The sequence below is a fragment of the Helianthus annuus genome, chromosome 1 (genome assembly GCF_002127325.2).
Source record: "Helianthus annuus cultivar XRQ/B chromosome 1, HanXRQr2.0-SUNRISE, whole genome shotgun sequence".
Lineage (NCBI taxonomy): Eukaryota > Viridiplantae > Streptophyta > Magnoliopsida > Asterales > Asteraceae > Helianthus > Helianthus annuus.
Window position 1 is genome coordinate 129,757,948 of NC_035433.2, and position 57,641 is coordinate 129,815,588.

A 57,641-nucleotide genomic window follows, 5' to 3' on the forward strand; every position below is an offset into this window, starting at 1 on the left:
TATTGTTCAAGGAGTCATGGTTGTAACACCACGTGTTTTCGAATGTCAAAGTCAAAGTCAAAGTCAAAGTCCAAGTCAACATTGACTTTCTTGACTGTAGATAGTCTATTTTATGTTTTAGTTGTATTCTGTGGAGTAAATGTTGTAATCAAAAGAATCGAAGTAATCGAATGTTTAACCAATACGACCGATCTACGACTGTGAATAGTAGGAAATAACAATGCGATAAAGCTAGCTAATCAGTAATCAAACCGATCTAACAATCATCGAACTCGAGACTCGAATTATGCGAATTTTTGGTATTGTTATACGTGTGTGTGTGCCTTATGTGTTACTTGTGCGTGTTTACTTTATGTTGGTGTGGTATTCAAGCAAATCAATCGAAAATCGAATCGAAACTCGAAAGGCAATCGAACTCAATCGAAACCGACATTGAAACATGACTTATACAAGATTGTATGTTAGATATAGTGGTTAGGACTGAAAGTAATTTGACTAGGAATTCTATCGTATTCGTATCATCGTTCATCGAAATCGAAACATCGAAAATCGTCGCGAAATACTCGAAGTGGGTCGCGGATCGAACAGAAGCATCCGGATCGAACAAGCCAGCCGATCGGCTAGCATGTTCCTAGCCGATCGAGCGGCCCATCCGATCGGAGCTCCTGGCCGATCGGCTGCCACTTTCCTCTTTTGGAAGCCTATAAATAGGGCTGTCACTGTCACACTTTCTATTTCTGGAAAGCTCTGACCGAACCAACCTTCTTCTTCACTTTTTCTCAGATTTCTCTCAATCCGGGTAAGTTCTCACTCTAATTCTTGTACGATTTTGATCATTACTTGATTCTACACCTTTCTATCTTTCAAAACTTGGATTCTAACCGTGAAATCACCAAGATCTAAGTGTTCTTGGGTGATGTCATCATGGTGTTCTTCAAGAACATCATGTTTGGGCCTCATTCAACCATGAATAGCTTGAATCTAACCGATTTCCACATAAACAAGTTAAGATCTATCAAAGATCTAAACATCCACATGTTGTGAAGGATTGAAAGAAGGAATCCCCAACTTTCTTTCAACTCTTTTACACTCAATGCCTTTAAACTGGTAGAAACGGAGCTTGAACCAACCCACCGATCATTCCAATGGTTGGATGGTTCAAGATTCGGGTTCTATCTATGAGGTTCACCGACAATGGGTTAAACTCTAAACCGACGTTCTGAACCGCTCAACGGACGGACTTGGGTGATTCCTGTCCGAGCCGGAATGATAAGTAAGAACGAAGGAAATCATAGTTCAACTCGTTATCAAACTACCTCGATATAATGACAAATAAACAAACAGCCAAGTGTTAGACGAAAGGCCGACCAGGTCAGACTTGCTGGCCGAACGGCTAGGCTGTTCAAACAGCCCAGCCGATCGGACATGCCAGCCGATCGACCGGGCCAGCCGATCGGCTAGCACATGGCGTCTCACTTTTCAAACCTTCTGAGGTATAGTATTGATGACGTAGTGTTCGATCGAATATGTCACTCGATTGGTGAACATTACTGTTCGGATCATGAGATACTATGCTTCAACACTTGATTTATTTTACAACTCTTTCGTAGTATCGAGTGCCACCCGATCGAACATGCTGTCCGATCGAGTGACATTCAGCTGAGAACTACAACTGAAGTTCCTAGCCGATCGAGTGAGCTAGCCGATCCAACATAAAGTAAACACGCACAAGTAACACATAAGGCACACACACACGTATAACAATACCAAAATTTCGCATAATTCGAGTCTCGAGTTCGATGATTGTTAGATCGGTTTGATTACTGGTTAGCTAGCTTTATCGCATTGTTATTTCCTACTATTCACAGTCGTAGATCGGTCGTATTGATTAAACATTCGATTACTTCGATTCTTTTTATTACAGCATTTACTCCACAGAATACAACTAAAACATAAAATAGACTATCTACAGTCAAGAAAGTCAATGTTGACTTGGACTTTGACTTTGACTTTGACATTCGAAAACACGGGGTGTTACAGCCTCCCCTTGTTTAGGGAATTTCGTCCCGAAATTAGGCTCGAAGCTGCACATCACCGTGTGTCATTTGGCCAATTTGACGCTTAAGATCTAATTAAACAACTGCGGGTACTTGGCCTTCATGTCGCTTTCGAGTTCCCAAGTGAACTCCGCGCCTCGTTTGCCTTCCCATCGGACCTTCACGATAGGGATGCGTGAACGCCTAAGTTGCTTGGTTTGGCGATCCATGATTTCGACAGGCTTTTCCATGAAGTGTAACGTTTCGTTGACCTGAAGATCGTCGAGTGGTATGATTTGATCATGATCAGCAAGGCATTTCCGGAGGTTAGAGACGTGGAAAGTCGTGTGGACGTTACTGAGTTCCTCCGGTAGTTCGAGTCTGTAGGCGACTTTTCCGATCCTTTCCAGAATCCTAAAAGGTCCAACATATCGAGGCGCTAGTTTCCCTTTCTTGCCGAATCTGACTACACCCTTCCAAGGGGATACCTTCAGAAGTACGTAGTCGCCAACGTCAAATTCAAGGGGCTTGCGTCTTTTATCGGCGTAACTCTTCTGTCTATTCCGAGCTTTTTTCCAAATTGTCTCGAATCTGGTGGATTTTGTCGGTCGTTTCTTGTAAAATCTCGGGACCGGTTAGTTGCGAGTGACCGATCTCGTGCCACACAATAGGCGATCGACATCTTCTACCATACAAAGCCTCGAAAGTTGCCATTTGGATGCTGGCATGATAGCTGTTATTGTACGAGAATTCTACCAATGGCAGGTGTTTGTTCCAACTACCACCAAAATCTATGACACACGCTCGGAGCATGTCTTCAAGAGTACGGATCATTCTTTCAGTCTGCCCGTCGGTTTGAGGGTGGAATGCAGTACTCAGATTAAGCGACGTACCAAGGGCCGCTTGAAACGTTTCCCACAATCGCGAAGTGAACCGAGCGTCACGGTCTGAAATGATGTCACGAGGCGTACCATGATTACAAATGATCTCGTCGGTGTAGATTTGGGCTAGTCGCTCCACCTTTTAGTCTTCTCGTATTGGTAGGAAGTGGGCTGATTTCGTTAGACGATCGACTATGACCCAAATACTGTCGTGACCTGATGGCGTGGGCGGGAGCTTCGTTATGAAATCCATAGCTATACTCTCCCACTTCCATATAGGTATCGTCGGTTGTTCGAGTAAGCCAGAAGGTCTTTGATGTTTAGCCTTGACTCTTGCACAAGTTAAGCAACTTCCAACGTAGAGAGCGATATCCCGTTTCATACCCGGCCACCAGTACTTATAACGAAGGTCCTGGTACATCTTGTCTGCACCGGGATGAATACAATATCGGGATTTGTGGGCTTCATTCATGATAATCTTCCGCAATTCGGTCCGCTTGGGGATCCAAATTCGGTCCAGATAATAGAATATCCCATCGGGTTTACTTACTAACTGAGCTCCATCGTGATAGATCCTCTCTTTCTTCAATGTACGCTCGTTGAAGCAAGCATGTTGAGCTTCGCGGATAAGGGTTTCGAGATTGTGCTGGGCTTGGACGTTTCGAGTACTGAGCACGTAACTCTTTCTGCTGAGTGCGTCGGCAACCACATTTGCCTTGCCTGGGTGATAACGGATCTCACAGTCGTAATCGTTGAGAAGTTCTACCCATCGGCGTTGACGCATATTAAGCTCTCTCTGATTAAAGATGTGTTGTAAACTCCTGTGATCAGTGTAGATTGTACACTTAGTGCCATACACGTAGTGTCGCCAGATCTTCAATGCAAAGACAACCGCGCCTAGCTCGAGGTCATGGGTAGTATAGTTCTTCTCGTGGATCTTGAGCTGACGAGATGCGTAGGCTATATCGCTGCATGAGGACACAGCCGAGACCAAGGTTAGAAGCATCACAGTAGACAATGAAATTGTCGCTTCCGTCGGGCAGCGTAAGAATTGGAGCGTTGCACAGCATATGCTTGAGGGTTTGGAAGGCAGTCTCTTGTGCGTTTCCCCACACAAAAGGCTTGTCCTTATGAGTAAGAGTGGTAAGTGGCACAACGATCTTGGAGAATCCTTCAATGAATCGTCGATAATAGCCCGCTAGTCCGAGAAAAGAACGAACTTCAGACGGGTTCTTAGGCGTAATCCAGCTTCTGACAGCTTCAATCTTCGCGGGATCGACATGGATACCCTGACTATTCACGATGTGACCCAGAAACTGAACATCCTCCAACCAGAATTCGCACTTGGAGAACTTGGCATAGAGTTGGTTCCCCTGGAGTAACTCGAGAACCAAACGTAGATGCTGCGCGTGTTCGGCTTTCGTTTTGGAATAAATCAAGACATCGTCGATGAACACGATGACGAAACGGTCAAGATAAGGCTTACACACTCGATTCATCAAATCCATAAAAACCACGGGTGCGTTGGTTAGACTGTCACACCCCGATTTCCACGTGTATCACCGGTGGGCCCGGTGGGGGATTACCGTGACGTAGTTGGCAACAATATAGTCAAACCACAATATATAAATGCACAGCGGAAGCATAAAGATAAATATAATTCAACCATTTACTGTAATATCAAATGTATCACAAGTAGTTGAATAGTATCCACAGGAGGGATCAAAATAAATAAAAATGTTGTTCAACAGATAAGACATCAAGCTTGCGAAACTTCTTAAGATGCTAAGGAGCTAATGCCAGCCGATTACGTGTAGTACCTGCACTTAATCTTTTTGGGAAAATACGTCAGTTTACACTGGTAAATACATTCAACCGACACTTCTGAAAATGTTTATTAAAATTGATTTGAATGCACGAGGCACAAACACTTTTATAACTTGGGAGAATTATTTAAAATTATAATCTTGTGAACGAATTACATGTTCCTTCTATGCGTTCAGTAGCCCGGATCCTGTCCGGGTTAAAGATCAATAAACACACCACATTGCGTAAAACCGAGGTGGGTAAACCATCGGCTACGTCTTTTAATAGTATAGACATAATACCGGGTGTACGCCTACAATGATGCCTAGGATATCCGGGACATGGTCATTAACCCCCCAAAGGCTTTTAAGTAACAAGACTGTTTAAATGAGCCGATCAAATTATTCAATTAACCACCTAAGCGATGGAAGATTTGATGCTCAATCAAGCGGTATATTATATACCGTAACCCAAGCCCGTATAAGGGAAAATAAGTTAAAAGTATTTACCTTTGCAAGTATTGTCCTTAATCAGTTAAATCATAGATATCTTTTACTGGGGCTCCTTATTCTGGAACGAAGGTTTTAAAATAACCTATTAGAATCCTAACGGGTCTTTATATTAGCCGTAGCCTGGACCGGTTAGTTTCGAGGGATAGATACGATTTAATCGCGTGAAAGGCGAAAACCGAGAATGGAATGTGATTCTGACCCAACAAGTTCGGAGACTTATTTTATATGGGTTTAATATTCACACTCTGGATTTTGGGGTCAAATTGATATGGTTTGACCCGTATCGGCTAATTTATGTAAACTAGTCACATAAGTCGAACTGTGCGCGCAATAGGTGCAACGGGTAACCGTAGGAGTCCTACACTGTTTTCCTAAGTCAATATACTTTAAAGAGGTTGTGGTATCAGTAGGATACCTTCCATAATGCCCGTAACGAGTTTTAGTTCAATATACGCCCCGTAGGGGTTTTCCGGTCATTTTAAGGACTTTTAAAGGGATTTCTGAGTTCTACAGGAAACCTGAGTTTCCCGATCAGTTTAATAAGTTTAAAATACCTTATTTATTATTTAAAATCAGTAGCAACTGGAATCGGGTCAAAAAACCTTGTAGAACTCAAGTTTTGGCCGAAAAGGGCATATTCGGTATTTACCGAATCGTAGCCATAACCGCAGGTTATGAGCAGGTTAAAATTAATTAAAAATCTTTAAAAATCCCAAAATATTATTTTACTACAGTGGGTAAAAGTTTTGGTGACGAAATCTTGGTTTAGGTAGGCGTTATGCTAATTGCGCCGTTTATTACAAAAGTTTCTTATAAGTGCGCTATTTAGCATAACTCCCATTCTAAAGCTTGGATTGGCGTGAAACCTTAGGGACATGCTTAGAATTTAGTAAGCAAGGTTATGGTCCCTTCACGTGTCCGAAATACTCGTTTTATTTTAAAAAGGGCGTTACGGTCAACTTTTAAGTAATTAACGGAAAATGCGTAAAAGACTCGGATAAACAACGAACCGGTCACAGAGGGTGATACCATCACGTGACCTGGTCCTAAGAGAGTCCTAAAGCATATCTACATTGTACTAAAACGGGTCAGAACTGAAGTCAAAGCAAAAGTCAAACTTTTGCGACATTCGGCTCCGAACCGGGTCAATATATCAAATGGCCGAATCAAACGAGTTTAGACAAGTTTATATACTTAATATCACGTTTTATGATCATCAAAACAGGTTTCATAGCATATACATTACAGATTATGTACAAAATTGCAAAATGACTTTCTGTTGACTTTTTAAGTGCACGTTTGACTCGACATTCGACATAGTTAGAGTGGTGATCAGTGGGAACCCTTTTAGGGGTTTATTACCCACATAAATACCAATACATAGCTACTTTTGATTTGAGCTAGGACTGAGCCATTGAGAACTTATCTCGAAGTCAAACCGTGGTTACGACGGTTTGATTTTTAGCTATTTAACTAAGCAAAACTAAACCATAATGTTCTAAACAACTTACAGAAGCTTGAGCACGATTTGGAATGCTAGAAGAAGACTTAGGAGCTTCAGAAATGATCAAGGGAATGTGTTTTGAAGCGTGATGAACTTATGCACATTGTAGCCTATTTATAGTGAAAGAAGGGCCTTAAGATCCTTACAACTCAGCCTACAAGTGAGTATGGATGATGGGCAGGTGGCCTAGAGTGCTATGGGTCAGGTAGAGGGTGCCCATGCCTCACTTATTGCTTAAATGATCGTTCACAAGCTCAAAAGGCATGCAAGTCCAAACTTTCTGCATCTGGGCGTCTCACGCGGCCCGTATGAAAGATTCATGCAACTATTACGCGGGCCGCCTGAAGTTTTAAATCAGACGCGTAGAATTAGGAGGCTCGCGGCCCGCCTCAACTTAACCAAAAACCTTACGCGGCCCGCGAGAGGTTGGTTTTTCAAGGATTTTAAATCTTTTGTAATCATGGCCAAAATCTTTGTAATTAATAACGAAATCTTAGGTAATTATTAACCTGACCTTTCGGGTTTGAAGGGGTAACTTTGCGATTTGGCCCTTGATTATCTACAACTAAGGGCCTCGTGTTATTTACCCGCATTGTTAAGTCCCCGGTTAGTTTGTTAATTATTCTGAAAGCCTTAACTTTCATTGTTGACGCTTTTAACCCTTCTCGTACGAATTTGATCATAACTTTCTCGTTTTAAGACGGAACTTCGCGGAATTTATACAGTATATTCTAGTGAGCGTATTTTACTGTTACAAAGCCTCGGCTACGTCAAAGGGTCACTCAGAGGTATAATTAAACATGTTGACACAGTTAACCCCCGCAACTTGTAATCTTTCACTTTCTTCCGCGTTTCGCTTCCGTACGATCCATGATTTATTCGTTTGAAGGTACGAGCATCGTTTAGGGTTACTATACAGTATACTTACCCTTGTTTGACATTTATAACCCTCGAATTTATATACTTTCAAGGTTTGTCAACATTAGTCCTTTATTAAATATAAAACGCCACGTGTAAACTTAAGACACGTGTCAATACATTATTGGAAACAAAATTTCGAGGTGTTACATAGACCAAAGGGCATAACAACAAATTCGTAATGGCCATAACGGGTTCGAAAAGCGGTTTTGGGGATGTCTTCCTCTTGAATCCGTAGCTGATGATATCCTGAACGCAGATCGATCTTAGAGAAACATGACGCACCTTGTAGCTGATCAAACAAATCGTTGATTCGGGGCAAGGGGTATCGGTTCTTGATGGTTAGCTTATTCAATTCCCGGTAGTCGATGCACATCCGGAACGATCCGTCCTTTTTTTTGACAAAAAGGACTGGCGCGCCCCAAGGAGAGGTGCTTGGGTGAATAAAGCCTTTTTCGAGTAATTCCTGGAGTTGATTCGAGAGTTCCCTCATTTCGGATGGTGCGAGTCGCTCAACGGACGGACTTGGGTGATTCCTGTCCGAGCCGGAAGGATAAGTAAGAACGAAGGAAATCATAGTTCAACTCGTTATCAAACTACCTCGATATAATGACAAATAAACAAACAGCCAAGTGTTAGACGAAAGGCCGACCAGGTCAGACTTGCTGGCCGAACGGCTAGGCTGTTCAAACAGCCCAGCCGATAGGTTTGTCTGTTGACATAAGGATAGGTTTGTCTGTTGACATAAGGATATACCCAAAATTACATTCTATCATCTTTAAATATCACAATTTAGAGTAATAAACCGGTTTGAGTTCTCACTTCTTCTTCAAATTATAGCCTCTCGTTTATTTAAAGATATTGTAATACTCCATTAGATGCTTCACGTTAATCTAGACGTATCTAGTGTGTTGCAATGTGAGTAATATCTAAACGAGTATAGACTTAAACTTACATAAGGCTTCTAATTAATGAAGTGTAAGGAAAATAATCTCATTTATCCTATTATACTCTTAAAGGAGAGCAATATTTTGTTACATATGTAAGGACCCATTTAATGTTAAACTTATGGAACGAAACTAATGTCCCATTGGGTCTATCTCGGTATGTTATGATATCTATTACATAAGAGACATCTCTGAGATCTATTATATCAAAGTTTGTGTTAACAATGCTTTGACTTATGTAACATATACTTGTCAAAAGAATATCATCTGTATAGACAAGTTTATCTTAGTTGCTCCCACTCATTTTGAGGTAGGTTCATTAATCCACTTGATTCTTGATGAAAATAATTACTTTAGTTTTTCATCACATGATGTTTGCATTAACCCATACATGGATATTATTGGCTTACAAATAAAGTGTTCTTTAACCTTCAGTTTGAAACTTTAAGTTGTTATCTAATGAACATGTAAATGTGTCAGCCATTTGTTAGGGAAAATTGTTTTTAATGTTCATCTAATGTAGCTTTAAACCATTATAAGCTACTAGAACAGTGATGATCCTCAAAGAAATCTTTGATAATTTATCTCTTCCTAAGTATAACCTTTGACAATCAATCATGCTTCTTAGTGTCTTAACGCTTATATCAGGATTTGGTTTAGTTATGAACACTCTTAGGTAATTTAATCAAATCCTAAACGTTACACGAACACAAAAAATCAGTTTTACTAGAAAACTGTTTTATTCCATTCAGATGATTGATTTACGCTAATGGCTTGATTTTAAGAGATAGGATCATTAAACATTTCCAAAATCCATTTCAACTTCATTAGGGAGGTTATGTAATCATCAAAGTTAGTAGGCTTTTAAACCTAGATGACCTTCTGAGTTGATTATTGGGTTCATTAGAAGTTTCAGTTTTATGGATTAGATCTTGGTTAGGTTGCTATCATTTTCATTCTAAGTTTGTAAGAGTTGGTGCAGTATGGTGTACAAGAGGTGTAATCGGAGTTAAATTCGGAGTGAAATTTAATGACACTCTTCCCCCGCCTCTTGTATTCCTTACAAGTCATGATAAGGACTTTGACTGCTCCTACTGACCTTAGAAATCTTTAGGAACTCAGCATGCTTAGGGTCAATATTTAACGACCAACAAATTCTAATAGAGAAAACAAATTAATGACGTTAGTCTTTGTGATTTCTCTTGTTGAGGATTATGTTAGTTTAGGTAAGAAATCTAAGTGTGTCCACAATTAAGCAACAATGAAACTTTTTGTAAGAGTAGCATTAGATTTTAAGGAGACAAGTATTGATGGAACAGTGTTATGATGGAGCGGTGTCTTGTACAAGAGGTACAAATTTAGGTAATGTAAAATTTTCACTCCCCCACCTCTTGCAACTATTGCAAGTTATTATTAAGACACTTAATGCTCCCACTGATCTTTAATATCTCTAGAATGCTACAAGAGAGGTTTCAATGAGCTACGTGACGTGGGAACCTATCACATATACGTTAGACTTTATTTGATTTCTTTAATGTCCAGATATCATAAGAAACTTTAGGGACATATTTAATAGAAATCTTATTAAGTACATATATGAATAGAGTTCTTCTAAGACAGTGGGCCATATGTGACAAAATTTAGATACAAGTTGATAGTCTGTTAAATGATAAATGAATTATGTCTGAATATTCCATTTGGAATAAGTTCCACGAATGTCAATGAATGACTTATGATGGACCCATGCTTATTCCTTAAGCCAAGTCATATTTTAGGGCTTTAATGTCATGATTTAAAATCACTTAAAATGAGATTAGATGAAAAAAAATCATCCTCATTAACCATGTTATGATTTCTCATGAATTTTGGTTATAATGGATGAAATTTATAAGTCTCGTTTTCCTTTTGTCAAATTCTCATTTGCATGATGACAAAAGTTGTGAAAAAGTAAGGTATCATCTAGTTTCATCTTAGTAATGTTTCTATCCAGATATTTAGAACAAATAAGAGGAGGGTTTAAGATAAGTGTGACTTTATGTTGACTATGCAAACCTTACAACCTTCATAACATTGCTTAATCATGATACTATATTCTAATTAATCTTCAGAATATATAAGGTATCGAAAGGCGTTGTTAGAAGACTGCTTATTATGGTTCTTATAGCCTTAACAATTAATTTTGTCACTAACTCTCATGTTAGTTATTTGTTGACTTCTGGTAAGAAAACGTTTAAAACTAGAGTCAACTAATCATGTGTTAATAGGAATATTAAAGAATTATCAGACTTAAATATCATTAGTAAGTTACTATCTAATTAATGTATCCAACTGTTCTTTAAAATAATGGATAGTCTCGTTGCTTATGCCTAGTCTAATGACATAGTTATGCAGTGAGATTTTCCCTTGAAGAACCTTAACGTTGGGATTAGCACTTGTAATTTGTCTATGGACCTTAGAACAATTCTCTCTTAAGATTTTAGTGGTTGTAAGGTGAATAACATCTTATTGTCCAGTTTCAAACATTTATTTCTATGTACATATGTTGCTTATCAACACACTCGTTATACTTTGGTATTTTTGAGTGTTATAGTTGATTTATAAGGCATCAAATTGTACAAGTGAAAATCTTAGTATGTAATGTACTGGAAAAATATACTTATTTCCATGTGTAAGCCCTTAACTTTATGGGTCATGGTATTGTACATTGTTATGTATTCACATATACCACTTAGCTTTATAATTTATAATTTTAAATGAAGGCATGCATCTTAGGAGTTCTAGTGATTATTCCACAATTATAGATTAGTCTTAGGAAAGACCTAATCTGGAATAACCTTTTAGTGACAGCACTTATGTTACAGAGTTCTTGATTATCATAAGAGACATCATGTTTGATTTGTCCTATTCATCATGCTCTACTTTTCTTTTCTTCTGTAGTGCTTTATCAGAAGAGAGCAATAGGATCATTGTGTCTTAAGAGATAATCAAGGATTTAATCTAAGAGCTAATTCTTATAGAAACTTTAAGCAAAACATATTAGATTTAGGAATTAGAGTGGATGAGATATAGAAGAAAATTATAGTGAGTAAAATTATGGGTACTAAGAAAAAGGCAGACGAAATGATCATAAAAATTAATTGAGGATCATTAATATAAGGATCATTGTGTGAAGAGGTTATGATATGTCTATTACTAACATCAAAATAATAGACTACTTAAAGTTCTACTTAAACGAAGACAAATCAGCTTTGGCCAGAAGTGTAATCATTTAAGCATGTGTGCAAAGTGGTTGTAACAAATCAGCTTTGGCCAGAAATTGAGACAATCACTTTAGTTATGCACTTGTTAAGTATGCTATCTATGAAGGAATTAAATCAGCTTTGGCCAGATATTAAGACATTCATGTTTATGATGCACACTTAACATAACTTTCGCAATACTTGAACGATAAGTAGATGCATCAAATCAGCTTTGGCCAGAAGTGACACATCAGAAGCTCATTCAAGTTAAGCCATTTTGGTTTTGTAAAACATTATTTGATCCTTATTAATTAACTAAGTAATTACAAAAATCAATCATTTAATAGCAAACCACCTGTTAGCGCGGATCTCGAGTAAGATCTCGATTGAGTTATGAGATCTCGAGTCAGTTATGAGGTCTCGAGTCAAGTCTCGACTCAGCTTATAACATTATGAGGTCTCGACTCATTAATGGTCTTGAGTCGCAACCTCAGTGTCTCGAGTCGTAATCATGGTCTCGACTGCTGTGAATTATGAGATCTCGACTCCTTATGAGGTCTCGAGTCGCAACCATGGTCTCGAGTTGTGACCTTTATGGTCTCGAGTCGTACAGATTTAAGCCCTTAGTCGAAACCTCAGTGGTCTCGAGTCGAGACCTTATGATCTCGAGTCGGAATTGTTGTCTCGAGTTATAAACATTTGAGAACACTTATGATTTCGAGTCGAGTTCTTGTGGTCTCGAGTCGAGACCTTTGTCTCGGGTGGTTAAAACTTATCTCGAAACTTTTGTTACAGCTATTAATGTGAAAACATAACCGAAAATTCGAATTGTTAGGGATTTTGAGATATGGTTTCCTGTTTTAGTGATGATCTAATTTTATCATAATATTTCGAAAATTATAACTGTATATCTTTTAACAGTTTTCGAATAAACTTAACAGAATAAATTGGATCAAACAGGGAAATAACACCCAAAAATCCAAATTATATTCCAAAACATAAAGGATTTCGAATTTTCCTAAGAACACATGATGAACCCTAAAATAAAAGAATAATTCTGGAACCCGAAACCTGAAAATTAAGGATTCTAAAGCAGATTTCGGACATTAATATTAACCATATGATTTCGAGATATATAAAATACATTCTTTTCCTTTCTTTTTCCCGAAACAGAGGACTCGGGACATGTAACTCGAAACTGGCCATGAGGTTTATTAGGTTTTCAAAAGTTTCTGTTTTCCAGATTTCAATCCCAGAATTGATGGATACGAAAACAAAACTGACTAATCAACATATGCTCTGATACCACATGTTGATCAGTTCTGTTTAGACATAAAGGAAAACATGTGAACATACCTGATTGCATCAGCACAGGCCAAAAGAGAATCCAGATGGAGACGCAGCAACGGTGTTTGACATGATTGTCATATTGGTCTGGTTCCTCCTTAGGGTGCAATCTAATGATGGTGGTAAGAGAAACCGATAAAGAGTAATCAGCTAGGAGAGGGAGGCGAGATTGATGTTATGTGTTATTAGGGTTTGTGTAATTGTCTAACCCTTTAACCTCCACATTATTCTCCTTATATATGCACCCAGGAGGAAACCCTAATTAGTTAATAAGGGTAATTAGGCCCATCAACAATTACCAACTAATTATTTAATAGGATTGTTATATATTTTGATCCATATAATGTAAATGATTATAATGGCTACTAGATTAAATATATTTAATCTTACAGCCGGCTATCGTAGTTCCTCCGTAACATTACCAACACCTCTATCACACTGTCTCTCTTTGTTATTTCAAATTGACCAATAGATACATAACTTTATAAGAGTGCAAGACACACGTAGATTAAGAAGTCTACGACTCACCACAATTGTATTAGAGAAGTAGCTCATGGGTTTATCTAAACCACCATACCACTTAAAATGCACATTGTACAAATTGCATTGCACCACTATGTTGAAAATTAAAAATATATAAATATAAATAACATGTTACGTTACTAATAATAAATTTCACTTTTTAGACAGAATGATTGAATTATAAAATTCAAAATTTAAAAAATGCTCATGACTGTATAACTAATATAAGCGGTGTATAAATCACATTTTTGTTAGTTAATTGTGGATGACAACTAATTTTAAATATTATATCGTAATTAAAATTAACCATTTAACAAATACTAAAAAAATGATATCTACATTATTTTTAATTTTTAAGCCTTTAAAGTCACACAACTTATTAAAAAATATGAACATGTCATTAAACTCATTACTCACTTATATATATTAAAGTTCATAAATTTTTCAAGATACATGTAATTGTGATTTTTTTTTTTTGAAAAATAATGATATGTTAACTCTAAAATTGCTTTAAATTTTATCAAATTGTAGGTCAACTTTTTAAAAAATGAAATTATACGCCATTATGTTTTGAGAAATGTAAAAGTTAACTAGTTATTATTCTAAAAACATTTTATACTTGCTTATGTATGTTTATAAGGTAAGCAAATTTAATATAAATTAGATAACACTAATTTTTGTAAAAGAAAAAAAAAATAAAAGTCCAAATCATGTATTTAAACCGTAATTATAAAAACTAAAGCACGTAGCACCAGTGGTCTAGTGGTAGAATAGTACCCTGCCACGGTACAGACCCGGGTTCGATTCCCGGCTGGTGCAAATTGCTGTGATGATTTAGTCTTGCACTGGATGGGTCCAGTGCTCCACATCTTAATTTAGGTGAAACAAAGGCTTATCTGAGCTAAATTTTTTAAAGATTATACTTTTTTTTTATGTATTACAAATTTATTTTTATTAAACTAGAAAATTGAAAATGATAAATCAAATAAACTGTCTACATATATACACACACATGGATTTAGGGTGTATTAGTTTGCTTTTAAATTATTAGATCTGGATGTATTTTGTAAAATAAGTTTATATCTTCAACAAATATGAAAGTAAATGAGCAGGATGTATATGAATGTGTGTATACATATACGTTCATCTCAAGGTTACCATTTCTAAATGCTTACATATTGATAAAAATGTATTTTTTTATATACAACAACATGCTTATACAAGTAGGAAATCAAAGTGGAAAAGGCTAGTCATCCATCTTCAAGTTAGGCCATGATAAGTCATTCTTGCACACAAATTGTTAAAATATGAAGGATGTTGATGATTTAGACGAGCCATATCTTATCAAGGCATGTGAATATGATGAATTGCAAACTCAAGTTTTTGGGGATTTTGAGTAATCATGTGGGTTATTGTCATATTATGGAATTATTGGGTTAATCCAAGGTCATCTCTCATATTATTTCGGATCCATGTGTGACGAATAAAAATGGGCTCCTAATTGTTAATTGCGTTATTATTTTAAGTGTTTAAAAAGGCCGCGTGGTATCAGGTATTTGTTGAATGATTAGTGTTTAATCACAATTTAGCAAGTTTCATATTCATAAACACAAATAATCAACAATCAAGAAGCATACAAACACTTAAACAACATAGTTCATGATGATTTAGAGCTTTATGTTAGTGATTATGTTCTTGATCTTTAATTTAGGGGTGTAAACAAGCCCAGAGGCTCGAGAGCTACTCGTGATCGGCTCGGTTAAAAGCTCGAACGAGCCGAGCCTTAACGAGCCCGAGCCCGAGCTCGAGCCTGAAATAGAGCTCGTTTTGTTATCGAGCCCGAGCTCGAGCCTGAAATACAAAGCTTGTTTAGGCTCGCGAGCCTAAACGAGCCCATACAAAATTTTAATTTTTTTTATATATATTATATTAATAATGATGATAACATTGACGAACCAAGCTAGAGCCGAGCTTTGGCTTGTTTAAGCGATGTTGAAGTGAGCTCGAGCCGAGCTTTTAGCTCGTTTAAGGTTGTTCTCAAAATAGTTCGAGCCGAGTCGAGCCGAGCTCGAGCTTTGGGTTTTACTCGCGAGCCGAGCTCGAGCTCAAAGAAGTAGGCTCGAACCGAGTCGAGCTCGAGCTCGAGCTTCATAAAAACCTAACGAGCTGAGCTCGAGCCTGGTCGAGCTCGGGCTTGGCTCGGCTCGTTTACACCCTAATCTTTATGTTCTTCATGATTAGTCTTTTACATACACTTTTAACCAGCATAACAAGATGTAAAAAGAGATTAGGAGGGTCTTACTACTAGCACAAGGCTAGGGATGAGATTCAAGAAGAAGATGATGATGAACTTGGTGGTTAAAAGCTTGTGAGAGAGATCCTTCAATCAACAATGGCTCCTAGCTCCTTAGTTAAGCTCCTAGCACCTTATGATCACTTGTAAATGGATGAAGATGAGATGAAAGTGATGGTGGTGGTGGGTCTTGTTCTCGGCCGAGAATGGAGGAGAGGAGAGGGAGAGTTTGAGTGAAATGTGTTGTGACAAATGAGAAGGGAATGATCTTGTGGTTATTAATAACATAACCTCCAACATTGCATAAATCCATGGATAACATGCCTCCTAAAGCACCCAACATATCCATTAAACAATTAAAATAAAATCAAGGTGGTAGCCTATCTTCATGACCGTCACAAGGGGGGTATAGAGTTGAGTTTCAATGGTAAGTTAGGAGAATTAGTTAGAATCTAATGTTTAAGTTATTGTTTTAGTTGTTATATTGTTATAAGAGGTGTTATCATGTTCGGGGACCATTACTAGCTTGGAAATGATGAAACAATGCTTCTAGTGAAAATTTGGTGTTTCGGGTAGTGTCCGATTGTTCGGTTGGTTACCGGTTCGTTAAGGTGCTAAACTATGCAGTTTAGTGTGCTTTATGTTACCTTTTGTGACAGTTTTGATTCCCGACACTTAGGAAAGCATTCTGGACCATGAAACCATAATTCTGCATGATATTAAGTTGTTTAAATGCTGATTTTTGCTGAATTCTGCAGAATTCTGCAGTTTATGTGAGTTTTAGGCACTTTCCGGCACTTAAACTATCACTAGGAAGGCAGTTTTATGATCCTTACTTTCCTACACACAATACTAGCATAACTCTTGGTTTCTGGCCCATTCTGTGCCTCAATACCATGTCTGTCTAAGTACTGAACTCCCGTCAGCATTTCTGATTTTTCTGATAACTGTGCTAACTTTGTTTTGTGCATCATTTGAATCATAAAGTGTTGCATGCAATAATGATATGTAATCATGCAATATGGGATGCACTTGTATGTACATGACATTAATCAGAAAGCATTCATGTCATTAGTTTAAATCAGCACAGTCATTAAAGCACTAATTACTGTTTAATTATTGTACGGATACATGAAATTTTGACAGTTGTCACAACAAATATCCCGGATCACCTGTAAACACATAAGACAAACACAAAAAGGAAACCACGGCTGAGCCAAAAAGTTGCTCAGTAACGGAGAAATCAACAGTACATGTAAAGGCGAGCAAATGAGAACAAAACACCGCGTACGAAAGCTGAACTGAGACTGATATTGAAACCACATCTATATCTATATATATAATAAAATAAACCATTTTTGAGACACTTGTCATTATATTAGGCCATGTCTTATGGATAATTATTATTTTAATATCTTCTAATTAATTATAAATAATCCTCCTACTAAATATTATTTAGTTTAATTATTACTTTTATATTTACCTATTTACTTCAAATTCAAACTTAGTTATCTAATTTGATATTAGAGTAAATTACGATTTTGGCCCTTGTGGTTATATCAATTTTACTCTTTTAGCCCAAAAAGAAATTTTTTAACATCTGAGCCCCAGCATCTTTTTTTCTAACCCTTTTGGACAGCAACGTCTTTTTTTCTAACCCTTTTGGACCCCAACGTCTTTTTTTCTAACCCTTTTGGCGCCAAAAGTAAATTGATGGGGTTAGTCTTAGGGCCAAAAGGGTTAGAAAAAAAGACGTTGGGGGCTCAGATGTTAAAAAATTTATTTTTTGGCCAAAAGGGTAAAAATGATATAACCACAAAGGCCAAAATCGTAATTTACTCTTGATATTAACTATATATTTGAAAGTTTTGTTTAGTTTGGTATCAAAAAACATTTTACGAAACTTAAAATAAAATTAACTATATTATTTATTATTTCTACATTTACAAGTTTTAAATAAAAGGTTTAATTTATTGAGACTTCGTTACATTCACAAGTTTTAAATAAAGGGTTAAATTTATTGAGACTTCGTTAACAAATTTTACTACAATATAATAATCTATTTATATCAATCTAAATATATATCTATACTATATAATAAAACATTAATGTGTGACACATATCATTTGTTGTAAGCATTTATTTTATGATTTTCTCGCCTCACTTCCAAACTTATCTTATATTAATTAAATAAATAAATGAATAATGATTAAATTTCATCCTCCTTTAAATTTTGGATAACATTCTTCTATTTTTCTAATAAAATATTATTATAAAATTTAAATTGTTAATTTAAGATATTTTTAAATAAAACAAATTATTTATCACGAAAACCAAACTTTGTATTAATATATGAAATATTTTAATTTTCATTACTAAAAAAATTATTATATCAATTTTATTACATAATTTATAAATAAATTTGTCGGAATTGGTACCAATATTTTATCATTCAAATAGATGCTGATTTGTTTCTTGAATAACATATCTTCTTTTCAATAACCATTTTCACAATCACCATTCCATCGCGTATCGAGTATTATCCATAAGTAAATTGAAAGATATGACTTTTTATTATTGGTATATAAAATTAGATTTATTAAACCCGTGTAATACACGTGGTTTTTTAAAGATATATTTTTTATTATTTATTATACAAAATTACATTTATTCGACCCGTGTAATACATGTGGTCTTTTAAGATATAACTTTTTATTATTTGATATATAAAATTAGATTTATTCAATTCGTACAATACACGAGGTTTTTTTAAGGATATATATTTTTTATTATTTAGTATAGAAAATTACATTTATTCCACCCGTGTAATACACATATTTTTAAAGATATAACTTTTCTATTATTTGGTATATAAAATTACATTTATTCAACCCGTGTAATAAATGAAGTTTTTTAAAGATGTATTATTTTATTATTTGTTAAACAATATTACATTTATTCAACCCGTGTAATACACGTGGTTTTAGATATATAACTTTTTTATTTGGTATATAAAATTATATTTATTTAACCCGTACAATATGGTTCTTATAGATATAACTTTTATTATTTAATATATAAAATTATATTTATTCAACCCGTGCAATAAAGGAGGGTTTTAAAGATATATTGTTTTATTATTTAGTATATAAAATTTATTTATTCGACCCGTGTATTACACGGGGTTATAACCTAGTTTGAAACTAAACCAATTTTCCTTCTCTCAAATAGCTTTACTTATAATATAATATTATTTAAAAATCCCACTTTTTTTAAAACAAAAGAATTGTCGAAAGTACTATATTATAAATAAACGTTTAGATGTAAAACAAAACCTACTGATAACTCGAATTTCGTAACAAATCCTTATTTTACCAAAACAGCTATATTTCTAATTTTGAATATATATATATATATATAGGGGAGCGCTAGAATGAGAACCACCACGAGTTGTAAGAACCACGAGAACCGCGACCCGCGGGTGGCCGTTGACCACGAAATTTTTTTTACACCTAGATCCGTATATTTTAAGACCGGGTGTAAATTTTGGGTTCAAACGGCGCACCCGAGGGGGTAGTTTTTTACGCCCAAAGTTTGGTTAAAAAAAAAAGAAAAATTAAAAAAATTAAAAAAACCCAAACTTTGGGCGTAAAAAACTACCCCCTCGGGCGCGCCGTTTGAACCCAAAATTTACACCCGGTCTTAAAATATACGGATCTAGGTGTAAAAAAAATTTCGTGGTCAACGGCCACCCGCGGGTCGCGGTTCTCGTGGTTCTTACAACTCGGGGTGGTTCTCATTCTAGCGGTCCCCTATATATATATATATATATATATATATAGGATTAGGTTCATTTGTGAACCTTTTCCTATTTGTGAACAAAAACGAACTCATCCTGGCCATTGATCTTGTTTACAAATTAGAAGGGTAGGATTGTCATTAGACATTAAACATTATTTTTTTATTTAAATTTAATACAGTTTCATTTTTGAGTAATCTTAATCAGTTACCAGATTTATATAACAACTCCTACAATCTTGCAATCTAAACATCAGATCGTAAAATTACAACACAATATATTCATCAAATCAGTTACGCATATCATAATAACTGGTTTCCTACAAATTCGTAATTGAAACAGTTTTTGTTCTCTAAAATCATTCCTTCTCCAAAATCTGAATTGGAAAAACACGAAGAAATCAATCAGATCATTAGGCTTTGTTCAATCTAATAATCTTGGTTTCTGTCTCATCTTCGTATTCCCGATCAGTACATACTGTGATTCCACCGATCCAGTTCATTTGGTTGATTTCTTTCTCATCTTCGTATTTCGATCATTACATATTATTTTTCGTCTTTGTATTTCCCGAGCATTTTGGATAATTCGAAGAAATCAACCATTTCATTTTGAGATATGGAAAAATTCATTTTGGTAGCTAATGATTTGGTTTGTTGGTGACCGGGTAGTTGACTTCCTAATTGGGAAAGCACCGGCGAATGAAAAAAATACACAGGTCTCGTGGAGAAGAAGGTGACAGTGATGTGTTTTACTATTTTACATATATGCATAATAGCTTGATGTGGAGAAGAAGGTTCGTTGAAGTGGATGGGTCAAGAAATGCTTCACCCACAAGTAGGAAGAGGCTTACAAATGAACATTTAAGGAGAGCAATATAAGCTAGAAATAATCCATGTCATTAAGATGGGTTGATGATTGATTTTGGAGGCTTGATACAACAGAACTTTTAAGAGGATAGCATATGTAGAGTTCTATGATTCTTGTGAGGTGCTTGTTGTCACAGATAGCTAGGATAAGAAAAGAAGGCTCATTTGGTACAAAGTGGATCTTAGGTTGATGCATTTAGTCAAGGTATTCAAAACAGAAGGCTCCTTGGTTGTTCATTGAGTGCAACTTTATTCTTGGCCATGTAAAGGCCTGATAGTTGGTTAACATAATTGAAGTAATGCAAGGCCAGAGGTAATATATGTCAAAGGATAAAAAGAGAAGAAGATATTTTGTGTGTTATAGTTTGGGCCAATCCTCTTTAAATCTCCAGGTCCGCCAGAGCTTACACCGGAGACCGAATAGATATATGTATATTCTTATGAATTTACAGATACATACCTTGCTTGTTTATAGTTGTTTTTGTAATTGTTGGGAACATTATTTAAATGATGTCCTAATATACATATATGTATATTGTCCTAATATACATATATGTATATTAGGAATCTACATATATGTACTTTACTTGATCTTAGTGTATTTTCAACACATAGCTCATGTGTACGTATGTGTATTTTTAAAATTATAAAACAGTCTAAAACAAGTGTATACACATACGTACATCATTAAACTAAGTAATAACCTGTATATACATATACGTATTTTATGAAAGCATATGTATATTCTTATGAATTTACAGATACGTACCTTGCTTGATTATAGTTGTTTTTGTAATTGTTGGGAACATTATTTAAATGATGTCCTAATATACATATATGTATATTAGGAATCTACATATATGTACTTTACTTGATCTTAGTGTATTTTCAACACATAGCTCATGTGTACGTATGTGTATTTTTAAAATTATAAAACAATCTAAAACAAGTGTATACATATACGTACATCATTAAACTAAGTAATAACTTGTATATACATATACGTATTTTATGAAAGCATAGCGGTACATAACAATACATATATGTACTTCAGAAATGGTATATGTATAAGTGAATATAAAGACTACATATATATATCTCAGTTGGACATAAAAATTGACTATTAAATTACATATATGTACATATTTATTTACTTCTCCACATTAATATATTATATGACTATTATAATAGTATCATCTGTACCAACATTTTATTAAATAATAGTATTATTAGATCCTTCATGTAAGAACATACATGAATTTGACATGCTATGAGGATCGATGTAGTGGGCAAAACAAAAAAATATATATATAAGATGATGTAGTGGGCAAACAAAAAAAAAACGGTTGACATTGACATTGTCAAATATAAAAGAGGTTTGGTGGGACCATGCTAAAAAAAGGGGAAATAATTGTTAGTGGATTCCGAAAATAATAAATGACAAAGTACCATATTACCCCTAATAAAAAAAAACAGTTTAAATTAATTTTATGTATTTACCATCTTGCCATTTAATATCAATGGTTGATATTGGTTCATTTAGTTCTCAAATAAGGGTTGGTTCACTCTTGAGTTTTGAAATCGAAGTAATTTAATACTTATAAAAATTATGTAAACCGATACTGGAAACAAAATGGTTCTAAAACAATTACTGAGGCGGACACCGGAACAAATGTTGAAACAGATGCTAATGGATACAACTAATGTATAACACGACATGTGAATCTAAGTCGAAACTGAAACTAATATTAAGACGGATACTGAGACAAAACCGATACAGACAGAGTCAAAACAGATATAATCAAAATCAGATACTGAACATAACCAGAGGCATGCCCGATACATGATTAGGGACATAATCAGATGCATATAAACATATAAGACAAATCATAACAGATACAAGATATACGTGACTACACATAATCAACAAATACGTCACGTAATATAGAAACACATCATAGCAGATACAAGACATACGTGACTACACATAACAATAAATATGTCACGTAATATAGAAGCACACACGAGCGTAAACAGAGGGGTACACAACTCGCTAGTCCATGCACCGAGACGGTGCGTGTAGGCGTACACACATTATTCCATCTTAACAGGAGTCAAGAGTCAGAACTAAGATCGATCTATTCACCTCTAGGGCCCAGGTGCTACACAAGCACAAGCTAGAGACGCCGTGAACTGGATCACGAATATGATACGATACATATACAAGTTTCTAATTATAGGAAGTCCAAAATACGCGATGTTACAATCTTTTAGAATCAATCAAACAGTAAAATCAAGTGCAATGGAATGATTTTGTGAAGGCTTTCCTTACACGATTTACATTTTATTGTCGGTAATTGATGCTCTTGATTCGACAATTGTGAGTTTATCTTAGCTACTTACAACTACCAAAACCCAATTGATTCGACAATTGTGAATTTATCTTAGCTACTTGCAACTATCAAAACCCAAATGAGATTATTTCTCAAGCATTGTTACAAATCCATTTTTTATTGTTGTCATGATAATTATTTATTAAGTTGAAATCATTATCTTGTTTTTACAAACATATGAGAATCACAATGTGATTCCTTCTTCCAAACAAACTCTTAATATAATAAGCAAGCATCACAAACCTTTATAATCAAACAAAATCCAACCATCGACCACTTACTCTTCATGGTTTCACACTCTTCTTACCACTAACTAATTAGTTAAAGATACTAAGAAACACATTTTAACTTTATGTCGTGTGATCTTATGGCGATACTTTAAACGAAAATGAGACCTAACACGCAACCATATACAAAATAACAACCGAAATTAATGCATATTTTTCACGAATAACTTATAAGGAGCTCGCAAACAAATGATATCGGATACCGGTTCTCATTTAACCGAGCATTTTGATGATTTAGACGCAATAATAAAATTGATTTTATGAGTGACGACCTCCATCAATCACACCTCAATGTTCCACCCTATCCACAATGGCACCAATCACTTTGTCCCCACTCAAACCCAAACCCCTAATCTTAATCTTATGCTACACCCATACCTAACTCCGCTCTTCACCAGAGCCTCATTCAGATCCCTAACAATGTCTCTTCTTCATTCCAACCCTAACCCCATCAAAACTCGAATCAGGGGTGTCGTCTTTGACATGGACGGAACCCTAACGGTCCCCGTCATCGACTTTCCCGCCATGTACAAAGCCGTACTGGGTAAAGATCAGTACTTTAAAATAATCGGTTCTTCCCCTTCTGGTATCGACATTTTGCACCATATTGAACAATGGAGCCCTGATAAGCAGCAAAAAGCGTATGAAATCATTGCGGATTTTGAGCAGCAAGGGCTCGATCGGTTACAGATTATGCCCGGTAATAATATTATGTTGTTTTGTTAGGGTTCTTGATTAGTTTATGGTTTCTTATGGGTTATTAGATCGACTATTGAATACCAATAAAAGATATATTGAAATTGTTGGTCAACAAGAATGGCCTTTTGACTTTGAATTTATGACAGTTGACTTGGTCAACGATGTTAACGGATGTTTGACTATTAATATTGTATTGTGATTAATTTAGTTTGTTGTAGTTGATTGAATATCTAGAAAAGATGTATATTGGTAGTGAGATTGAATTGTGTAATAAGTATGCCCTTTCATAGTTGTTAATGGCGAACTGCTACAAATAGCGATAAGGTACCTCTATGCTACATAGCGAATAGCGATAAATAGCGACGGCTATTTTACAAATAGCGATACACTAGAATTGTTTTTTAAAATTTTATATGTATATTATATCAAAATACCCTGGTATATATGCTATTTTACATGTATATTTAACAAAAATCTAAAATGCAGCTATTTTATAGCTATATTTAATTGCTATTTATATTAAAAAAACAAAAAATAAAAATAAAATGTCGCTATTATCGCTATCTATCGCTACAACCCTAATAGCTATCGTAGACCTATACGCTACGTAGCGCGCTATAGCGATCGCTATGCTCGCTATTGACAACTATGTGCCCTTTTAAGTTTGAAATTATAATTTTGACTTGGTCAACGGTGTGGAGGAATGTTTGACTATCAATTAAATGTTTTGGGTAAGAATCTTGTAGGGTTGTAGAGTTGAAGTTGAAATTGTTGCTACTGAGGTGTACTGGTTACTAGGTAATGTTAGTGTTAGATCTGTATTATAATCATGATATGGAATTTGGAAATTGCTAGATTTATCTTTAAAAGTCAAAATATGGGTCCTTTTAAATACTGTGTTTATTTCTTGTTGATTACGGACGGGTTCGAAGTTGTTGGTTTCAGCTCCAAAAATGTTGGTTTTGTGGTTGGATATAATAAATGGTTTGATGTTTCTTTTACTGAAAATGAATGAGATTGTATGTTGGAAGATGACAAGCATGCTCGTGGTTTTAAAAAGCACGGTTCATGGTCGGGAGGGGGCACCTCTTGCACATTTGGGTCAAAACTAGAACCGCTGCTCTGGAAATTTAGAGAATAGTGACCTTTCGGAGGCTGGTATGTAAAAACTGCAAAAGAAAGAAGAGATAATGAACGGTTTACCTGATGAAGATAGGCTAATATATAAAAGAGATGCAGTTAGTGTACCTAGAGCAACGTCTCATGCCTCGGCTTTAGGGACCTAAAAGTAGAGTTTTCATAAAACAACTTGATTCGGTAGTAAAAAAACTTATCTTGTTATACTTGAACAACATTGCAGGTGCTGCAGACCTTTGTGATTTTCTTAATTCTAGGAATATCAGGTGAGATTTTCCTTTTATGAATTCTTTACAAAATAATAAAAGCAATAGTTTTTACCTGCTCAGTTAAACTTAAGAATGGTGTGATTCTTGTAATGTTTGCCTGCTCAAAGGAATGGTCAAACATGTCAAAAGGGTTGAATATCCTACTCTTGGTTTTAAATTGCGTGATGCGCTCCGATGCGTTTGGTCCAAAAATCTGATGCGCGATGCGCTCTTTATAAAAAAAATACTAAAAAATTATTTCTACACAAGTACACAACGACTTGTAAAAACATAATGAAACTAAAACAACTAACGTAATAAGAAGATAAGAGTTGTGCTTTTTGGTTCAAACCAAGCATACTAATATGTTTCTAGAAGCACAAAAAGTGTTTAGGAACCACATTGGTCCAAATCAAGCATACTAAGATATTAATTATTGAAAAAACTCAACCCATTTCATAAAATCTGGAAAAAAAAAACATAATAAACAATGTTGCGTGCATCAGAGCGCATTATGCGGAATCGGCGCGATATTCTCGCATCACATAATCACATCCGTTGGTGCGATGCGCTCGCATCGGGCGCATCACGCATTATGCGCGCATTTTAAAACCAAGATCCTACCCTAAGTTTATTTTTAATGCATAAAACCTCCTAAACCAGTTTATAAAAAAATCCACTATTGTTACTTATCTAATCATATCTGACGCGTCAACTATTTATATACAAGAATAAAAAGATTAAACAAAAAGGCGTACGGATCAACAGAACCCGATGATTGCAAAGTTTTCTGTTTTGACCCCGAACCCTACACACTAACTATTTAATCGTTTTTATGCCTTCATTACCCATTCAGCTTTACTTTTTCACACAAATATAGTTTTATGCGCAGCTGAAATCGAATGAATATAATACAGAAATTGCACTTCTTTTTTTTTTGAACGGCAAATTTCTTTTATTTCTTTCGCCTGTGGGACTTGAACCCAAGACCTCCTTCTCCCAAGGTGTTTAAAGGCTTTGCATTTCCCAACGGACCACCACCCCACTGGTAGCAATTGCACTTCTAACTGTCACTTTTTTCACACAAACCGGTTTGTAAATTTTTTATAGGCATGGAAGCAGAAAAGAATTCTTGATCTGATACATTTACATGTATAATTCTTTTTGCAGGAGGGGACTAATCACTCGTAATGTCAAATCGGCTGTTGATTTGTTTCATGAAAAATTTGGGGTATATTTTTCCTCCTTTTTTTTGTGTTTACCACCGCAATATTACCATCTCTCCTTTTACATTATTTAACTCTTAATTCATAAAATTATATCATGATATATATTGTTACAGATGTCATTTTCTCCAGCATTGAGCCGGGAATTTCGTCCATATAAACCCGACCCTGCTCCTTTACTTCATATATGTTCAACTTGGGGAGTTGAACCTACCGAAGTGGTGATGATTGGTGATAGCTTGAAGGATGATGTGAGTACTACTATATATACTAAATACTTTCTTTTTTAATTCATCTTGGAATATCTTTCAAATCTGGTAAAACAATGTGAAAATGACTGAAAAAAAGTGACGGTTTCCATCGTACGTTTTTATGATTCTAAAGCTATGATCTCAGGTGGCTTGTGGGAAGAGGGCTGGAGCAGTGACATGTTTGCTTGATGAAACAGGGAGGTATGATTCCCCTAAATATGCCAATGTTGAACATAAACCAGATTACAAGGTATCCTCCCTTGCTCAATTTCATTTGCTGCTCGAGTCAAACTTTGACTTAACACCCTGACTTTACGGAGATCAAGACCTTTTTAAGTGGAGTTCCACACAAGATTTGAATTTAGGATCCGAAACGAACACAAACCAATGGTCAAAGTATTGGTGAAAGAACTAGATCATTATTGTAGATTTTGGTGGTGTAATTTCCAGCCATATCAATGGAAGTAATGTAGATTTTGTAAAATGATTTCTGTTGAACGAAGTCAACGGTAAAGTTGACCCGAGTGTGTGCATTTTTCTTTCCTTGTTATTGTATCTTTTTAAGTATTGTTGGGATTATTACCGTGTACCCGACAAAGGGTCTGGTATCAGTTATGTCCGACTCGACTAATGGTCTAATTTGCGTTACAATCGACCCGACAAATGGTATAGTTTCAGTACAGATTAGGTTTCAAGTCCATTTATGTTCCTGTTAGTTTGGCATTAACGCATTAAGGTAACCTTATCACCATAACTAATTTGTTATTCTTACAGTCCAAATAATCTTTATTTTTTAACCGAGGTAGACCAAGGAGGTCTTGGTTATTCGTTTGGAAAAAGAAATTGAGTTTATAAGTGTGCTAGTCAAATTTTGTTTCACAAATTATAATTTTCATGCCTATATTAAATAAACTTTTTAAAAATGAAGAAAACATTGTTTTAATCTAAATTAAATAAACTTTTAAAAATAATGAACACGTGGTTTTAAAATAAATTAAATAAACTTTTTAAAAGTAATGAACACATGGTTTTAAATATGTGGAATCAATTTGATAGTTACTAGTTAGTTATTTATAACCGTAAAATGTAAAATAAATTAATAAAACACCAAGAAATATTTATTATATACAATTAACCGTCATAACTACGATTCCTTTTATACAACAAGCACTTTCTATTTTTGACCAACATTTCTAACTTAGTAAATCGGATTTTGACATGAGTTTTGCTAACATAATATTCAAAATATGGTCCATTTCGTAAAAACTTCCAACAGACATTTTACACCACAATAGTAAAAATGATAGAATTGTTACCATGAAAAAACAGTAAATACCGTACATATAATTTTTAAAATCTAGTTACTGAAACTGTTATATGATATCAACAATACCCGTGTAATTAATATAAAAAATGTATGTAGTTTATGCTTAAGAACACATATTGTTGTGTGTTTGATTTTTTTAACAGCCAACGAATACTATACAAGCCCGATCATCCGGATAAATTCATTGGCAAAAGTTCACCCACGCCCTAAGTATACAAACAACGCTGGTAACCAGACTCGCCCACCATACCAGAGGAAACCCACTGCCCGAAAACCCCTACCCACCTGAAACAAATTATAAGCAAATTACACCAAGTGAGACTCCAACCTATGACTCTTACATTTGTGTACGGGTATGTTTGGCACGAAGCTTTTAGGAGTTTCTAGCTTGAAACTTTTACGAAAAAGTTCATACTCAATAAAAAACCTTGTTTGGTTGAATGAGCTTGAATCTTTTGGTTGAACGCTCCTACTAGTAGCGTTTAGAAGGAGCTACAAGCTTTTAGGGAAAAATGACTATTTTAACCTCTAAATATAATGAACCTTTTAATACATAAACTTTTTAAATTTTCAATTATGTTCATTTTGATCATTTTATATATTTTATTAAAAGCTACAGCTACTCTGTCAAATATCAAATATATCTAAAAAGATACAGTTAATTACCAGCTTCTAACCACCAGCTATAGCTTTCAGACACCAGCTAATTTTGCCAAACATACAGTAAAGACGTACAATGGAATGATGTCGATGCGTATGTGAGTTAATCGTTAAAAAACAACATAACAAAAAAACCCTAATTTGTGCAATGCCTGTAAAGTCGACACGTTAGAGAAAGAGAAAGAACCAACGGTCTGTTTCAATATTTGATTAGGACCCATTTAGATCCCCATATAACAAAGCCAAAAAATGAAAAGGAAATTATATACAGGTGTTATCTTTCTCCCGAGGGTTCTCTTTCTTGGAGCCTCTGTATTGTTTTTCTCCACATAACCTTATTACTATTATTAATCCATATTATTCTAGATCCATCTTTCATCTATCTTCTTGTTTCTTCCCCAAATTATTATTCCTTAAACATCATACCATATTCTTTCTTCTTGTTCAACAACTCCAAAGTGGGTGTTCTGTTCTTCAAAGACTCAAGAACACCCATCAATCAATGGCTTCTTCATCACTTTTCAATACAAACCCATCATTTACATTCAACCCATTGTTCCAAAATCACGCCAAGATTCAAACTTTATTCAAATCCAACACACCAATTAGTTTTAATTCAGTTAACCAAACAAACCCTTTGAAATTCTTGAAAAGTAAAACCCCAAATTGCAGGAACCCTAGAACAACAGATATGGTTGACCCTGTTGTGTTTTACCTTAATAAGTGTAAGAAAAAAGAAAGTGAAAGAAAAGATGGAAGCTTTAGTGGGATTCAGGATTTGTTGAATCTTTGTGGGTTTGGGTATTGGATTCAAGGGTTCAGATGTTTTCCATGGCTAGCATTGAATTTTCATATGGCTAATAATTTGAATATGAATCCTTCAACATTACAGTTGGTGCAAAACTCTGCTAATCTTCCAATGGTGGCTAAACCCCTTTATGGGATTTTGTCAGATGCTTTGTTCATTGGTGGTTCTCATAGGTTGCCTTATATTTCCATTGGAGGTTAGCTGTTCATCTGTTCATTTCTTCATCACATTAATGCTATTGTGTGTGTGTGTGTGGGGGGGGGGGGTCATTAGGTAGTTAACAACTTAACATTGCTAATTTTTATCTAATTGCATTTGGGTAGGTTGATGATTTTAGGGTCTTTCTTTTAAAGATGTATCAAACTTTATAAGTTATTGGACAATAATTGTAGTTTCTTTGAATATTCTTTATAAAAAGGTTATTCCAAACTTACATATGTTGTGAAAAAAGAGGAATAAAATCTTGTATAAATTGGCCAAATATGAAATATCTGTCAAATGATGTAGCATTTTGAAGCTTAGCATATTTAACATAAATCTTGTGTATTCTTGAATTTTCTAGAAATGCATTGATGAATTATATCTTTGGCCCCTGTGGTTATATCTCTTTTACTATATTAGCCCAAAATAAGAATTTTTAACATATCTGCCTCCATGGTCTCTATAACTAACCATTTTGGCCCCTAAGTCTAACCATTTTGGCCCCCATGATCTCTAGACTTAGGGGCCAAAATGGTTAGTTATAGAGACAGGGGCCAAAAACGTAATTTAGTAAAAGTGATATAGCCACGGGCAGATATGTTGAAAATTCTTGTTTTGAGCTAATATAGTAAAAGTGATATAGCCATAGGGGCCAAAAACGTAATTTACTCTATCTACAATTTACCAATGTATTTCTAGTGCATCTGGTTGGCAAATTTGAGTTAAAATGTTGGAAAATATAGGTGGTATGGGAGGATTGGGTAACGGGTCAAAATGGGTAATCTGAGAGTGCATGTTGATACGGGCCGGGCCGGGCCAACCCTTAAACATTTTTTTTATAGAATCACTTTTTGTTTATAATCTAAACTTTGTTTTAACAAACTGATTTAAGAGCTCTTTATGTATTTGAATGCTTTACGGATCACTTTCAGCCTGTCTGACCCGTTACTTTTAGTTAAATCCTCCATCTTAACCCGTTTGACCCGCTAAAGATAAAGCACAATCAAAATTTTTACCGGTTTATCGGTAAACGAGTAGAAATTGATAAACATTTTTTTTTATGGTGGGAAATGAGTAACCTAACATTGCTCATAGCTTTAAAGTGATTGATATCAATCTTTACAGTTGTGCTGCAGATATTATCATGGGGTTCAATGGCATTAATCCCGATTGCTAGTGAAGCGCTACCGATTCTCATGACGTGTGTTCTTCTTAGTAATCTCGGCGCAGCGATTACAGAAGTTGCAAAAGACGCGTTAGTTGCAGAATATGGTCAAAAAAACAAAATAAACGGTCTCCAATCTTACGCCTTCATGGCTTTAGCCGCTGGTGGAGTTCTAGCCAATTGTCTAGGCGGTTTTCTTCTGTTAAAAACTCAAAAACTGAAATCCATGTTCTTGATCTTCGCATCATTACTCTCGTTCCAACTCGCGTTATCGTTAAAAACAAAAGAAGAATCATTTTGTTTGCCTCGATCTCCGAACCATCATGAATCAATCTCGTCAAGTATCAAGGAACAGTTTTCCGACCTCATTACGGCGATTAAGGATGATTGTGTATTAAAGTCGCTTTCATGGATTGTAGCTTCTTTTTCCATGGTACCGATCTTATCCGGTTCTTTATTTTGTTACCAAATACAAATCTTGAATCTCGATCCCTTCATAATTGGGATGTCGAAAGTTGTCGGGCAAGTACTTCTATTAGGTGTAACGATCCTCTACAACCGCTACTTTAAAACCATCTCGTTTCGGAAGCTAATCGGGACCGTTCAAATCCTATACGCGTGTTCTCTACTTCTCGATCTTGTTCTTGTGAAGCAAATAAATCTTAAACTCGGAATCCCAAACAACGTCTTTGTTGTTTGTATTTCGGGTATAGCGGAAATAATCAATCAGTTCAAGATTCTACCTTTTCAAGTGCTTTTCGCAAGTTTAGCCCCTGCGGGCTGTGAAGGATCGCTGATGTCATTCTTAGCATCAGCCCTTTGTTTATCCTCGATTTGTAGCGGGTTTTTGGGTGTCGGAATGGCGTCGTGTCTTGGAATAACATCGGTTGATTATTCAAACCTTCCTGTAGGGATTGGTATACAGTTTTTGGCAGCGTTGGTGCCGGTTTTTTGGATTCATAATGTACCCACGTCACTACCGTCAGATGAAAAGGATAAGAAGACGGGTTTAAGTAAAAAGAGGCGAAAGACCCGAAGGGTTGGGAGAGTCGTGTTCAATATGGTTTTCGTTTATCGAAGAGAACGAGAATCCGAGGCACAGAGGTGAAGATTACAGATCAAGAAAATCTTTAATATCATTAATTTAATTTAATATAATTTAAGTTAAGGTAGGTTGATTTCTTGCTGGGAGTTAATATTCACACATCCCTCCCCTCTATCTCTCTTTATACATACATAGATATATATATATATATAGAGAGAGAGTGAAAAATGATGTGAAAATAAGATTCAGGGGTGTGAGAATAGTGGAAGCTTTTTTTAACTTGTGTACAGTTAGCATACATGTTAAGAATGTCAATTTTTTTCCCTCTTATGAATTCCATAATATGACATAAGCTAAGCCAAAGATGTGACACCCTTTTGAATTCCATAATATGACATAAGCTAGACCAACAACCTGACACCGTCGTTGCATGGAATTGACAAGCAAGTACTTCACACGCGTAACTCTGGGCTGCGGCTAGAATCTTGATTTTAGTGTTGGCACATATGACATATGATGTTGTCGTTGACGAGCAAGTACTTCACACGCGTAACTCAGGGTTGCGTCTAGAATCTTTAGTTTAGTGTTGCCACATATGAATATATGATGTGCACATTCAAAGCATAAAATTTGGATGCGACACCACTTACGTCACTCCGAAAATGATTTTATCTTGGGATGGACCATCATATTATTTATTGTCCGTTTGTCCTGTCAATTTAATTCTTATTCAAGTACTTTTTTGTTTTAATTTTTAGGGCCTCTAACGTGACATCTGTCCTTTCATGTAGCACCCGTAACACATACTGATCCTAAACCAATTATATGCATACCACATTTTAGAGTAAAAATATCAAAACAGTAATTATTATTTACCAAACTACTCATGGTTATCAACAATAATTAGATGGTATAAAAGTATAATGTTTCTATATTTATGACATACGATATGATTCATAACATGATAAATAGAGAACGGAACCTACGAAACTCGTAACTCTTAAAAAAAAAACCTGGACTCTAAACACTATTAGTCCTTTAAATTTTAATTACGGGCAGCAAACCATAAATAAACTATAAATAAGAAGATATTATGAAAGCAACCATTTTTCTAGGTGTATTACACCTATATGGTCATGCCAAAAGAATTCACATGTATGACCGCGACTTCCAAAAAATTTCACATGTATGACCATGACTACAAGAGTACAAGACAACATGACCTTATAACAACTTTTACCGACTTGTCATCGTTAAGTTCAAAGATATTAAATAAACATATGTTACACGGGTGCCCGTGGTGTATTAATAAATTTATATTCACATACATGTTGTAACATCTGACTTCTCGTACAATCAACATTATCTGTTTTGCTCATAAGGATTACAAATTTGTTTTTGGTTGCTCTGATAGAGACTTTTTAGAAGGTCATTCATCCTGCTATTGCTCTCACCTGAGTACGTTTAATTGTGAAGTTCTCTGACGCACTACCATTAAGCACAAAACACATTGGTGATATATGGGACTGGGAATTTCTTATGGCGAGCCATCTCTCATGTGTACAAAACTATACAGAACGACATGAGATTTACCTAAGATGTTACATATGTTTTCTCATAGTAAACGTAACTTCAAAGTAGATATATACACGGATCTCATGATAAGTTCCACGTTCATAAGTGTCTTCATATCTATTATAATTTCTTTTTTATACTCTTCGAAAATCGAAACTAATATATTAACAGTTTCCTTAGTAGACAGTCATCATAGTTTTTTTTTTTTTTTTCTTGAACGGCGAATGTAACAATAATCATACTCCTAAATTACACCAAATTGATCATATATTACTATATAACAGGAATTGAACCCTGATCTTCTCCCTAAGAGGCAAAAGCCTTTACCACTTAACTAAATAATGTAAGCATACTTCATGGCATGTAATATTTGTATGAACTAAGGAAGGCTTGTTTAATGTATTTTGGACATAAACGTTAACGTAAGAACCAATACCCAAAAGTAATAAACGTGAATTTATAAGTAAACACTTCCCAACGATGATAAAATTGCTCAAAAGCACAAATAAATTTCAAACCACATTACCTTAAAATGAAATCACAACGTGCACCATTGGTGTCTTCTCTCATTGCCTCCCCCGGTCTTTTTCCTAAGAAGTAAGAGCCTTTAGGCTTTACCACCCAGTCGAAGATGGAATGACAGTATTTTACGGTTCATATTTCCCACTTAGCCTGAGTTAGGGATATAATTTTTCATAAGTTGTTTATGCTACATGCGGGTAACCGTGATTACGATTGTGAAGCAAAATAATACATATCCTTGCTTTGTAAACAGTTGGAAACATAAATTCTTTTAGGTGAGTGGTAAGGTCATGGAAGGACCTTACTCTTGTTTGTGACTCGTTCACCATCAATGGACCATGATACGTGAATGTTAGAGAGAGAAGGAGAATTAGAGAGAGAGGAAGATGAACAAGAAAGATCTCACAACCAGCTAACCATTTTGTTATTACCCAACTCCTTAAGTACACTATTACAATTGTCATTAACTATCTCAATAGACTATTAACTACTACTAACAACTATCTCATAACAACCCCCCAACTATTACAATATTACAATTAAAACCCTGTAATATATTTATCATATCAATACTCCCCTCTTTAAGTAATTTTGACCCCAAAATTACCAGTCCTTAACAAATTTCAACACCCAAAATCAAAATCAGGGAACTGCGCTTTCATCTCTTCAAGATTCTCCCACGACGCCTCTGTAAAAGGTAAGCCCCTCCAGCTAATCAACACATCCACACTGACACGATTACTCTTCTTGACCATCTTTCGATCCACTACTGCAGCTGGATAAAACAAGAACTGAGATTGCACCTGTAAAGGAAGAACAGTAGAATGATCACCTCTTGCTAGTTTTAACAACAACACATGGAAAGTAGGGTGAAGTTGTGCTTCCGCGGGTAAGTCTAGCTTGTATGCAACTTTACCAACTCTTTCCAAAATTAAGAATGGCCCAAAGTACTTAGGGCTTAGTTTACTATTTGTGTGTTTCCTTAGAGAATGCTGTCTGTGATTATGTAATCGCAAATATACCCATGCCCCACATCAAACTCTCTTTCACTTCTTTTACCATCTGCCACCTGTTTCATCTGATTCTGGGCGACCAACAAAGCCTATCTCAGCTGTTTAATTGTTTGCTCCCTTTCAACACACAGTTGATCCACTGCTTCAATAGTACAATCTTTAGGAATATAGGAAACAAAGATAGGCGGTGGATGCCCATACAAAGCTTGGAAAGGTGTAGTCTTGATTGAAGAATGGTAATTTGTGTTGTACCACCATTCAGCCAAGGTTAACCACTTGATCCAATGCAAATTAGTAGTAAGTGTCATGCTCCTCAAATAAGACTCAATACACCGATTAACGACTTCAGTCTAGCCATCAGATTGAGGATGGTAGGCAGTTGACATGTTCAATTGTATACCATGCATTTTAGTGAACTCTTTCCAAAAGCTACTTACGAACAAGGGATCTCTGTCAGAAACAATGGTTTGAGGCCATCCGTGCAGCTTAAAAACATTATCCATGAAAGCTTGAGCAACCCCAACGGCTGTATAAGGGTGTCCCAACAGAATAAAATGACCAAACTTAGTTAACCTATCCACCACCACTATAATAGAATCCTTTCCCTGCACCTTAGGCAACCCTCCTATGAAATCCATTGAAATATCAGAAAAAATATGTTTTGGAATAGGTAAAGGTTGCAACAATCCAGGATATGCTACATTCTCAGACTTAATCCTTTGACACACATCACAAGTTCGAATAAAGTATCGAACTTGTTTGTGTAATCCTTCCATTTGAACATACCCTTGATCTTTTGAGTGGTAGCATGTACACAAGAGTGCCCTCCCATACTTGAATCATGGCACAACCGAATAATATTTCTTTGTAATTCTTCATTATTTCCTACTATCACCCTGTTGTCCTTCAATAATACTTCCCCATTCCACTTATATCCCTTTACAGCCTCTCCATTAATCAACTTCCGTATCTTATCTTTAATCACACCATCATCTTGCCATGAACTCTTGATTCGTTCCCAAAGAGTTCTATCCAATGTAGACAAGGACATAGTAAACAAGGCAGGACTTTGAACTCTAGACAATGCATCAGCCACTTGATTTTCCACCCCTTTTTATACACTATTTCATAATCATACCCCAACAATTTGGAGAGCCAAGCATGCTGTAAGGGTGTAGTTAACCTCTGTTCCAGCAGGTACTTCAAGCTTTTTTGATCTGTTCTGATAACAAAATGACTGACAGACAAATAGTGGTGCCAATATTTCACTGCATAGATGATAGCTAATAGTTCCTTCTCGTATACTGATAAAGCTTGCTGCCTGGGAGATAGTGCTTTGCTGATAAAGGCCAAGGGATGATTATCTGCATTAAAACAGCCCCAATCCCTAATGCAGAAGCATCAGTTTCTAGCACAAAGGGTTTATCAAAATTTGGAAGAGTCAAAACTGGAGGTGAGCAAACTGCCTCTTTAAGTTTTTCAAAAGTACTTGTAGATTCCTCCATCCATACAAAGTTATCCTTTTTTAAAAGGGAAGTCAATGGTTTTGCTAAAATACCATATGATCGAATAAATCTTCTGTAGTACCCTGATAACCCTTGGAAACCCCTCAACTGTTTGACATTGGTAGGTCTTGGCCATTGTTTAACTACTGCAATCTTCTTTGGATCAGTTGCTACCCCTTCCTTTGAAATAATGTGACCCAAATATTCTACAGTCACTCCTCCAAATGCACATTTAGAAAGTCTTGCATACAACTTAGCTTCCTTTAAAACAATCAAGACCTCCCTTAAATGTATCACACGCTGATCTACCGTTTTGCTGTACACCAGTATGTCATCAAAAAATACAAGCACTGATTTCCTCAAAAACTCCTTAAAGGTATGATTCATTAGAGATTGGAAGGTAGCCGGAGCATTGGTTAAGCCAAATGGCATTACGAAGAACTCAAAGTGACCCTCATGAGTTCTAAAAGCTGTCTTATGTACATCATCAGGATACATCCTAATTTGATGATATCCTGATCTTAAATCCAACTTAGAAAATAGTGTAGCTCCTACCAATTCATCTAACAATTCTTCAATCAGAGGTATAGGATGCCCATTCTTAACAGTTGCATCATTAAGCCTCCTATAATCAATACACATTCGCCACGACCCGTCCTTTTTCTTGACCAGCACCACAGGGGCTTCAAAAGGGCTGGTACTACCCTGTATAACTCCTGTATCCAATAACTCCTTAGTCATCTTCTCTATGACATCCTTTTGTGCAGCCTGATACCTATAAGGCTTTTGACTAATAACCATGGATTCATCCTTTAGAATAATCCTGTGATCATAGGCTCTAGATGGTGGTAAACAATTGGGAGTGGCAAAAACATCCCCAAACTCCTGCAACAAGGATTGAATCTTGCTATGAGTTACCCCATTAGAAACCACTGTCTTATGTTGGTAATGCTCCTCACCCTCAACTTGCTGTAAACTGAACAATTGAGACTGCACAACTTGATTGCACTGTGTTGACAATAGATGACTCATCAATTCATTCAAACATAATGAGACTCTATTAGTATTACTTCCCTTCAATTGATAAACCTTATTATCTACCCGAAACTGCATAGTCAAGTCTTAAAAATTCCACACAATATCCCTAAGAGAAGACAACCATTGAACCCCCAACACCATATCATAACTAGCCAATGGTAATACTAGCACATCAGCTTTCATCCACAAACCTTGCATCTGCCATTGAAATCCTGGACAAACTTTCGCACACAACAACTGAGAACCATATGCTACCCCCACTTTCATTCCCTGTATGTCTTTCATTACACACCCCAACCTAATAGCTAACTTCTCATCAATGAAATTATGAGTAGACCCCGAGTCTATCAATATTTGTAAGGTTTTTGTACCAATATTGCCTACTACTTGCATAGTAGAGAAAGAAGGGATACCTGTTAAGGCATGAATAAAGATAAGAGGGTCAGTCGTTGTAATGTCAACCACTGTATCTTGGGTAACATCAGCAGTTGGGTCATTAGTCATAAATTCCCCCTCCTTTTGTCCTTCATCCTCCCCATCAACCACTTCTAAAACAAACAATTGTTTATTTGGGCATTTGTAGGTAGGGGTAAACTTGTCATTACATCAGAAACATTCCCCTTTTGACCTTTTATTTCAATTTCTCTACTGGTCAATCTTCTAGTGGTAGTCAACTTCTGATTGGGGGAGGGATTAGGTAACAATGGCAAAAGCGATGTATTAACTGGTGGTTTGAAGGTGGATATAGGTTTAGGATTATGTATAAATTGGGAAGATGTTGGTTTAGAATTGAATGAAGGTTTAAACTGGGATTTCATCTTATCATTAACAAGTTTCTGTTTCTTTGCCAACATGTAAGCTTCTTTCATAGTTTTTGGATCAAACATACTAACTGAACCTCCTAATTCAGGTTTAAGACCCTTAATGAAAAGACTAATTGCATACTCTTCTGATATAGTTACCCTTAATAAGTTTTCATCAAACTCATCACAATAAGTTTCCAACTCCCCATCTTGTACAGTAGAGGATAGAATTCCCATAGCATCTCTAAACAATTGCTTAGAAAACCTATCAGTGATTGTTCTAGCATATTCTGCCAATGAAACACTAGTAATAGGCCTAGTTTTTGCAAAATTGTTATGCCACTTAATAGCTTTTCCTTCCAAGTTAATCACAGCATACCTGACCTTGTAGTTTTCCGGAGTATCATCCACATCAAAAAAGTGCTCGCACAATCTTCAACGTCTCCAGAACCATCATACTTTGGAAATTCCAATTTCCCCATCCTAAAGAATCTATCATTCCGATTGAAATTATTGAAATCTTGATTGGTATTATCCGTGTTGCTAGAACTGGAATGATTATTGTTGTTATTGCTAACCAATTTCTCCAATAATTGTTTGAAATCATTGTAGGTATGCTCTGTTTTTGCCATGAACGCGTCAATCTTGAGCAGTGAATGTCACGGCCCCCGCACCCGGTTTGATCCGATCCAGGAGCCGCGGGACAGAAAACCCGTGGTATTCATATTTACAGCGGAAGTCTTGACAGGATCGTTTAAACTTGAAAATGCCCGAGTATTATTTATAATTCGGGATAACCCCGTAATTTACAGTGGAGGAATTTAATAATTCCTTTATTTTACAAAACATGTTTATTTAGTTATTCGAGCCACTACTTTAAGCTTTGGAGTGCTCCAGAGCACTTGTACTTGATTCAAAATAGGTCACCTGAAACATGTTGTAAAAATATTTTGTCAGCGGTGAAATACTGAGTGAATCATTCATTTTGATAAAATGACACATTGTTATAATCCACAGTATTAAGAGCGATTACAATGTTTATATGTCAACCAATTACCCACAGTATTTGTCACTCGACTCGTTTCTGTGACTATGGTCATATCACCCATTGGCTAACTCGTTGTCCAATGGTGAAGATTATCAAGTAATGTATACAAAACCCCACATACTGGCTGTAATTGAAGACTACAATGACTTAATCCCTGTAACTATAACTTTGGAAACAAATATGATTTTGAAAGTAAATTTTGTAAAAAGAGAATGGCTCACTTTGTAAGTTTAGACGGGCAAGGTTTAGCCTACTGATAAGCCGAATAACCTAGTTTAAACAACAATGCACACGAACCAGGTTAGTAACTAATACAACATTTACGATAACTCATGAGATACAACCCTCACAACAAATGACAAAGTGCGATACTTAAATATCCAGCGGATTCGCAACGAATGACAGAGCATAGCCCGGATTTGGGCAACACCCAAACATCCTGTCAGAATCACGACGAATAACAAAGTATAACCCTAATGCGGGCAGCACTTAAACATCCATTGGATATTTTAAATCGATCGGATATTTAATCGTAGCAGCGATCGAGTTATTACCCGGTATTGTGGCAGCACCTCTCTATATGAAAATTATAATTTTGACAGCCTAACTTCGTTCTTTGATCGAAAATTTGAGCACGGAATGAAAGTCCCATGCACAGGCTATTTATAGCCTGAAAATGGGTTTTACGCGGCCCGCGTAAACCCATAGGTAATCTTTACGCGGCCCGCGAGGCCGCCTAGTCTAGGCATAGGGTTGATTGGTCATGGGCTAGACTTGCCAAATGGGTAATACGTGGCCCAAATGTATAACCGGTTGAAATTGAAGTTAAGGCGGCCCGTGTAAAGACGAGTTCAACATTTACGCGGCCCGCCTGGACTCCTAAAGCTTATCCAGTTTGATTAATAAGTTGAAGCAGCCCGCGTAAGGTTAAGCTATCCCTTACGCGGCCCGCCTAAAACCCATTTCTCTTGTTTTCTTGATTTTTTTCAAGCTGGTTAGGGTTTTAGGGTCCGGGTTTTCACGTATGGATAATTTAGGGATATTCTTGAAGGTCCTTACATCCTCCCCACCTTAATTAAAATCTCGTCCTCGAGATTTATTGAAATAAGTATGGATATTTGTGCTTCATCTCTGATTCCAGCTCCCAAGTATATTCAGGTCCTCTTTTTGAATCCCATTTTACCTTAATTAGCACCAGTCGCTTATATTTGAGAAACTTAATCTTTCTATCTTCTATTTGAAGCGGTTTTTCAACAAACTTCAACTTTTCATTTACTTGCACATCTTGGAGAGGTATTACCAGGGAATCGTCAGATAGACATTTCTTGAGGTTGGATACATGAAACACATCATGTACTCCAGCTAACTCTTCTGGTAATTGTAGACGGTAAGCAACTGGTCCTATTCGTTGGATTACTTGAAATGGTCCTATATATCTTGGGCTCAGCTTTCCTTTCTTCCCAAATCGTACTACTCCTTTCCAAGGAGAAACTTTTAAGAGTACCTTGTCTCCGACTTGAAATTCTAGCGGCTTGCGATGATTATCTGCATAACTTTTCTGGCGATCTCGAGCTGTCTTTAGTCTTTCTTTAATTTGCATTATCTTGTCGGTAGTCTCTTGCACAATCTCAGGTCCTGATAATTGACTTTCTCCTATTTCTGCCAAACAAACTGGAGTTCTACACTTGCGTCCATACAGTGCTTCGAACGGGGCAGCTTCAATGCTTGCATGATAACTATTGTTATAGGAGAATTCAATTAAGGGCAAATGATCATCCCAATTTCCACCAAAATCTATTACACATGCTCTAAGCATGTCTTCCAAGGTTTGAATGGTTCTTTCAATTTGTCCGTCTGTTTGGGGATGATAAGCTGTACTTAAATTTAATCGAGTACCCATTGCTTCTTGGAAACTTGTCCAGAAGTGTGACGTAAAATGACTATCCCTATCCGATACAATAGAGAGTGGAACTCCATGTAGGGATACTACTTCATCTACGTACAACTTGGCTAACCTTTCCATGCTAAAGGTCTCCTTCATAGGTAGAAAATGAGCTGACTTGGTTAATCTATCCACAATTACCCAAATCGCATCACTACCTTTTCTGGTTTTGGGTAACTTAGTAACGAAATCCATGGTTATTAGTTCCCATTTCCAAACAGGCATTTCTAATTGTTGAAGTAACCCTGAAGGTTTCTGGTGTTCTGCCTTAACTTGTGAACAAGTAAGACACTTAGATACATAACTAGCTATATCCTTTTTCATACCTATCCACCAGAAGTTATTCTTTAAATCTTGGTACATCTTATTATTTCCAGGGCGCATAGTATACCTAGATTTATGGGCTTCTTCTAGAATCTTATTTCTTAAATCTCCTTGCTTAGGTACCCAAATCCTTCTCTTGTGAAATCTCCAAATTCCATCAGCTCCTTGCTCCAATTCTTTCATTCGTCCTTTCATTCCTTCGGCATCATCCTTGATTGCTGTGGTTTGAACCTTCTATAATTGTTCCATTAAATCTAACTGTAGATTTAATCTAAGAGCACGAATTTGCTTTTGTTTTTCGTGATACTTACGACTTAGGGCATCTGCAACTACATTTGCCTTTCCTTCGTGATATTGAATATCACAGTCGTAATCGCTTAGAATTTCCATCCATCTTCTTTGTCTCATGTTCAATTCTTTTTGCCCAAATATGTACCTTAAGCTTTTATGATCTGTATAGACAGTAAACTTACTTCCATATAGATAATGTCTCCAAATTTTAAGGGCAAAAATTACTGCTCCTAATTCTAAATCGTGAGTCGTATAGTTTTCTTCGTGCTTTTTCAACTGTCTTGAGGCATACGCAATTACTTTTTTGCGTTGCATTAACACACATCCTAATCCTAGCATAGAAGCATCACAATAGACTTCAAAATCTTCTGTTCCATCTGGTAATGCTAAGATTGGGGCATTTGTTAACTTTTGCTTTAAATCCTAAAGGCTTCTTCTTGTCTAGGTCCCCATTCAAATTTTACAGCTTTACAGGTTAGCTTGGTTAATGGCACGACTATCTTAGAAAAATCTTTAATAAAGCGCCTATAATATCCAGCTAATCCTAGAAAACTTCTAACTTCCGTTGCTGATTGCGGGGCCTTCCATTTGGTGATAGCTTCAATCTTGGAGGGATCTACGTGAATACCTTCGTGATTCACCATGTGTCCTAAAAATTGCACTTCTTGGAGCCAGAATTCACATTTCAAGAATTTGGCATAAAGCTTTTCTTTTCTTAACAAAGTTAAGAGTGCATGCAGGTGCTTACAGTGTTCCTCCTGACTTTTGGAGTAAATAAGTATATCGTCAATGAAAACGATTACAAATTTATCCAAATACGGTTTACAGATTCTATTCATCATGTCCATAAATGCTGCTGGAGCATTGGTTAATCCGAAGGGCATGGCTGTAAACTCGTATTGTCCATACCTAGTTCTGAAAGCAGTTTTAGGTATGTCTTCTTCTTGTACCTTCAATTGATGATATCCGGAGCGCAAATCTATCTTAGAAAAATATCTAGCTCCTTGCAATTGATCAAAAAGATCATCAATCCTAGGTAATGGGTATCGATTCTTAATTGTAACTTTGTTTAACTCCCTATAGTCGATACACATTCTCATCGATCCGTCTTTCTTCTTTACAAACAACACCGGGGCTCCCCATGGAGAGGAACTTGGTCGTATAAACCCTTTACTTAGTAATTCATCTAATTGTTTCTTTAATTCTAGCATTTCAGTAGGTGCTAACCGATAGGGTGCCTTGGCTATCGGTATAGTTCCTGGAATTAGATGAATTCTAAATTCTACCTCCCTATCAGGTGGTAACCCTGGTAGGTCTTCTGGAAAGACATCTGGGTATTCTGATACTATTGGAATATCCTCCAGTTTCTTACTTTCAGTATTAACAACTACCGAAACCATATATACTATTCCTTGTTTTCTTGAATAACTGGCCAACTTCATTACTGAAATAAATTTCAGTGGCTTTTGTGGCTTATCTCCGGTAATTATTACTAATTCTCTTGTGGGTGTATGGATTTCTATGGAATTTTTATCACAGAGAATTCGAGCATGGTTGGCTACTAACCAATCCATTCCTAACACGACATCGAATCCGGCTAAATTTATGGGTAACAGGTTTGCAGAAATATTATGGCCTAAAAATTCTATCTTCCCATCTCGTAAAACCTTATTTATTTTAACAGAATTCCCATCTGCCGTTTCGACTGTAAAAATCTGCCTAAGGTTGGTTAAAGGTAAATTAAGGGTTTGGCGGAATGAAGTATTTATAAAACTTTGGTTTGCACCAGAGTCAAATAATACTTTTGCATAAACGTCGTGAACTAAAAACGTACCAGCTATGACGTCAGGAATTAGTTCGGCTTCCTGAGTAGTCAATTGAAAGGCTCTTGCGTTTTTCTTGGTAGTTCCTTCTGCAAGTTTAGCCTTGTTATCTGCTGGTTTGACTAATTTAGGGCAATCTGGCTTGAAATGCCCAATTTCTCCGCAGTTGTAGCAGACTATTGCTTTCTTTCTGCAATTATCTTCACGATGTTCGACAGCTTTGCAAAAGTTGCAGGTTTCATTACATCTTCCAAAATGCTTTCTTTTGCAGTTTCTGCAGAACGGCGGAGTGTAAAATTTCCCGGTTCCTCTTTTCTTGAAATTGCTATTATTACCCACACGAAATCCTTGGGTAATTTTTTGAGCCAAATCCTTCTTTCTATTTTCTTCTCGAGTGCGTACCAGGCCGTCCGTTAGAGTGTTGGCTAATTCTATCGCATCGTCAATCGTGCGAGGCCTAGCAACTTTGACAATGTCACGAATCTCGCTAATTAAACCCCAAATATAGCGAGAAATAAGTACCGGTTCCGGCGAAGCCAGAGTAGGTACAATCCTGGCATACTCAAGGAATTTTGAAGTATACCCTCGACAGTCCACATCCACCATTCGGTGGCTTAGGAATTTGTTTGCCATTTGCTCTTTTTCATATTTGGGGCAGAATTTTCTTTCTATCAGTTGCTTAAATTCTTCCCAACTCATGGCATAGGCCACGTCACTCCCCTTAGATTGTAGTACTGTGTTCCACCATTCTAATGCTTCTTCCTTAAAAAGGTGCAAAGCGTACATGACCTTATCTTCCTCAACACACTTACTTATTTTGATCACTGCCTCGGTTTTTTCCAACCAACGCAGTGCCGGAGTCGCCCCTTCATTGCCTGCGAACTCCACAGGTTTACGGGCAAGGAACTCCTTATAAGTGCAACCAGGTGTTGCAGCTTTCATCCTTTTATGTATCGGGGCTTGAATTCTGTCATTATTATTACCGCCTCCATTGATACTATTACTGGCAGTATCGTCGTGCGTATGTTTACTAGGGTGAGCTTGCGAAGGCTCAACAGGACTTTTTACTGCAGCGACGATAGCTGGAATATCATTAACTATTCCCTGAGCAACAAAATTTTCTATGTCTTGCCGATTTAAGAAGTGATCCTCGTTATTATGTTCCGATTGGTTAACTTCATTAATTGGTTCATTAACATCGTGTTCCATCTGGAAGTACATCAATCACAAACTATTATTTAATACAAACACCTTGATATACTTTATAACCAAACTTTATTTAAATTAGCAAACACAACAACCTTATAGATCTATTACAATTGAAATTCCAAAAACATACTATGACAATTACACTATGACAATTACACCCTGCATTTATTTTATTCCCTCGTACTTATTTATTTACCATGGTTGGTCTTGGTTTGGCCACTTATCTTAATTAAGGATCAAGATTTACTGCAGTGGTGGCTAGCATATACAGGTCTGACCATTTTTCATCTAATTCGTCTTCCCACGGCGGGTTTTTACCTATTTCTGTATTAACTACCACTTCTTTTGAATTGGACGTTCCTACTTTCTCTTGGCTTTTTCTAATAATCCAATCTCTCTTCTTGGGAGTAAGTGGGTTTTCATAGTGCGCCTTACGAATAAATATTCCTTCATTAGTATTCACTGAATATCTTGAGGAATTTGGTTGGGACGAGGTTTTCTTAGTCTTTTGGGCATTGTCTAGTTGATGGTAAATATCCGAAAGCTTTTGTTTACCCATTCTGTACATTAACAAGTAGTCAATTAACACAAAAATACAATTAAAGAAACAAATAATCACACAAACATGTATAGCCAAAACTGTCGACTTTGCGACTATTCGATTTTTATATATTTTTAATATTATGCTTCCGTACAGAATGATTATATTACAAGGTTTTATTTTTAGACTATTTTACAAGATTTATATTTTACTATTATTATTAGTATTATACATTACAACCACACTACCCCATGCAATCCCTGTTAACTGGCTTTTCAGAAACGACGTTCCCTCTCGTCGTATTTCCAGGAGATCTGCTCTCCTACCTCCCGAATTCTATTTCCGGCATCCACCAGCTCCTCGCCATAATGGTGGAGTTCAGATAAGTTTTCGTTACTCATTGGTGGATTTGGTATAGGTTCCGGGTCGAATTGAGGGAGAAAAGTGTTAGGGCTATTCATGATGTTCTGAAATTGCCAGTCGGTAGTCCACCACTCCTCTAGTGTTCCTGGTAAAGGTCTAGGGTACATAATAGGGTCTGGAATGGCAGGTTCTAGGTTAACAGGTAGTAGGGCTTCTGCTGGGTAGTTAAAGAGAGTTTCATCGGTAGGTCCGATGATATCACCTAGTGACAGTTTACGGTCCAGCTCTTCTTCCCAAGATAGTGGTTCCTGGTTTTGCCTGGAACTCTCCCCAGTTTCTATTCCCTTTCCTTTGTCTTTAGGATCGTCCTTTTTCATGGTCTTTTGAGTTGCTGGCTTCTTCCTGCGTACACGCCTCCAACCTGCCCACCTATGTCTCTTTTTCACTACTTTAGGTTTTTCCTGAGGTTGGGCTTTAAATACCATAGGCTCCTCCACATCTGCCTGGTATCCAGTGGTAATACTGGTGATATCCATACCTGTACTATGGATTGAAATATTTTGTAGGGCTTCTGATAGTTCGTTCATGCTGTTAGCACACACGAAGACGCACACAATCCTAAGTTAAAATTTTGTAAACTAAAGTTTCACAAAATCACAGAATGGCAATCAGATAAATTAAGTATTTCTAAATACTTAATTGGCTTAAATCAGTGGCTCTGATACCACCTTATTCTGTCACGGCCCCCGCACCCGGTTTGACCCGATCCAGGAGCCGCGGGACAGAAAACCCGTGGTATTCATATTTACAGCGGAAGTCTTGACAGGATCGTTTAAACTTGAAAATGCCCGAGTATTATTTATAATTCGGGATAACCCCGTAATTTACAGTGGAGGAATTTCATAATTCCTTTATTTTACAAAACATGTTTATTTAGTTATTCGAGCCACCACTTTAAGCTTTGGAGTGCTCCAGAGCACTTGTACTTGATTCAAAGTAGGTCACCTGAAACATGTTGTAAAAATATTTTGACAGCGGGGAAATACTGAGTGAACCATTCATTTTGATAAAATGACACATTGTTATAATCCACAGTATTAAGAGCGATTACAATGTTTATATGTCAACCAATTACCCACAGTATTTGTCACTCGACTCGTTTCTGTGACTATGGTCATATCACCCATTGGCTAACTTGTTGTCCAATGGTGAAGATTATCAAGTAATGTATACAAAACCCCACATACTGGCTGTAATTGAAGCCTACAAAGACTTAATCCCTGTAATTATAACTTTGGAAACAAATATGATTTTGAAAGTAAATTTTGTAAAAAGAGAATGACTCACTTTGTAAGTTTAGACGGGCAAGGTTTAGCCTACTGATAAGCCGAATAACCTAGTTTAAACAACAATGCACACGAACCAGGTTAGTAACTAATACAACATTTACGATAACTCACGAGATACAACCCTCACAACGAATGACAAAGTGCGATACTTAAATATCCAGCGGATTCGCAATAAATGACAGAGCATAGCCCGGATTTGGGCAACACCCAAACATCCTGTCGGAATCATGACGAATAACAAAGTATAACCCTAATGCGGGCAGCACTTAAACATCCATTGGATAGTTTAAATCGATTGGATATTTAATCGTAGCAGCGATCGAGTTATTACCCGGTATTGTGGCAGCACCTCTCTATATGAAAAATATAATTTTGACAGCCTAACTTCGTTCTTTGATCGAAAATTTGAGCACGGAATGAAAGTCCCATGCACAGGCTATTTATAGCCTGAAAATGGGTTTTACGCGGCCCGCGTAAACCCATAGGTAATCTTTACGCGGCCCGCGAGGCCGCCTAGTCTAGGCATAGGGTTGATTGGTCATGGGCTAGACTTGCCAAATGGGTAATACGTGGCCCAAATGTATAACCTGTTGAAATTGAAGTTGACGCGGCCTGTGTAAAGACGAGTTTAACATTTACGTGGCCCGCCTGGACTCCTAAAGCTTATCCGGTTTGATTAATAAGTTGAAGCGGCCCGCGTAAGGTTAAGCTATCCCTTATGCGGCCTGCCTAAAACCCATTTTTCTTGTTTTCTTGATTTTTTTCAAGCTGGTTAGGGTTTTAGGGTCCGGGTTTTCACGTATGGATAATTTAGGGATATTCTTGAGGGTCCTTACAGTGAAGTTGCATGCTCCTTCAAAGTTTTTTCAATTTCAGGTTGACCTCTTGTTGTTGTCATGAGAACCAGATTATGAATACTCTGTTTTACAAAACATTTTTTGAATTGAATTGTTGAACTAATTGATCGAACAATGATCAATTTGAGTGATGAAACAAAGAATACGAATAGAATTGACCGAACAATGATCAATTCCGAAGTGAAACAACGCAATTTGGAACGAAGTTTGATCGAATTACCCGATTGAAACGATACAACAGATTCTCGATCAAATGGAGTTGCAGAGTACCGAGGATCGGTGGCTCTGATACCAATTGATACGTGAATGTTAGAGAGAGAAGGAGAATTAGAGAGAGAGAGAGAGAGAGAGGAAGATGAATAAGAAAGATCTCACAACCAGCTAACCATTCTGTTATTACTCAACTCCTTAAGTACACTATTACAACTGTCATTAACTGTCTTAACAGACTATTAACTACTATTAACAACTATCTCATAACAACCCCCAACTATTACAATATTACAATTAAAACCCTGTAATACATTTCTCATATCAGACCAGATGTCCAGATCACAAACATAACTCGTCTCAAAATTTGTTTCTAGTCATTGTTAGGATTAGTTAACATGTAATAAGTGTTGTTAAAGAAAGATATCATGCGTAAGTCATTTAAAAGATTCAAACTATTATTATTATTATTATTATTATTATTATTATTATTATTACCACCACCACCACCACCACCACCACCACCATTATGAAATACAAAGGCTCTTAAAAATAAGAAGTCATACAAAGAGTATCAAACGGACTTCGATTGACCCTTATTAGTCTCATCAGTCTCTACGAGGTGAGATTTTAGGTTTTCACTTTTGGATTTGTAAGTTGTAGATTTTAGAAATTTTTGTTTACTATCATTGTGTCTTTTATTTATTATTGTGTCTTTTCTATATTTGCGTCACCGTGTCTTTTTTGCGACCCATTGTGTCTTTTTTCCTCGACTTATATTTTGGCTCGCCATTATGTCATCTATTATGTCTTTGTACACTTGTAACACCTCGAAAAATTTCGTCCAATAATGTCTTGACACGTGTCATAAGGTTCCGGTATGTGAAAATATACTTTAGAGGGACTAAAAGTGACAAACAGTGAAAACTATGGAACGTAAGGTTCCAAAGTGTCAACAATGGATAAATAGACTCTATGATAACCCTACATAATGTTTATAACCTTAAACGGATGGATCATGGATCATACGAAGCGGAAAATGCACAAAAGTGAGGAATTACAAACTATAGGGGCCAAAAGTGTCAACATGTTGAATTTATACCTCTGAGTGAACTTTTGGCAGACCCGAAGCTTTGTAAAGCTAAAATATACTCACTAGAATATGTGGTAAAAATTTCATGAAGTTTCGATAACGTATGAGAAAGTTATGGCCAAAATCGTACTTGAGGGGTTAAAAGCATCAACGTCGAATTTCATGGTTTTTCAGTTGAGCGCAAAGTTATCCGAGGACATTACCATGTTGGTAAATGTCCCAAGGTTCTTAAAAACCAAATTTGGGGGTTTACGAGTCAAAATAAGTAGCCGAAACATCACGTGCAAGGACAGGGACCAAAGCTGCCAAAGTTTGAAAGTGTTTGGCTGACCAGCAGGCCAGGCGACCCGCCTGGACAGACCCAAGCGGGCCGCGTGACCCTATCAGATGCAGAAATTCGCGAAATGGGCATTTTGGGTCCGAAATTTGAATCGGAAACAGCTTGCAACACCTCCTAAACTCACCAATGAGAATGCTTGCATGTTGGGACACCTGTGGAGCTCTGGCAACACCTGATTTCATCATAAATTAGATCAAAAGCTCTCAATTTTTGGGCACATGCATTGTAAACAAGAACACTAGCAATTGCAAGAACTCTCAAGACTTCTCCAGGAGCTTTCTGATCATCAAGGCAGACTCCAAGTGCTTGCTAGGCTTCATTAGGACCTTGGTAATCCTTTATATCATCCTATAATTCGTTCTAGCATAGATTAATTGCTAAAAGTCAAACCGTTGTTCTTATAATTTGACTTTTCGATTAAACAAGTTTTACTCTGTCATTTCTCAAATTGAAACCACTGATATGTTGGTATTTATGTGGGAAACAAACCCTCAAAAGGGTATTCTCTGATTTCCACCGTATGCATGCTAATTGTCGAGTCAAAGATGTTATTAAAAAGTCAACAGAAATCGTTTTTGCGAAAAATAGCTTAAATGGTAATGTAGATGACATGCAATCAGTTTGATCATCAAAAATAAATTATAATGAATATAAGAATGTGTTTTATCATAATAAACTCGACAATCCTTAGTATAAATACGAATCGGAACCGAAAGTCTTGTAAAACGACTTTTTCGTAGACTATCGATTCGGATCCGTGCATGCATGTTTGAGATCTGTATTGGAGCATATTTTTGACCATTTATATTTTAGTATAACTTCTTGGAATTTTTATATCTCGAGTCTACACTTAGCCGATTCATTTGCATGTTTCCGATTTATGCTTAAAGTTGACTATTTTGCCCTTTTTGATATAAAACGTGATTTTTGGAAAAGTGAAAGAGTAGAAATCTTTATTATTAATTTATAAACTTGCACCGAAAATTTGAGGTCAGTTGGTGGTCCAGATTTTGAGTTATGACCGATAGCGTAAAACTAAAGCTTTATGTTTAATAAACGGCGCATTTCGCATATAACCCATTTCAGGCCACGTTTTGATATAAAACTTTTTACCCACTGATGTTATATATTATTTTGGGATTTTTGATGATTTTTATTTAATTTTTGGCTGAACGTATCATGGATCGCTAAGTCGATTCGGTTAATGACGGTTTTGACCGTTTGAGCCATAAAATGAGTTTTATACATTCTTTTGACCTCAAACCTTTTTCTACTGATTTTATTTGTTAAATAAACTATTTTGAGCATTCTGGAAATATAAAAATCTCAACTTTCTTTTGAAGACCCGGAAACGGCTCTAAATCGCATTTTTAGCATTTTTAACGCATAGTAAGCGTTATACTCATTTTAAACATATAAGACTCATACCTACTGATGTATTTAGCATATTTTCATATAATAACAGTAAGTATAAGATTTTGATCTCAGATTTCCATTTTTGACATTTTTAGCCCTTGTGAAATTACTAAAATATCCCTACGGTGCATAGTTTGATTTTAAATGATAAGTTTTGTATACGGGTCATACCCTACTGTTATAACATGTCAAACTAAGTATACTTACTGTATAAATCAGACCTGTAACTCAGATTTCTAATTTAACTCTTTTATAATCTTTTAAATGACCAAAATGCCCTTCTAAGGCATAAATTGAGTTTAAAATCATTCGGGGCATAATAGAACATAACTTACTGATATTATATCATATTTAAAGCATATTATTTCAGGGAACTTGCATTCGACTCTTTTGGCTACCCGTAACGCCCTTTTTGCGTTCGGTTCGGTTTACGTAACTAGTTTGCGTAAATTGATCGAAACGGGTCAACCGTTATCATTTTTATCTCAAAATCCAGAATGTATTTAGTATACCCATATTATACAAGTATTCAAACTTGTCGGGTCTAAATCACATTTTATCCGGTCTTTCGCTTAATCGTGCGCTTGTACCGTATCGTCCTTAAAACTAGCCGGTCAAAGCTTAGGCTTAAATAAAAGACCTGTTAGAAATCTAATAGGTTATTATAAACCTTTGTTCCAGATTAGGAGGCCCAGTAAAAGCTATCTACACTTACCGATTGTGATTCATACTTGCTCAGGTAAATACATTTTGACTTATTTTCCCTATACGGGATTGGGGTACGGTATATAGAATACCGCTTGATCGAGCGCACAAATCCTGCGCCTTGGGTGTACAGTCTTGAATAGTTTGTGCGACTCGTTTAAACAGTCTTGTCTTACTTTAGGCTTTGGGGGGTTATTGACCGTGTCCCGGATATCCTTGGCATTATCTTACGAGATGGCCACGACCAGAGCACGGGGTGTAGGCGTACACCCGACGTGTATAACTCTTTAATGTGGTGTGTCATTTAATCTTTAGCCCGGACAGCAGATCCCGGGCCACCAAAAGTACGAGTACATGTAATTCGTTCACAAGTTTATATTGCATAATTATCCCAAGTTAATAAAAATATTTATGCCTTGTGCATTTAAATCAATTTTCAATCATTTTCAAAATGAGTCGGTTGATTTGTATTTACCAGTGTAAACTGACGTATTTTTCCCAAAAGGTTAAGTGCAGGTACTACACGAACTAGGCTGGCTGTTTCCTAAGAGCGTCCACTATAGTCTCGCAAGCTCGGACGACAAATAATCTGTTGAACAATATATCTTATTTTATTTGATCCGCCTGTGGATCCGTTTCAACTACTTGTGATATTTATTATTGCATTTAATTTAAAGTTGAAATGAATCTATTTCTGCTTCCGCTGTGCATTATTATGTTGTGTTGTTTGTCTATGACGATGCCAACTACGTCACTGTACCCCACACCGGGCCCACCGGTGACACGTGGAGATCGGGGTGTGACAGGTTGGTATCAGAGCCAACGCTGAGTGAATTAAACACTAGTCTTTTGTGTTTAATCTCAGTTACACAATTGCACATTCCTCGATTTTCGAGTCTAGACAAAGAACTTAGGAAATGTTCAAAATTTCGTTTGTTTCATTTTTATTTATTATTAGCTTTGTCTTATATATTTTGTTGTGCAACTTGTTTGATTTTTGACAGGTTCATCATGCCGCCACGTATGCGAGGACGAGGAGGATTCGCCACATCACATGACCACGAGGCAGGGCCTTCGCACAGGCGAGCCCCATCAGCATCGCACAACACTGCAGCCCATGATCTTTGGAGATCATTTGCTGAACTAGCCAGGCACTCGGTATCACTGAGTACCTCACCATCCCTACCTCACTCCTTTGGGCCACATTCTGAAAATGGGCCCCACGACCCCCATGGATCTTTCATACCTCTTCACCAGTCACCTCACAACTACCCAACACCCGTTTTTCAGGGCCCGTACAACCCTGATGCCTACTTGGATGAACCAGTGGGTCATAACCCACTAGGACCTGAAGACCACTTCTCTGGTGGCAACGAGATGGAGGTCGACGAGGACACCGATCCCTCCATGCCACCGTCCGGCACTCCCAACCATCCCATTGAGATATCGGATGGGTCACCATACAGGGGATCACCTTTCAATGGTGTTGACAGCTACGAGGAGAGGTTTAAGCAGCACGACTGGGTCTATACCCCCAGCTACCATAACTCCCCCATGCACCAGTCTTACCACGGTTCTCCCGTGCACTCGCAGCATCACTCCCAGCAGCAGCAGCATCAGCAGCAGCCTCAGCAGCAGGACCCGTCTGAGGCCTTCTGGCGCGACGTGGTCACTCCGTCGCCACCACCACCACCACCGGTTTTGCCTCCTCCGCCTCAGAGGCCAAGGAGGAACGCGCGTATGTCTACGCGATGAGGGATTCGCATTGGCACCCCTCGACATTCAGGTAGCGACCGCTACTCGTCGCTCCACGAGGAGTCAGAGATGGGAGAGTCTCCGCATCCCGTCTCAGAGGTTTCTTCTGCGCCTATTGCGCCACCGCCACCACAGAACTTTGGAGAGCCAATCCCTGCATATGCTAGCGCAGCACAGTTCAACCCTTTCGAGCCGACTTTCCCTCCAGGTTATGATTATACGGGAGATCCCTACTGGTTAGCTTCAGGCTACAACCCTCTCAACCAGGAGAGTGCTTTTGGAGGTCCCTGGGCTACGGGATAATCAGCTTTTGGGTACTTACCGCAAGGGTACCAGCAGCCGCAGCCTCCACAGCCACCGCAGTATCAGCCACCGCCGCCGGCGCCGATGATGTCGCCACCGCAAGTCCAAGAAATCCTGCAAGGGATACACGACGTGCGACGGGAATTGCAACATGATCGCCGACACAACCGCGGTATGTTCAAGAAGATGGTTGACTTGATCAAGGGTAAGAGTAAGAAGGATTATTAAATCCTTTGGTTGTTAGCTCACTTACTCATGTCCCTGCGAGGACATTCATTCCTGTATTCTACCCCTGCGTGGGTATATTTCTCTTATTCTACCCCTGCGTGGGTATGCTGTTTCTGTTTAACCCCTGCGTGGGTTTGTTTTGTTTGTTTTGTCTGTTATTTGGTTTAGCCCCTGCGTGGGCATGCTATTTGAGAAAAGTCCCGTTTAGGGCAAAGTTGTACTAGTTTACTTAATTTAAAATGGTTAATTTAGGTTTTTCATTTTATCTATGTGCATGAATTTAATATTCAAATAAATGGAAAATATCAATTTTTTATTTGATTTGCCATTTAATAAGAATCTTAGTAAGGTAAAACCTAGCTTGAATGTCTTATTAACAGGCCTGGCCAATATGGTAAAACCTGGTTGAAAAGATTCAACTCTCTGTTAACATCTGTAAACATGTTAACATTCTTGGCCAAGCGTGATCCGTAAAATCACACAAGCCACCCTTTTTAATAAATTATCTACAGATTATATCTGTATACAAGTCTGATTGTGACTTGATACCTACGGGTTATGACTATGTCGTATAAAGCAAAAAGGCAGTTGTGGTCTATGACTCCCTGCCAAGTAAAGGATTATTTGTTTAATTATACAATGCTAATCCTATAAAAATCTAAATTTAGAATTTAGAAGTTGTCCGAAGTGACTAGGCCTATTGTGCCAATATATATATATTTCATTCTATGATATAGTTGCTAATAAAAGTGCTGAATGAAATTAAATAAATTAACTATTATGGTTCTTAATACCATGGTTAATAAATCGTCTAGAACGATAATACTGTTAGGTTTCTAAATAAGACCTTGTCCTTTTATGTAGCTTAAAGCTACATGGCCAAATCGGAGGAGACCAACAGTCATTCTGGAGAACACCCAGATGATACAAAGATTCACGTCACTGGTGCGGAATTGCAAGCACTGGTTGAAAACGCTGTTGCCAAAGCTATGGATAGGCAATTCAGGGAATCTAGCGGGACTCGGAGTAGAACCCGAACCGTATCGCACGTCAAGCCCAAGACTCATTCAGAGGCTCATAGTAAGCCACCTTCTAAGAAGAATGAGCCGAAGAAGGATGAGGGGGATAATCACTCCTCCAACCACAGCAGTATTCCTAAGCAAGAAACCAATCTGAAGCATGATACGCACAGCAAGTCCTGTACGTACAAGTATTTCGTTTCATGCAAACCCAGAGATTTTACTGGGGAAAAAGGAGCAGTTGACTGCATGACGTGGATTGATGAGATGGACACTGTTGTTGATATCAGCGGGTGTGCTGATAGGGACGTTGTGAAGTACGTGTCCCAGTCATTTAAAGGAGACGCGCTTGCATGGTGGAAATCACTTCTACAAGCTGCCGGTAAGGCCGCACTGTACAGCATGACATGGGATCAGTTTGTGGCCCTGATCAAAGAGAATTTCTGCCCGCAGCATGAGGTCGAAAGGATTGAGTCGGATTTCGTATCCCTGGTAATGAAGAACCTCGATTGTCAGGCATATCTCACCACGTTCAACACCTTATCTCGATTAGTGCCGTATTTGGTGACCCCGGAGCCGCGAAGGATTGCTCGATTTATTGGGGGTCTGGCACCAGAGATCAAAGCGAGCGTTAAGGCATCAAGGCCTACGACATTCAGATCCGTACCTGATCTATCCCTCTCCCTCACTCAAGATGTAGTCAGATTGAGAGCTATGAAGAGCTGAGAGGAAAACAAAAGGAAACGTGAGGATGACACCTCACGAAGATCGGAGAAACGACACAGAGGGAACAACGACCATAAGAAAGGGTCGGGATTTAAGAAGGGAGATCATCAATCGGGTGAAAAACCCAGATGCAAGACCTGCAAGAGACACCATTTTGGGAAATGTCGTTTGGAAGCGAAATCCCAGTCTCACGAGAAACGATGTGGAATCTGCAAGTCCACAGACCATAAAGCCTTAGATTGCAAGAAGATTAAGGACGCAACTTGTTTTGGTTGCAATGAGAAAGGGCACATCCGGCCAAATTGCCCAAAGAATGCGAAGAAAGCTGACGACGGAAAGAAGACTAATGCGAGAGTCTTCAGAATGGACGCCAAGGAAGCAGTTCTAGACGACAACGTCATTACAGGTACTTTTCTTGTAAATGATGTTTTTGCTAGAGTCCTATTTGATTCAGGAGCTGATAAGTCATTTGTAGATGATAAGTTTTGTAAATTGTTAAACCTTCCTGTTAAAACCTTAAGTGTGAAATATGAGGTGGAATTAGCCGATGGAACCATAGAAACCGCCTCGACTGTTCTAGATGGATGTGTTATATCCATTAGGAATCATTCTTTCCCGTTATCCTTGCTTCCCTTTAAGCTAGCTGGATTTGATATAGTGATAGGCATGGATTGGTTATCGAGTAACCAAGCCCAGATTCTGTGCAACAGAAAGCAAGTAGTAGTGAAGACTCCGTCTGGTAAGTCACTTACTATTCAAGGAGATACCCAGCATGGATTGCCTGAGCAAGTGTCCATGCTCAAGGCATCCAGATGCATGCAGAAGGGATGTGTCATTTATATGGCACAAGTTACCATTGATGAACCGAAGCCGAAGATTGAAGATATCCCTGTTATCTCAGAATACCCTGAAGTATTCCCTGAAGAACTACCCGGTTTGCCACCAGATAGGCAAGTGGAGTTTCGGATAGACATCATTCCAGGCGCTGCGCCTGTAGCAAGAGCACCATACAGATTGGCACCAACGGAGATGAAGGAGTTGAGGACGCAGTTGGATGATTTGTTAGCTAAAGGTTTTATTAGACCTAGCTCGTCTCCTTGGGGAGCGCCAATCTTGTTCGTTAAAAAGAAGGATGGATCGATGCGTCTGTGCATCGATTACCGTGAGCTTAACAAGGTCACTATCAAGAATAGATATCCGTTACCCAGGATCGACGATCTGTTCGATCAGTTGCAAGGAGCAAGCTATTTCTCCAAGATCGACTTGAGGTCAGGTTATCATCAGCTGAAGGTCAAAGACGAAGATGTGCACAAGACAGCGTTTAGGACTCGTTATGGTCATTACGAGTTCCTAGTGATGCCGTTTGGGCTCACAAACGCACCAGCCGCATTCATGGATCTCATGAATCGCGTCTGCAAGCCTTATTTAGATAAATTCGTCATCGTCTTTATTGATGACATCCTTATCTACTCGAAGAGCCAAGCTGGCCATGAGAAACACCTTCGTTGTATTCTCAAACTTCTGCA

At 37.1% G+C, this 57,641-nt stretch overlaps 2 protein-coding genes and 1 non-coding gene across 4 annotated transcripts; all 3 read left to right on the top strand.

Annotated features, from left to right (window-relative positions):
- The first annotated feature begins 14,460 nt into the window (after positions 1–14,460).
- On the top strand, positions 14,461–14,531 carry TRNAG-GCC. Its single transcript has one exon. It is a non-coding gene; the product is annotated as a tRNA-Gly (tRNA).
- A 9,102-nt stretch (positions 14,532–23,633) lies between these two features.
- LOC110877693 (haloacid dehalogenase-like hydrolase domain-containing protein At2g33255) lies at positions 23,634–27,559 on the top strand. Its single transcript, XM_022125888.2, has 5 exons — positions 23,634–24,050; positions 25,410–25,452; positions 26,605–26,665; positions 26,777–26,911; positions 27,057–27,559. The coding sequence occupies exons 1-5, from the start codon at positions 23,642–23,644 to the stop codon at positions 27,219–27,221; spliced, it is 813 nt and encodes a 270-aa protein (XP_021981580.1). The 5' UTR covers positions 23,634–23,641; the 3' UTR covers positions 27,222–27,559.
- Positions 27,560–29,123: 1,564 nt separating this feature from the next.
- Positions 29,124–32,445, top strand: LOC110877685 (probable folate-biopterin transporter 8, chloroplastic). Of its 2 annotated transcripts, none has more exons than XM_022125868.2 (2): positions 29,124–29,902; positions 31,033–32,445. In XM_022125868.2, the coding sequence occupies exons 1-2, from the start codon at positions 29,401–29,403 to the stop codon at positions 32,178–32,180; spliced, it is 1,650 nt and encodes a 549-aa protein (XP_021981560.1). In that variant the 5' UTR covers positions 29,124–29,400; the 3' UTR covers positions 32,181–32,445. The 2 variants fall into 2 exon arrangements, with proteins under 2 accessions (XP_021981560.1, XP_021981568.1); XM_022125876.2 differs by having other exon boundaries at positions 29,127–29,902; positions 31,044–32,445.
- Positions 32,446–57,641: the final 25,196 nt, after the last annotated feature.

Coding starts and splice junctions, on each gene's coding strand:
- LOC110877693 (XM_022125888.2), top strand. CDS start 23,642: ATGTTCCACCCTATCCACAATGGCACCAATCACTTTGTCCCCACTCAA. Junction 24,051..25,409: donor TCGGTTACAGATTATGCCCG/GTAATAATATTA, acceptor ACAACATTGCAG/GTGCTGCAGACCTTTGTGAT. Junction 26,912..27,056: donor GTGATAGCTTGAAGGATGAT/GTGAGTACTACT, acceptor CTATGATCTCAG/GTGGCTTGTGGGAAGAGGGC.
- LOC110877685 (XM_022125868.2), top strand. CDS start 29,401: ATGGCTTCTTCATCACTTTTCAATACAAACCCATCATTTACATTCAAC. Junction 29,903..31,032: donor GCCTTATATTTCCATTGGAG/GTTAGCTGTTCA, acceptor CAATCTTTACAG/TTGTGCTGCAGATATTATCA.